Source organism: Symphalangus syndactylus, chromosome 7 (genome assembly GCF_028878055.3).
Source record: "Symphalangus syndactylus isolate Jambi chromosome 7, NHGRI_mSymSyn1-v2.1_pri, whole genome shotgun sequence".
NCBI lineage: Eukaryota > Metazoa > Chordata > Mammalia > Primates > Hylobatidae > Symphalangus > Symphalangus syndactylus.
Window position 1 is genome coordinate 15,309,636 of NC_072429.2, and position 71,903 is coordinate 15,381,538.

Sequence of the window (71,903 nt, forward strand, 5' to 3'; positions counted from 1 at the left end):
GGCACACAATGAAAACTCCAAACGTTTTAACTGTTAACTAATACTCCTAATGATGGTTTTCAGGTTATTTTCACATTTCTTTCTGAACAATTTCATGAAGTAGGGAGGCAGGATCATTTCCAACTTACAGTTGAAGAGGCATCTAGTCAGAATGTCTTTTGACTCCAAATCCATTTTATACAACACATTCTTTTCCCCACCACTCACACCCACTAGTTTCATGCGCCTATTTACCAACATGACCTATTTACCATATGCCTGAATCTTAAATGGGTTCTATCTGGATTTGGCATGTCCATACAACACTTAATGTATACCACTATTTTAGTAGTCACTTCTTACTAATTCAATCACAATTTATTGAGATCCTACAGTGTTGAGCCCTCACTGAAAGACAGGCAAGGTCCCTGCACTAAGAAAGCACTTCGTTTCCACTAGGGAAGATGGGCAATAAGCAAATACACCAAGAGATAAATGCTGACTTGTTACCAGTGTTTTGAGAGAAACCAGTGGGATGAGATGAACAGTACAGGAGATAGAGAAGCCAGAAGACCTCTTGGTAACATTTAGGCCAAGACCCAAGGACAGTAAATAGCCATGCAAAGGAATATTCCAGGTAAAAGATGCAAAGTGCCTTCAGTGGGAAAAGGCTAGGTGACTGGCAGGGTTAGCCAGGGAGAGTGTGGCAAGAGATGAGGGTGAAAACAGGCAATGTGCTCGACCAGGCCTTCGCAGGAAATTAAGTAGCCATCAATGGCTTAAGGGTACTAGTTTTGCAATGCATCAGTTTTAAGTGTACAGTTCAGTTCTGACAAATGTATCTAGGTACAAACACCACCTCTTCTCAGGCAATCTTCCGCACCCCCCCCCCACCAATTGCTGGTCTCAAGCAATCATTTATCTGGCACTGGTTTATTTTCGATTTCACATAAACGGAACCACCTAGTATGTGCTTTTGTCTGGCTGAGCATGTTTGAGATTGATCCGTTGTTGCATTTTGCAGTAAATTCTTTTTCATTGTGGGATAGTACTTAATAGTATAGATATGCCACAATTTGTCAATTAAGGGCTTTGAAACTGAGTCAAAATTCAGTTTGTTAAAAAAGCTTTACCCTGGCTAAGAATGAAGTGGAATGCTGTTACACCATTCCACTTCATTCTTAGTAGCTGGAGTAAGGAGGACGCTAAGCTAGCTGTTACCAGTCCAGGTAAGGGTACTGTAGTTTGGGCTACGCAGCCATGTGCTATTTTGGGGTCGGAATCAGACACACCTGCATTAAATTCCCAGCTCTAAGCTAATAAACTCAGGCAATTTTCTGAGGGGAGTTAAGAATGTTGACAGGTAACACAATGAAATGTAAGCCCTGCAAAGCATCTCGCTGCCTTGCCTACTGACTAACCCTACGCACCTAGAACTTTTGTCTGAGACAGAGTATATATTTAAATCCCTTTGTTCAAGTGTGCAAGTAAACTGAGTACTGCAATCCTTCCACTTGTTTTCCACTTCTCCCCAGTCTTGACTGAGAAGACTCCTAAGATTCAGGGAATCTGTGGAATACAAATATTGTGGAGACAAAGATGGAAAACATCCAGCCTAAGAACACAGGACAGGCCAGGCGCGGTGGCTCAAGTCTGTAATCCCAGCACTTCGGGAGGCCAAGGCGGGCGGATCACGTCAGGAGTTCGAGACAAGCCTAACCAACACAATGAAACCCTGTCTCTACTAAAGATACAAAAATTAGGTGTGGTGGCACGTGCCTGTATTCCCAGCTACTCAGGAGGCTGAGACAGGAGAATCGCTTGAACTTGGGAGGCAGAGGTTGCAATGAGCCGAGATCATGTCACTGCACTCCAGCTTGGGGGACAGAGAGAGACTCCGTCTCAAAAAAAAAAAAAAAAAAGCCAGCCTCAAGTAGCACTGTCTTCAACAGTATCAGATAATAAGAAAAGTAGACCCTTAGCACAAATGAGGCTCTAAGTTTTCTCAAAGCCAGCTCCTAGAATGCGCACAGCATTAAAACTTGGGACCTCTACTGCCAAGTCCATGAGTCAGGGAGTAACTGGCTTTTCATTAAGGAACTGGCTGGAAAGTAGCCTCAGACTTTCTCAAATAACTTTAACCCTGTATTTCCAGAGTCCGGGCCACCTTTAATAGGCTCAGTATATACTTGTAACCCTCAACTTTTTTCTTGGACAATTTCCAAAAAAAGACCCACACCCTATACAATGCTCATCTCTCCTTGCTCATTAAGCTAGTTAGTACTGTCAAGAGCTACATAGCGGGTCGTGGTGGCTCATGCCTGTAATCCCAGCCCTTTGGGAAGCTGAGGCAAATGGATCACTTGACGTCAGGAGTTTGAGACCAGCCTGGCCAATATGGTGAAACCCTATCTCTATAAAAAATACAAAAATTAGCCGAGCGAGGTGGCATGCGCCTGTAGTCCCAGCTACTCGGGAGGCTGAGGTGGGAGAATCACTGGAACCGGGGAGGCGGAGGTTGCAGTGAGCCAAGATCACACCACTGCACTCCAGCCTGGGCAAGAGAGTGAGACCGTCTCCAAAAAAAAAAAAAAAAAAAAAAAACTTTAATCCGTCAAGGAAAAAAAAAAATACTGGCTGGGAACAGTGGCTCACACCTGTAATCCCAGGACTTTGGGAGGCCGAGGCGGGCAGATCATCTGAGGTCAGGAGTTCGAGATCCGCCTGGCCAACATGGTGAGACCCCATCTCTACTAAAAATATAAAAATTAGCCAGGCGTGGTGGCATATGCCTGTAATTCCAGCTACTTGGGAGGCTGAGGCAGAAGGTTACTCACTGTAACCCGAGAGGTGGAGGTTACAGTGAGCCAAAACTGCACCACTGTACTCCAGCCTGGGCAACAGAGCGAGACTCTGCCTCAAAAAACAGAACAAAGATAAAAGCTACAAAACGATGGTTCGGTTAACAAGAGACTACCTGTACGACGGGCCCAGACTATAAGGGAGCTGGCCATTGTAGCAATTTTAACAGCAGAGTACGATGCATTACTCATGTTCATGATGCTGGTGTAAAGAAACCTGTACATGCAATTATGTACAGCACATACTTGATATTATGAAAATCAATGTTACTAATTTACATATTTATTGCACTTTTTATCAGTGTGATCCTTTAAAAAAAAGCCTCAGGCAGTTATATGGCAATGTTATAGATGACAGCATCGTCTTATCGCCCCTGAAGACCTTCCAGTGGGACAATATATGGTGGATAAGTGACATGGATGATCCTGACCCTATGGTAGGCCTAGGCCTAGTTAACAAAAAAGTTGAAAAAACTTAATAGAAGTGTACAGAATAAGAACGTATTTTTGAGGCCGGGAACAGTGGCTCATGCTTATAATCCCAGCACTACCCAGCGGGTAGATCACATGAGGTCAGGAGTTCAAGACCAGCCTGGCCAACATGGTGAAACCCCTACAAAAATACAAAAAAAAAAAATTAGCCAGGCATGATGGCGGGTGCCTGTAATCCCAGCTACTTGGGAAGCTGAGGCGGGAGAATTGCTTGAACCCAGGAGGCAGAACTTGCAGTGAGCCAAGATCACACCATTGCACTGCAGCCTGGGCAAAAGAGTGAGACTGTCTCAAGAAATAAGTGTATTTGTGTAGTTTTTTAAGTATTATGAGTCAAAACTTTAAAAGTTTTATAAAGTTCAGTAAGCTAAGACTGATGGAAACATTTTTATATTTAACATAATTATACTGTTTATAGTTTACAGTAATGTCCCAGGCTTTTCATTCTCAGCAACTTCCACTTCTGCAAGCTGTATTCATTCCAGTGCCCTACACAGGTATGCCATTTTATGTTTGGTATCTTATTTTTACTGTACCTCTTCTATTTAGAGACACAAATACTATTGAGATACAAGTGCCTATAGTATTCAGTACAACTATACTGTACAGGTTTGCAGCCTTGGAGGCGTGGGCTGTACCTTACAGCTTAAGCGTATGGTAGGCTATACCACCTAAATTCATGTAAGTACACTCTGATGTTCACATGACAAAATCGCCTAATGGTGTTTCTCAGCATGTATCCCCATCAAGTTATCTGTGACTACATATTAAAGTCAAAACCACGTATTTTCTGCATTGATACACCACTATAAACCTATCATTCTGTATTAGCATATTTTTAAGCTCATCGGCTTTCCCTGCATGGCTTTGCTTTTTATTACTGTAACCTATATTTTACCTGTTCTCTGGTTGAAACTGAGGGCAGCTCTGTAGTTACATTGACTGTTGACTTATGAAAAGCTTGTCAGCCAACCTGTGCATGGATGCCCTCCTCAGCACTTAGATTTGTTCATTCCCTTGTTTTTCCAAAGGGTCTGGTCTGATCTAATCAACCGGCTAACCTAGAACCCAGTATTAACAAGCAATGTTCCCACCCAGACAGTGGTCTACAAATACCATTATTTCTAAGGGAGCCAAGGTTCTTTGGGGGAAATGGCCCCTCCAGGTCTGAGGAAGAAAATGAGCAAGATGAAACACCCTGTCACACAAGAAATCGAAGAGTGATCAGATTACTGAGACCTGCTATGGTTAAGAGCAAGCTTGAAGGGGATTCCCTTGGTCAAAAAGAAAATATCAGCATCAAAAAAATACAGTGGGGTTGATATATATACAAATACATGAAAATCTGAATTAAGGATAAATTCACCCACTGATTCCTTTTCACAGGCTGCTAGGTATCAATCCATCACACTAAAAATTGGCAAAAAGAAAAAAAAATCACATTAAAATCATTTCCAGCCAGATGTGATGGCTCACACCTGTAATCCTAGCACTTTGGGAAGCTGAGGTGGGAGATCACTTGAGCCCAAGAGTCCAAGACCAGTCTGGGCAACATGGCAAAACATCTTGACAAAAAAGTTAGTTGGGCATGGTGGCACCAAAAAAAGGTGCTTTCCAGTGAGGCAATCAACATACCATCCTCTCGAGTCTTCATTAAAATAAAGGTATAGAGAAATGTGGACAGATATGGATAGAGGATACTGAATTAATGAAGGAAACCACAACCCACAGTAAACAATAAGAACTCATATATGACACCCAGAAACTGGTTATGAGACAAGATAGTACTGTACCCCAACTTTTCTCCACTCTCCAAAGTGGAGAACTATCCTAGAAGTGAAAAGGGTTAACATCTACAGATCCGATTCAAAATATTCACAACTATCAGCCTAGTTAACAAATGCCAACCTGCTAAATAAAACAGGCTGCTAGAAAGTAAAGGCAAAAACACACAGGATGAAAACCTGTCTGGGCACACTGGCTCACACCTAATGCCAGCACTTTGGGAGGCTAAGGCGGGCAGATCACTTGAGGTCAGGAGTTCGAGACTGGCCAACATGGTGAAACCCTGTCTCTACTAAAATATATATATATATTTTAGTATATCTATATACTATATATATATTTATATGTATATACAAACTTAGCCAGGTGTGGTGGCACACACTTGTAATCCCAACTACTTGGGAGGCTGAGACGGGAGACTGCAGTGAGCTCAGATCGCATCACTGCACTCCAACCTAGGCGACAGATGAGAATAGGTCTCAAAACAAGAAAGAAAGAAAAAAAAATTCAAGATCACTTCAAAATGTTGGAATAAATAAAATGTTGAGTAATATTTTTTAAATTTCAGATACACGCCCAAAGCAGCAAGCAGTTGGTATATTAAAATCAACAATCGCGCCACTGCACTCCAGCCTGGGTGACACAGCAAGACTCCGTCTCAAAAAAAATAAAAAAATAAAAAAAATAAAATCAACACAAAAATTTAAAGACAAAATCAAAGTCTCTTTCCCAAGTTTAAACAGAAAGGAATGAGAAAAACCATCCAAGACAATCAAACAAGTCTAAGAATGGATAGAAGTGGGAGACGAAAATCTCCCAAGGAAAACGGCACAGAACTGGAGAACATTCCCTCATCTACTCAAACTACTGAGTATAAAGCACAACAAAACAATAGAAATCAAATCAGTGTATCTGACTCAGATCATGTTATCAGCTTAAGGCAGAACATATAAAGGTGCTAATTAGTCTGAATATCCTTGTTATCTATGTAATAAATTTTCTCCTATACATCTGTAAGAAATACTAGGCAACTTGAGCAAATAAGTCACTGAAATAATTGCTTTGATTCAGATAAGGAATCCAGGTTGAGGTCAGGTACGGTTGCTCACACCTACAATCCTAGCACTTTAAGGAAGCTGAGGTGGGCAGATCACTTGAGGTCAGGAGTTCGAGACCAGCCTGGCCAACATAGTGAACCCCCCATCTCTACTAAAAATACAAAAATTAGCTGGGCTGGTGGCTCACACCTGTAATCCCAGCTACTTGGGAGGCTGAGGCAGGAGACTTGCTTGAACCCAAGACGCAGAAGCTGCAGTGAGCTAAGATTGTGCCACTGCACTCTAGCCTAGGGAAAAAAAAAAAATACAGGTTGAAAGGCTGCTTTTAAGCTGTTTTAACATGCCAGATTTTCTTTGTGAGTGAGGCTAGAATAGGCGGACAGGAGGTCTAATGGAACATTTGGAAACATGTTGCATAGTTATAATTGTTAACTTAACTATCATCAGGAGGTGGGAACACAGCACTAAATCCTTATAATGAAAAAGTGGTCAGCTCCAGGGAGAACTATTTAAGGAGAGGGCAGGGACATTCTAACGGATTTTACAATACTATTTGCCATTCCTAACTACATTAATTATTTCTTTGACAAAGTATAAAGCAGTTAAATAAGTCAATAGAAACTGTGCTACTTTATTAAAATACTGAGTTTTATTTCACATGTATATTTTTGTCTCCCCACCATTTCCATGTCTGACCACCGCTACTACTATGTCCTATCATAACATTCCATACATACTTAAAACCAAGCAAAGGGTGGAGTTCCATCTTTAAAAACTAAACAGGCATTTTGGACAACACATTCTTGGCAATAGAACCTGGACAACATTTATCAAACACGGTAGGGAAAGTTCTCACTCTGCATTATAAAAAGGACAGCCAGATATCAACTGTTACAGAAATGAAATAAGACGGAAAATTTTTAACAAATTGTTTAAACTATTTTCTTAAAGAGACTTCCTCCACTGCCAGAGATCTTGAATAGCCTGGAAAAAAAAAAGAAATGTGGTTAAGGAACCACAACACTTCATAGACATCAATAAATTATATGTCTCTTTGCATAGTTCAACATCTATTTTTCATTCTACCACCAGAGAATTTAACTCTAAAGAAATGACTCCAAGAAAATTTATACTCAGATGTAATTTAATTCCAAACACTTTGATCAGTCATAAAAATAATGTGAACAATATACTAATAATTATTTAATAGTTTAGCATTATTTACTTAAGGAAATCAAGAGAAAGAACAGAGACCCATTTGGCCAATGTTACTTCCAACTTCATCTCCCCTGAGACCAGCTTTAGAGTTGGCCAGATTTGGCAAATAAAGTTACATAAACACCAAAAACTGATTCTGAATTGCCTGTGCATGTGTGCCTGGGCATGTGTACATTTAGAAAAAACTATATGCTGAGGCTAGGCATGCTGGCTCACGCCTGTAATCCCTACACTTTGGGAGACTGAGGCGGGCAGATCACTTCAGCTCAGGAATTTGAGACCAGCCTGGGCAACATGGTGAAACCCTGTCTACTAAAAATTCCAAAATTAGCCAGGCTTGGTGGTGTGCAACTACAGGAGGCCCAGCTACTCAGGAGGCTGCAGTGGGAGGACTGCCTGAGCCCAAGAGGCAGGGGTTGCAGTAAGCCAAGATCACACTACAGATGGGTGACCAAAACAAAAAAACAAACAAAAAAACAGCTGGCCAGGCATGGTGGCTCACGCCTGTAATCCCAGCACTTTAAGAGGCCAAGGTGTTAAATCACCTGAGAGGTCAGGAGTTCAAGACCAGCCTGGCCAACATGGCAAGGTGGTTCTGAAGAAAAGTCCAGAAGTTCACCAAGAACTAGAAATAAGATGACTCAAGATTCTCTCAGCTGTCACTGTTTCACAGCCAATGGGTTCTCAGGTACAAGGTAACTGAATACTGAATGCCAATATTAAATATCACAGAAATATTTTTTTCTGAGATGGACTCTCACTCTGCCACCCAGGCTGGAGTGCAGTGGTGCTCACTGCAATCTCTGCCTCCCAGGTTCAAGCGATCCTCCTGCCTCTGCCTCTTGAGTAGGTGGGATTACAGGTACATGCCACCATGCCCAGCTAAATTTAGTATTTTTAGTAGAGATGGAGTTTTGCCATGTTGCCTCCCAAAGTGCTGGGATTATAGGCATGAACTACCACACCCAGGCAGAGATCTTCTTATCATCAGGTTCAAACAAATATATTGTCATTGTTTGCATTTTGCATCTCTATGTCAAACACAGGAAGCATTTAGTTTTGATAATCTCTGTAATAGTAATTCAAGTTCAAGTTATTAAACATTTACTATTCCAGAAATATCATTCTGACACTTGAAAACACTTTCAATTCTAGAGCAAGAAAATACTTCTGGTAGGCTGGGCAAGGTGGCTCGTGCCTGTAATCCTAGCACTTTGGGAGGAAAAGATGGGAGGACCGCCTGAGGCCAGGAGTTCAAGAGCAACCTGGCCAAAAATACTTTTTTTTAAAAAGAAAATACTTCTGGTAGAAGTGCTGGTTCAGTAATTTAATAGCTACAAGACTTTGTAGCTACAAGCCTTTGTTATAAAGTACAGAAGACTACTGCAACTTAATCATTAAATTTATCATCACTTTCCTTGGCAGTAGTTGAAGAATGCATCTCTTATGCTTAGCTGTTAGTACATGCTGGTTATTTATGTCTGACTTTCCACTATTTTCAATATTAAATAAACAGTTGCATAATGCGGAGTTTCAAAATAACTTACGCTCAAATCAATGTTTAGTATTCCAAATAAACTCCCAAAACTCACACTTTAAACTTTGGGATTCAAATGTAGAGAAAAGACAGAACAGCAACCAAAAGACTGAATCTGATCATCACAGCCCATCACTACAACTTTCACAAAGCTAAACTCAAAATTAACCATTATCAGGGTTTTACGAACCCGAAAACTAAAAATTAAAGTGTAATAACTGAAGTGCTAAATACTATGGCTGAAAAAAAAAAAACAGCTAATTGCCAAATTTTCCTAATTTTTTTTAAAAAGCTGACCACAGGAAACCTAAAGACCATTAAATGCAGCATCGGTTCTCTACACAATACCTAACGTCCCTATTTAACCACTTTTACATTTTCTTACACTTATGAGTCAAGTGTAAATAAGAGCAAAAATAAATGCATAATCTTTATGTTAACTAAGACTTTCACACGTACTAACTGTAAAATCTAACAGCTAACTCAAGCTTATGTATCTGGTAGTAGCCACAATTTAGTGTCTTGCTTCCAGATTTCATGTTAGGATGATTTTGGCAAAATGTATTTCCCATAAGATCTATGAAAAAAAAAAAAGAAAATGATCTCTACCAACTCCCAAAAAAGCAAAGACCAGACTGCCCCAAGCAGTCAAATGGAGCAGCAAGGAAAACCACAGCAATTTCCTTAACCAACATAGTACCAAAAAAGTAAAACTGAATTCAATAACCAAGAAATAATTTACTATAGGAAATCTGGGAAAAATATACTAAAGTTGTCGTCTCAGACTGCCAACTGTATTCTTCATGTATTTCATTAATACACGAGTTTTCAGGTATTTCATTAAATGAAATATTATCTGTGGTTAGGAACTTTTTAAAAAGAGCCAACACTTAAAAAGGGTAAAGGCAGAATCATAATAAATCACAAAAAACTTGGATTTAATCATGTCCCCAGAAAATCCAGTTACCTCTTGGTCAGTCATCCGGAAGCAATTCTTCACATAATTGATGAACTTGGCTTCCACTTTGGGAAGAGAACCACCCTATTGAGACAAAAGCATTATTACAGGTAAGTAGAGAAATACACTGAGAGAGATACCTTTAGAAAATTCCTCAATAATCTGCATGCTACTACATGGATCAGTTTATTCTTTTTCCCTTCAACTTTCCAAGAATACTCAATGTCTTTTTCAGGGCCAGAAAGCCCTATTGGGCAGCATGGCTAGTATCTCTATCCAAACAGATTTGCCAAAGGGTCAAATCTTCCCTGACAACCTCTCTAAGAACATAAATATAAGCTACACTTGAGATTATACAGACAAACATGGCAACTCGGTTGCTTATCTGTATTATCTAACAAGTCCGTTATCACCCAGAACCTAATACAACCCATAACACCCCTTTGGAGAACCATGTCAAGTGACCCAAACTGTTCTTTAAAAACAAACAAAACCCCACCAAACACTTTTGACCACAAACTGGTTCAGAACAACAATGATCTGGTCATCAGTTAAAAATATATAAAGTTGAATGGGGAAAAAATTACAGTAATTACATTTCACTAGTCACTCTTACCATTTCCTTCAAATTATGGATATAGGCAAGAAACTACAACAGTATTGGCAAGACCTGTGACTTTGTCACCAAAATTTCAAAACATTTACTATTGCAAATATCTTCAACTGTTTTTATTTATCACTACTTTAGAATTACTTTAAAGCACTGAATGTATTTTTTATTAAATTTAATTCATATCTTTCCCTGTAAGTATCTTTTATGCATTTTTAAAAGATTGAGAAGGTTTTCAAATGTCCAAGGGACTTTGGCAGAATCAGGTATAACATTAAGAAACAACTGCCTCCAATAACCTAGTAAAATAAACCTCACAATTTTCATTTCAAAATTATTGTCACATACATTCTTAATTGATTCATTCAAATATTTATTGAGCAGCTAAGGAGATACAAAGGCGATTTAAAACATTGTCAGGTGAGGCAAATGCACAAGTAATAGAAAGCAGAGGGCAAGGTTCACTGAATCACAGCAGTCAGAAGAAAGTGCTTTAGGGAACCAAGAGATTGTTTCCAGCCTGAAGAGGCATGGGTGGCAAATCAGAAAAGGGGATTGACATTAAAATAGAAGACTTCAGTCTGGATTGTTGATGACACTCAGTATGGACTATATTTGTCTCTCCTTTTCCTTTCTCCCCATCTTTGGGCTTAATTTACATGTAGTGCCCAGGACTGTTCAATGCGCCTGCAATTAAACCAAGGAGATAGGACCATATTAAAATGGAGGGGAGGGGCATCTAAAAGATGTCATTTTAGCATTGTATCCAAGGGACAAAAATCAGTGATAACCAGGAAGGCTAAAGGGTTTACAGTGTGACTAAAACAAGAAATATGTTCCAGTTCTAAAATTTTTTTTCCAGTGGACTTATCACTGTACAAGGTATCTACTGAAGCCACGAAAAATCTATAGAGCACAAGAAAAACATGGGGAAATGAGTTGGCAATTTTTCCTCACCACCCCACATTTGCTCTCAATAGTTGGAGTCTAAAAAGTATTATTCATAGAATTAAAGCTTCTCTCAAATGTGCTTCCAAGGCATTTTAAACCATTTATTCCATAACCTACTCAAATCCCCCAGTCAGGCAGACAAGAGACCTAATCCTCTTCCCACATTTCCATTATTTAAGACAAAAGGAAACTAGATTTAAGCCTATTTAGTCATTCACAAAATCTAGCTACTACTACATGTATTAACTGGTGACAACTTGGTGTAAAGGACAAACAGCAATGTCTCAATCTGCTGAAAATTACTTCTGACTAGGGTCAATCATGAATATTTAACTATAATACCAAGCAACAGCCAGCGTCTACTTTTCCAGCTGTTTGCAATTTTAATGAAGTCTCATACGCCCTCTGTTGGTTCTCTAGCATATCTTACAACCAGAATAAGCAAAGGGTTCTCACTGATCTATTTTAACATGGAAGGTCAGAATGTTATCTTGCAAGCAATGCACTACATTCCTTTTATAATGGAAAATAAGGCATATTTAATTTTGCATATGCAAAAACCACCACAGACACAATTATAAATGCTTTATAATAAATTTTTGAAAAAATTCACACCACGAACAGGGCAAGTGTATTAAACCAAAACAAACAAAAAAACAAGAAAACATTCTTCAAGTCTATGCAAACCAGACACATACAATTTGAGGGGGGAGACAAAGGTTTTTTTTAAGATAACTACTCACTTTTTCTATACTTGCTTGCATTTTTGCTTTAATGTCTTCTACAGAACTCGGTCCTTTTGGTGTTTTAGGAGTTTTTTCCTGTTTTTTGAAGGATTCTTGTCCCTGAAAAAGAAATGAATTTCCAAAAGGTCATAAGAACAAATACAATTCCTAATTAAAACCCATTCTATCTGGATTTCCTCAAATATTCTCACAAAACTCCCTTATAAAGCTAATTATACAACTGGAATTATCATCAATAAATTCACGTCATGTAATTTTCTTCTTAAAATCTTTCCTTTAAGGAAGGAATAAGATGATTAGCTAGGCATGGTGGTGCATGCCTGTAATCCCAGCTACTCAGGAGGCTAAGGCAGGAGGATTGCTTAAGCCCAGCAGCTGGAGGCTGTAGTGAGCTATGATTATACCACTGTACTCCAACCTGGGCAAGAATAGGACACCCATCTCTTTAAATAAAAAGAGTAACTTGGGAGTTTGCTTTTATGCACAATACTAAGGTCAAAAAAGGAAATCGAAAATCCCTAAAAATAAAGCAAGAAAGTCACTGTAGTCTGATGCCTGGGACCCACCCCAGACCATGTTTATGACAATCTCCATAAGTAGAGCACAAGTACTGGGGTTCTTTTAAACTTTTTTTCCTTTAAATTCCATTTTCTGCAGGGAAGTGGGTAAGGCCAGGAATGAGATCAACACACCCTGTCTAGGCCCAAATGTTCTACTTCAATCTAACATGCAGCCAAGGTTGAGAACCTCTACTCTATGCAGACATACCTTTCAACAAAGATTCCTTACGGGAAACAACTATTGACTTCACAATAAAAAAATTCAGGCCAGGCATGGTGGCTCACACCTGTAATCTCAGCACTTTGAGAGGCCTAGGAGGGCGGATCACCTGCAGTCAGGGGTTTGAGACCAGCCTGGCCAACGTATGTAGTGAAACCCCATCCCTACTCAAAAATAAGCTGGGCCTGGTGGTGCGCATGTAGTCCCAGCTACTTGGGAAGCTGAGGCAGGAGAATCGCTTGAACCCGGGAAGTGAAGGTTGCAGTAAGCCGAGACCACACAACTCTAATCCAGACTGAGTGACATAGTGAGGGTCCATCTCTTTCAAAACAGTCTAATGGCTTCCCCCCGGCCACTGGAACCCCAACAGCACCTTACATTTAGTATGTTTATGTGTGTGTACCTACAACACACAACAAGCTGATTTTTTTTTTTTTGGAGGCCAAGTCTCCCTCTTTTGCCCAAGCTGGAGTGCAGTGGTGCAATCTCACTGCACTCCACACCTCCCAGGTTCAAGCAATTCTCCTGTCTCCACCTCCTGAGTAGGTGGAATTACAGGCACATACCACCATGCCTGGCTAATTTTTGTGTTTTTCATAAAGACGGGGTTTCACGATGTTGGCCAGGCTAGTCTCAAACTCCTGACCTCAGGTGATCCCACCCACCTCGGCCTCCCTCCCAAAATGCTGGGATTACAGGAGTGAGCCACTGAGCCCAGCTGCAGCAAGCTGATTTTAACTTTTAAACAGCAATTACAGGGGTTCTATAAAGGCCTATCAAATTTCAGACACACTAGATTCTTCCACAGTAGATCTTTTTTTCCCAACTAGATCAATAAGACCCATGTGTAAATGTAGCCACTTACTTTTGATCTTGGTGTTGATGATGGTTTTGAGTCTTTTCCATTCTGATTTGACTTTTGTGCATTTTTGGCTGGAGTATCTCGTATAGACTGCAATTAGAAATTTATCTTAATCACTGTCCCTGACCCCAACAGTGCAAACAAAACTGTCCAAGCCATTTAAGAAAAGGAGCAACCACAGGCTTGGCGTGGTGGCTCATGCCTGTAATCCCAGGACTTCGGGAGGCCGAGGCAGGTGGATCACGAGGTCAGGAGTTCCAGACCAGCCTGGCCAACATGGTGAAACTCCGTCTCTACTAAAAATGCAAAAATTAGCTGAGTGTGGTGGCATGAGTCTAATTCCAGCTACTCAGGAGGCTGAAGCAGGAGAATCGCTTCAACCCGGGAGGCTTCAACCCAGTGAGCCGAGATCGCACCACTGTACTCCAGCCCGGGTGACACTGAGACTCCGTCTCAAAAAAAAAAAAAGAAAAGAAAAAGCAGCAACCACTTGGACAAAAGATTACACAAGACTAATAAATTTGGCGGAGAGCCGCACGGATAAAGAGAACAGACCATTCCCCACTGTAAGTTTTCTGTAGGCCTCGTCAGGACTAATTTTTCAGTATGAGATATCTCCCACACCAGCTTCCCTTAACTACAAAACAAGCAAATAGCACTAAAAAAATCACCATTTCTATTGTTAGTTAAACAACCTTGTAGCATTGTATCTACTTACTTTCTTCACTGGCGCTTTTTCTTCAGCTTCCTCATCATCAAAATCATCATCATCATCACTACGAATGAAATGTCAAGACATTAAGCACTTTCAAAATTTGGGAGTAGACACAAGAATTGAAAGCAGGACCTTGAAGTGATTATTTGTGCACCCATGTTTATCGAAGCATTGTTCACAACAGCCAAGAGGTGAAAGCAACCCAAGTGTTAAATGGCTAAATGAAAATGTGTATGTACACACAATGAAAATCCTCTTGCATGCTACGTGACTGAACCTTGAACAAAGTGAAATAAGCCAGCCACAAAAGAACAAACACTGTATGATTCTATTCATTAAGTATCTAAAAGTAGTCAAACTCAAAGAAATAGAAGGATTTCTTTTCTATAGAATAGAATAATTGTGATCGCTAGGGGCTGGGAAATGAAGTTGCTCAATGAGTAGTTTTGCATGAATACACACTATACCACTGTATAATGTATGTATATTTAAGTAATGTATAGTTATATTAAACTGTACACTCAGAGTGAATTTGTGTTTGAAAAAAAAAAATTAAAGACCTAAATAGAAACATTCCATGTTCTGATATTACCAAGATGGCAACACTCCCCAAATATACAGGTTAAATACAATCATTAGAAGACTCCCCAAGCTGGTCTCTGTAGAAACAGATCCTAAAATTTATATACAAACCCAAGAACTGGCACAGTGTCTCACACCTATAATCCTAACACTTTGGGAGGCTGAGGTGGGAGGATCGTTTTAGTTCAAGACCAGGCTAGGCAACATAATGAGAACCCTCTCTACAAAAAAAAATTTTTAATTAGCAGGCGTGGTGCTGTGTGCCTGTAGTCCCAGCTACTTGAAAAGCTAAGGCAGGAGGATCTGCTTGAGGCAGTGAACTGTAACTGTGTAATTCCGCCACTGCACTCCAGCCTGGGTTGACAGAGCAAGACCCTATCTCAAAAAACAAAAACAAAAAATACACTTAAGAGACTCAAAGAGGCCAAATGCAATCTGGAAAGGAACAAAGCTAGAGAACTCACACTTGATTTCAAAAAATCAGCTATAAAACCTACAATGGGGCCAAGGCACCGTGGCTCACGCTTGTAATCCCAGCACTTTTTAGGAGGCCGAGATGGCCGGATCACATGAGGTCAGGAGTTTGAGACCAGCCTGGCCAACGGGGAAACCCAGTCTCTACTAAAAATACAAAAATTAGCCGGGCGTGGTGGCGGGCGCCTGTAATCCCAGCTACTCAGGAAGCTGAAGCAGGAGGAACCAGGAGGCGGAGGTTGCAGTGAGCCAAGATCAAGCCACTGTGCTCCAGCCTGGGCGACAGAGTGAGACTCATTTCAAAAAAATAAATAAAAACTACAAAGGAACAGTGTTGTACGGTTCTTACCTGTTAAGGATAGATACATCAACAGAATATTCCAGAAATAAATCCGTATATTTATAGTGAGTGATTTTGTTTTTTGAGATGGAGTCTCGCTCTGTCGCCAGGCTGGAGTGCAGTGGCACAATCTCAGATCACTGCAACCTCTGCCTCCCAGGTTCAAGCAAATCTCCGGCCTCAGCCTCCTGAGTAGCTGGGACTACAGGCACACGCTACCATGCCCAGCTAAAATCTGTATTTTTAGTAGAGACAGGGGTTCACCTTGTTGGCCAGGATAGTCTCAATCTCCTGGTCATGATCCGCCTGCCTCAGCCTCTCAAAGTGCTGGGATTACAGGCGTGAGCCACCGCACCCGGCCATAAGTGACTCTTTTAAAGGTTGCCAAGATCATTCAATGGGGAAAAAATAGTTTTTGAACAAATCATGTTGGGGCAACTGCTAATCTTCATCCAAAGTCTGTATTTGGACCCCCCCATTCACACCATACACGTAAGTTTACTCAAAATGGAACAAAGCCCTAAATGTAACTAAAAGACAAAACTCAGAATTAAAGGGGTAAATTTTCACAACTTTGAATTTACCAATGATTTCTTAGGATTGACACCAAAGGCACAAGCAACAAAAAGAAATCGGACGTCATAAAAATTAAAAACTTGTTCAAAGACCACCATCATGAAAGTTAAATGACAATTCACAGAATGGTGGAAGATAATCTGTAAAGCTTGCGTCTGATAAGGGACTTTTTTGCAGAATATATAAAGAATTCTTGGGCCCGGTGCAGTGGCTCACGCCTGTAATCCCAGCACTTGTGGGAGGCCGAGTCAGGCCTGATGTCAGGAGTTCAAGACCAGTCTGGCCAACATGGCGAAACCCGGTCTCTATTAAAAATACAGAAAATTAGCCGGGCATGGTCGGGGGTGGGGGCGTGCCTGTAATCCCAACTACTTGGGAGAGGCAGAATTGCTTGAACAAGGGATGAGGAGGTTGCAGTGAGCCAAGATCACATCACTGCACTCAAGCCTGGGCAACAGAGACTTGTCAAAAAAAAAAAAAAAAAAAAAAAAGAATTCTTGCCAGGCACAGTGGCTCACAGCTGTAATCCCAGCAGTTTGGGTGGCAGAGGGAGGTGGATCACTGAAGACAGGAGTTTAAGAACAGCCTGGCCAACATGGCAAAACCCCTTCTCTACTAAAAATACAAAAAATCGTATCAAAAAAAAAAAAAGAAAAAAGAATTCTTACAACTCAGTAAAGACAAAGAGAACTGGGTTTTTTAAATGGGCAAAGACATTTCTCCAGACATACGTGGCCAATAAATACATGAAAAGATGCTCATTATTAGTCCACAGGGAGATGCAATCAAACCCACAATCAGCACTTCACACCACCAGGATTAGAGTCAGATAATGGCAAGTGAAGGTGTAGTGAACTCAGTAGGTTGGAGTGAAATCAGAAGCCCCATACACTGCTAGTGGGAATACAATGGGTGAGCCACTCTGCTTTAGGTGTACACCCAAGTAAAATGACATGTCTACAAGCGTTCGTAGCAGTCAACAAGTAGAAGCAACCCAAATGCTCACCAACTGATGAATAAGCAAACATACCCATACAATGTATTCAACCATATAAATAAATGGAGTACTGATAATGCTATAACATGGATGAAACTTGAAAACAGTGTGCTAAGAAAACAGTCACAGAAGTCCATTCATGCAAAATATGAGGGACAGGAAACCTATAGACAAAGTTCATTTGTGGTTGACTAGAGCTGAGGAGCATGAGGGGTAATACCTATAGAGTACGATTTCTCATTGAGGTGATGAAATGTTCTAAAATTGATTGTGGTGATGGCTACACAACTATGAACACTAAAACCACTGAACTGTACATTTTTTTTTGAGTTTTACTCTTGTTGGCCAATCTGGAATGCAATGGTGTGATCTCGACTCACTGCAACCTCTGCCTCCCGGGTTCAAGCAATTATCCTGCCTCAGCCTCCCTAGTAGCTGGGATTGCAGGCGCCTACCATCTCACCCAGCTATATGTTAGAAGAGATGGGGTTTCACCATATTGGCCAGGCTGGTCTTGAACTCCTGACCTCAGGTGATCCGCCTGCCTTGACCACCCAAAGTGCTGGGATTACAGGTGCGAACTGTTAATAGGTAAATAACGGAGTGGAGTAATCAAATCGAGTCATTGGAGGGCGAGTCAGGCAGAAGTCTGTATTAGCAAATACCAAGTGGTTCACGTTTATTCAAAAACTGAACATACTGGTCTCTAAATCCCAATACAGCAACTTCATGTAAGAAACACCTGTCTTTCCAATACCGAAGAAATATTTGCTGTATTTAGAAGTATCATAACTTAAAAAGCTGTCACAAATAGCCCTTCAAGTGCTTTTTAACAGTGATTTTGTCAGTACAAGTTTCTGGCATTAGAACCCAATCCTTTGGCAGGGCGCGGTGGTTCACACTTGTAATCCCAGCACTTTGGGAGGCCAAGGCGGGCGGATCACGAGGTCAAGAGATCGAGACCACGGTGAAACGCCACCTCTACTAAAAATACAAAAAATTAGCCGGGCGTGATGGCGGGCGCCTGTAGTCCCAGCTACTCGGAGAGGCTGAGGCAGGAGAATGGCGTGAACTCGGGAGGCGGAGCTTGCAGTGAGCCACTGCACTCCAGCCTAGGTGACAGAGTGAGACTCCGTCTCAAAAAAAAAAAAAAAAAGAACCCAATCCCTGCAGGTGCCTCCCCTGTGCTAGAAACAAGATGAGAATGTTTTTAAAGGTTTTTTCTTATTCGTTAAAACAAGTCTATTAAACTACTATCAAAATAGCTATTAAACTACTATCAAAACAGCTATCAAAACTACTATCAAAACAGCTTTCCTGGCAGGGCGTGGTGGCTCACACCTGTAATCTCAGCACTCTGGGAGGCTGGGGTGGGCAGATCACCTGAGGTCAGGAGTTCAAGACTAGCCTGACCAACATGGTGAAACCCCATCTCTATTAAAAATACAAAAAATTAGCTTGGCATGCTGGCACATGCCTGTAATCCCAGCTACTTGGGAGGCTGAGGCAGGAAATCACTTGAACCCGGGAGGCAGAAGTTGCAGTGAGCCAAGACTGCACCACTGCATTCCAGCCTGGCCAACAATGCACTTCAGCCGGGGCAAGAGTCTCAAAAAAAAAAAAGAAAAAAAAGTCCAGCTTTACTTAAGAAATTGCCCAATAAATTAAAAAAGATATTTAAGGGCCACATACTATCAACATATTACATACATCTGGGCCGGGCGCGGTGGCTCACGCCTGTAATCCCAGCACTTTGGGAGGCCGAGGCGGGCGGATCACAAGGTCAGGAGTTTGAGACCATCCTGGCTAACACGGTGAAACCCCGTCTCTACTAAAAATACAAAAATTAGCCGGGCATGGTGGTGGGCGCCTGTAGTGCCAACTACTCAGGAGGCTGAGGCAGGAGAATGGCGTGAACCCGGGAGGCGGAGCTTGCAGTGAGCCGAGATCGCGCCACTGCACTCCAGCCTGGGTGACAGCGAGACTCCGTCTCAAAAAAAAAAAAAAAAAAAAAAACATTACATACATCTATGTATAGTATACATCAGCACTATGCACATTACATAGCTTTTCTTGCTTAAATCAAGAGTCAACCAAAGCCCACACCATATACCCTTTCCATCCTCAAGAGGGGACCAATTTCCCCTTTTATTTGTGTTCAAAGGGTTAGATTTCTTTTTTTTTTTTTTTTTGAGGCGGAGTCTCGCTCTGTCGCCCGGGCTGGAGTGCAGTGGCGCACTTCAAGCTCCGCCTCCCGGGTTTACGCCATTCTCCTGCCTCAGCTTCCTGAGTAGCTGGGACTACAGGCGCCCACCACCATGCCCGGCTAATTTTTTTTGTTTTTTAGTACAGACAGGGTTTCACCGTGATAGCCAGGATGGTCTCGATCTCCTGACCTTGTGATCCACCCGCCTCGGCCTCCCAAAGTGCTGGGATTACAGGCGTGAGCCACCGCGCCCAGCCTCAAAGGGTTAGATTTCTAAGTAACTATAACAAACCTTCATGCACCTCTTTGCATTTTCATTGCCATCTATCTATGCTGGGCCCTTGCCATCTCACCACTGAAGTTTCTATTAAGACTTGTTTCCCTCAAGGCATCCTTTACTACTATGCATAGACCTTAGTACGCTTTCTTCAACTTATATGAAAACTTATGGCGGGGCATGGTGGCTCACGCCTGTAATCCTAGCACTTTGGGAAGCCGAGGCGGGCAGATCACCTCACGTCAGGAGTTCGAGACCAGCTTGGCCAACATGGTGAAACCCCGTCTCTACTAAAAATATACAGAACTTAGCCGGGCATGGTGGCAAGCGCCTGTAATCCAAGCTACTTGGGAGGATGAGGCAGGAGAATCACTTGAACCTGGAAGGCAGCGAGCAGAGATCACACCATTCCATGCCAGCCTGGGGGCACAAGAGCGAGACTTGCAAAAAAAAAAAAAAAAAAAAAAATTCCCACAAAAAATACCAGCTACTGATTTGGACCTTGATATCTACACTTTTCATTCCTATCAATGCCCAACTTAGAGACAAACAAAATTACATTGTGGTTACATCATGAATTTATACTCATTTTTCTGAGATGGGAGTCTCCCTCTGTTGCTCAGGATGGAATGTGGTGGCGCATTCTTGGCTTGCTGCAACCTCCACCTCCCGGGTTCAAGCAATTCTCCTGACTCAGCCTCCCAAGTAACTGGGACCAATAGGCAGGCACCACCATACCCAACTAATTTTTATATTTTTAGTAGATATACCGGGTTTCACCATGTTGGCCAGGCTGATCACTCCTGACCTCAAGTGATCCACCCACTTCAGCCTCCCAAAGTGGTGGGATTACAGGCATGAGCCACCACGCCTAGCCTAATTATATCCATTTTTAAAAATAGGAAATCTTCCAAAGCCCCAACAGGATCAAGACTACAATCAGGTCCTACTCCAAAGCCTTTCTGGAAGGGGCTGCTTGTCCCCGAGCCTCGGTAAATGCTATTAAATACTTATTTTATAAACTTGTGCAAAATTAGCAGGCCATGGTGCCCTGCACCTGCAGTCCCAGCTACTCGGGAGGCTGAGGCAGGACAATCGCTTGAACCGGGGAGGCAGAGGTTGTGGTGAGCCAAGATGGCGCCACTGCACTCCAGCCTGAGCAACAGGAGACTCCATCTCAAAAAAAAGAAAAAACAAAAACAGCGACAGTCAAATACTGCCTTTGAGTTCATTTATAAGTTTGACATGCAAGTACTTTGAATTTTTATTTTTCTTTTGAGATTGGGTCTTGCTATGGTGACCAGGCTGGCCTCAAGAGATCCTCACATCTTGGCTGAGTGTTAGGATTATGGGTGTGAATCACTGCACCTGGTCATACTTTGAATTTTTAAGCTTTCAGCTCTTTTCCTGTTTTCTGCCTTCATTGCCATGCTCAAGACTTTCCAGAACCACCACCTTAAAACCTAAACTCCCAATTTGATCATTCATGCATGTTCTCTTTTAAAGTGCACGTTCTTTTATGTTTTCAATAAATGCATATGGACCAATCTCAGAACTGAAGGACAAAGCTGAGAGCCAAATCAAAGTATTCGATGTATTACTGATACTGGCACACATAAGACCAATTATAAACAGTACTTTATAACAGTGTGTGTGTTAACTGTTTATAACAATAGTTTGATCTAGTTTAATATAAACTCATCAAATACTGTTTCCAACCATATTTTAAATCCCAAGAAAAATCTTAATATCCCTTTTAGAATCTTATTTTTGTCCATAAGTATCTACATAAAACCACAAGCCAAAATCCTTTTGGAGAATAACAAACCTTCAGTTAACAACTTGTAAAATGAATACAGAGCTATTTAGTCATATTTTCTTCCAACCTAATCTCATTAACTGTTCACCATAAAACATACCAGGCTTGATGGGTATAACACATCCGCTAAATCTTCAGAACAAAGGGACATAATCAAATTTCAAACGCTATAGTCTACCCTTCTGAAGAGTCACAAGTCACAGCATTGTAAAGGCTCATAGACCCAATATCCTTTCAACTCAGCTCATTTAACTTAAACTGACAACAGATGACCACTTGCCCTTTTATTATAAACTATTACACAGGATGGCTTTTTGTAAATGACTTTTATAAAACCCTCATGCATAGAACTATGTCAAATTCCTTTTTTTAAGATTCCAGAAGTATATCAAGTTTCTAAGATCATACTTACTCTTCATCATCATCATCTTCATCATCATCATCATCATCTTCATCAGCAGCAAGTTTTACTTTTTTCTTTTAAAAGAAAAGGTACATAATCATGAACAAGAGCTGTTCTATCACCAAACTAAAAGCTATAATACAAAACCTGTATAATAAAATTGCCATCTCTACCTGTGGAACCTTGCTACCACCTCCAGGGGCAGACCGCTTTCCAGATATACTTAAGAGTTTCACATCCTCCTCCTCTTCATCTTCTGACTCTGCATCCTCCTCGACAGCTAAAATACAATTTATCAGACATTATAAGACATTATAAAACTCAAGCAGCAAGAAGTCAGAAAAAAAAAAGAACACTGATAGTATACAGTAAATACTTTAAAAACAGATTTCTATTCTATTAAAAAAAAAAAAAAAAAAAGCAAACGGGAAAAGGAACTTTATTTTGAAGCCTAATGTTCACTGCCAGGTTTTAAATGCAAGAAGCCTGGGGAGGGTGGCTTATGCCTGTAATCTCACTTTGGGAAGGCCAAGGTGGACCACTTGAGGCCAAGAGACCAATTTGGGCAACACAGTGAGAACCCATCTGCACATATACAAAAAAAATTAGCCAGGCATGGTGGAGTGTGCCTGTAGTTCTAGCTATTCCAGAGGCTGAGGTGAACCCAGTAGTAGTTCGAGGCTATAGCAAGCTATGATCACATCATTGCACTCCAGCCTCGTTATGAGACTGTCTTTATTTTAAAAAAATTTTTAGGCCAGGCACAGTGGCTGATGCATGTAATACTAGCACTTTGAGAGGCCAGGGCGTGCAGATCACGTTAAGGCCTGGAGTTCAAGATCGGCCTGGCCAACATCACGAAACCCCTTCTCTACTAAAACCATGAAACGCAACTGGACTTGGTGGCGCACGCCTGTGGTCCCAGCTACTGGGGGGGCTGAGACAGGAGGATCGCTTGAATCCCAGAGAGGTTCCAGTGAGCCAAGATTGCACCACTGTACTCTAGCCTGGGTGACAGAGCAAGATTTTTCCCCCCACCCCAAAAATTTATTTGCCCTCTCCAATTATAAATTTCTAGACTCACATTGGAACGTATTATAAAGACAGTAGTACTATACCTATGCTTTAAGACCAAACTGGGAACCAAGCAACTGCACGAAAGACAATAAACTAAGTAGTATAATATATAAAAATAACATACCTACTAAGTGCTGTCCACTAATATGCACTGGCCCTGAACCACACTTCAACCTTAAGACCACTGGTGGTGTTATTTCAAAGCCCCCCAGGGAAACCTAGAAGGGAGAAATTTTTAATCACTAAACGTGAAGAAAATGAACAATAAACATTACAGGCAAACACATAAGCCAAATCAACAAACCATTGAACCTGTTTTTCCACCTCTGATAAACTAGCCGCAGAAGCCCCCATGTTCAAGAGTTGACCACTGAACTCCAGTGACAGAAGAGAAAGAACCACTTTCTAACTCCTTGGCACAACTAAATGACACCAAACCTACCTTAAAACAGAATTAAACCTTGACACAACATCCAAAGTACATAAGTGCCCTTACCGTTGGCTGTACAGACATTTTCAAAGTTGCCAGTGTTACTTTAATTGGACTGCCTTCGTAATTCATTGCCTCTGCTTCAACAATGTGCAACTCATCCTTTGCACCAGCCCCTAAACTGACCTGTGAACAAAAAAAAATACTACTTCAATTTTGAGTTCCACCTATTTTACACCCCCCCCCAAATGTTATATGCAGCCATGCGTCACTTAACCACAGGGCTAGGTTCTGAGAAATGTGTTGTTAGACAATTTCATCTTTGTACAATCGTTAAGGATGTGCTTATACAAACCTAGATGGTATAGCCTACTACACACACCTAGGCTACAAACCTGTACAGTATGTTACTGTACTGAATACTGTAAGCAACTGAAACACAATAAGAAGTATTTGTGCATCTAAGCATAGGAAAGGGCCAGGCATGGTGGCTCATGCCAGTAATCCCAGCACTTAGGGAGGCTGAGGCGGGCAGATCATGAGGTCAGGAGTTTGAGACCAGCCTGGACAACATGGTAAAGCCTCGTCTCTACTAAAAACACAAAAATTAGCCAGGTGTGGTGGCACATGCCTGTAATCCCAGCTACTCGGGAGGCTGAGGCAGGGAATTACTTGAACTCGGAAATCAGAGGTTGCAGTGAGCCGAGATTACGCCATTGCACTCCAGCCTGGGTGACAGAGCGAGACTGTCTCCAAACGAAAAAAAAAAAAAAAAACAGGAAAGGTATATTAAAAATAAGGTATAATAATCTTACAGGACCACCACTGTATATGCGATCCATCTGTTGACCCAGCAGTTGCAATGAGGCACATGACTATGATTTTTTTAAAAAACAAGTATAAACCTCTCACTATTACCTTGGAAAACAAATTTGTGCAATGTTGTCCTCAGGTTTTGTGATCTTGGCAAATCAGTTTCTCATTCAGAAAATTTAAGAAATGCATAAATATGCATATACAATATAGACCACCTAACATATTTATTGAGCAACTTCTAAGTTGAGCAGAAGGCTAGTCTCTGGTAGACATGAAAGATTATTGATGCCTTTTACAAGGGCTTTATAATCCAACTGAAGAAAATAAATAAGGCAAGTTGAACAGTGTGACTGGATTTTACATGGTTACCAAATGAGTGGTATAGATGCCAAGTTCTTCAAAGATGTACAGACAATGAGGTACACACAATATCCAGGTGTAAGAAATAGTATTTTATAAGCAGTCAGCAAAGGAAAAAAGTCTCAAGCCACATGAATAGAAACTAAAAGGCTGAAATCAAGTAGGGTTAAATAGTTTATTTTGAAAGTTTAAGTACCGTTCTTAAAGATAACTGGTGCTCATTTTCATCATTATCCACCTTAAAGTGATAATCTTTGTCGGCCTTTAGTTCACAACCTGTAAATGAAGAAAAAAGCAACTCTAACAAGGAGAAAAATAACACTGAAACTTAAGTGTGGGTAACCAAAAAGGTCAGGTCTAACTTTTGAACTAGTTTTTCACTATTTTAGCTACCAGACGGCAAAGCAGAATAATCAATTCCTAGATTTCTTTAACAGAAACCTCTGCAAACACCCGTAGAAGACTATAATTCCATTCTCTCATCATATTTCATCTCTACGCTGATAGGTACTGTTATTCTGCATAAACAAGCTCAACAGTTTAGTAAATCTCAACCTGAAGCAATCATCTGAAACCAAATGTAATGTCCAATGTTAAGTTTCCCTCTATTTAAAACAGCTGATTTACCTACCTAAATTCCCAAATGGCAATTTCGAAATGAGAACGGTTACAAACATGAATAGCTTACTATTACAAAAGAAAAATGATAAAAGTAAAAGAACCGAAGCTTGCTACAGGGATCAACACTCCACTCTTTAAAGCAACAGAAAGTGACATACGCCTCAAACTATATTCAGAAATTATGTTTAAGATGAGGGTTGTTTCCAATAGTTATCAAAAAGTACTCATATAAACTTATCAGAATTGAATTCTCAGCTAGGAACTAAAGCCTTAATGTTTTAAATACATGTGTCTACTCCCACTCCATGAATGGGCAAAATTCTTCAAAACACTTTAAGAATAAAAATCTTAAAGGATTCCGTTTAACTATCATCTAACCGTTACCAATACATATACATGCTTAAATGTGAACAGAGGTTTAATTAACAAATCTCAGCACGGATAATGAACAAGATAAAATTCACGGTAGGATTTGCACTTACTTCAAAGTCTGAATAGTACAAAGATTAGGCTTCTGCAATTAATCCTACTGAGATCAAAAACCCAAGTGGGACTCTCCTTTTTGGGGCAGGGCTACCGCAAGTCGGGGGGGGGGGGTGGTGCTCCAAAAATTCTGCCAATAGTCTTAGGTCTTGATCTGACTCAAACCGAACACTCTACGTGTTTCTTGTATTTAGAAAAGCGGTTTGGTCAATGCCGCACCAATGGCGGCATGCGAAGACGTCCCCCTAAAACGAAGCCCCATTAATATTCACGAAGCAGCAGCTACGGAGTCAAGCGTCTTGGTTTAGATTTAGTCTCTTTGCCTATAAGTACAGCCTTCGTTAAGTGAGTTTATCTCTGGGCACCAGTATCCTCATCTGCAAAGTGAGGCTGGCTCCACCTACCGCAGTGAGACAAAAAAGGCGCTCAAAAAAATGAAAGCTGCCATCACAGTAGATGCTGTGAGCAGTGAACAAAGAACTCCAGAATCCTAGTGCTACCAGCCTCTTAACATTTCCCACTTCAACAGAGCCACAGCATCCCTGGCTCGGGAGTGGCAACACGCCGGTGAGCCCCGGATGTAGCGCCCACACCCCCCTCCCTCCCCCAACCACGTGGCAACCACGTGCTCCCAGCGGTTGCGGCCTCCACACGCCGCGCCGCGCCTCCCCACCCCCAGTAACTGGCCGAAGCACGCGAATGAAGTCTAGGTCCGGCAGCTTCTACACTCTGTGGCCAGAATAACGCCAGACTGTGCATCTATCCCCTCCAACAAGCTGGCCCGTGCTTCCCGGTAAACCCAGCCTCCGGGACCACCAACCCGGGGCCTGGCATCAAAAGCCTGCGAATGAACGCCGTTAGAAAATAAACTACGCCTGGAGCTCCGCGGCGTATCCCCGGCAACGGCCGAACTTCCAGGCGGCCGGTTCCGCTTTACCTCAGGCCCTGGGCCTCGGACCGCTCACGCCCCAGACGCTTCAGGCCGCTCGTCTCCTCCCCCTTCACGCCACCGGCTCCCCCCGCGGCTCCAATCCCTCCAGGTCCAGGGCTCGGGCAGCTCTTCCCACCCGCTCAGGCCTCCAGTCTGTCTGGCGGTCTCCACCAGACCCGGCTGCAGCCGGATTCCCGCCCCTCACCCCCACCCTCACCACCACCAGGCCCCGCTCGGCCTCGCTCCAGCTCCCCCCAGCAGTTACCGAAAAGATAGTTCTGGGGCCTCAGGGGGCTCATGTCCATGTCCATCGAATCTTCCATCGGGTGGCGGCACGCACTTAGGTAGGAGAGAAGGCGGACGGAGATAAACGAACGCTGCTCCAAATAACAGCCGCCCAGGACGGAATCACACCAGGGAAAGGACGCAGGCTCCCCGCGCTTATATATAGCCCCTGAAGATCTCGCGAGCGCTTCCCAAGTCCCGCCTCTGCGCGCGTGCTCCGAAGCCCTCCCACCCCCGTACCGTAGCCTCCTGCGCAAGCGCTTTTCAACCCTACTCCTTTCTACCTCGCCCCCCACCTCCTTCCAGGTACTCCGCGGGCTCCCACCGAGCACGCGCACTCGTACACTGGCCCCACCCCTCCGCTGCTGTCGCCTGTGCGCACGCGTGCTTTCCAGTCGTAACGCGCGCTCCCCACCTCCAACACTTCCACGTCCTCTCTCGCTCAAGCGTGCCGGCCTCCCGCCAAGAGTCTGCGCAGCCCACCCTGCAAAATGGCGTCGGCAGCCCTTAGCTGTGTAAGATATGGCGGGTTAGCCGGCTGGGAATAAGCCAGAGAGCACCTCGATTCACCTTTCCACATCCCCTAGTGCCCTGCAAGCCTCCAAACAGGCGTAATCACTTCAGGAATTTTTTACTTGCCTGAAGGCTTCGGATCGCAGTTAATCGTTACCCCAAAGTTTAGGTGCCAGAGAAAGTGAATTGCGGCTTACTCTTTGTTAGGAAGGAAAGATGTAGCTACCGGCCAGACTTACGGAATTTTGTTTTTCAGCTCTGTCCTTCCTGAGGAAACATCTCCAAAGTCCTCATCTTTATGTAACTTGGGGGCCAAAAGGGGACTGAATCAGTCTCCAAATGAGCAAGGACATCGCCCTAAGGGAGCTCGGAGGGTGGGCCGACTCTGACTTCTTGCCGCTCTTAATCTTTAACATTCCTCCTGAAAGAAAGCGGGTGACTTGTAAGAACTACAGAAGCCTTAATTCGAATATTTGGGAGCGAGCATGGGAATTAACGTTTTAAGCTACACCTTGACAAACCGAGGCACCCCAGCACCCTGCGGGCATTGGGGCGTTCTGAAGACCGGTAATCTTTTTTTTTTAGCCTCAACATATCAAACAAATTTAAGAAGTGAGGAATACAAATGATAGCCTCAGAAAGGAAGACCCCCCCCCCACCCCAAGGCATTATTTCTTACGATTTCAGTGTCTATCGAGAGGAATGAACAGTTAAATTATAACATGTCCATATTATGCGTTAGTTGTGGACACATACTAACGCATAATATGGACATGTTATAATTTAACTGTTCCTTTCTGAGAGCTCCTGTGTCACATAAAGCTTTGAGTCATTAAATTTGTTATGCCTTTTTTTTTTTCTTTTTTTGTGGAGACGGAGTCTCGCTGTGTTGTCCAGGCTGGAGTGCAGTGGCGTGATCTCTGCTGGATGCAACCTCCGCCTCCCAGGCTCAAGCAATTCTCCTGCCTCAGCCTCCCGAGTAGCAAGGACTACAGGTGCATGCCACCACACCCGACTAATTTTTGTATTTTAGGAGAGATGGGGTTTTGCTGTGTTCTCCAGGCTGGGCTCAAACTGACCTCGGGTGATCTGCCTGTCTCCGCCTCCCAAAGTGCTGGGATTTCAGGCGTGAGCCACCTCACCCGGCCAGCTTTTTTTTTTTTTTTTTTTTTGGAACGGACAAACGGAGTCTTGCTCTCTTGCCCAGGCTGCAGTGCAGTGGCAAGATCTCTGACTCACGAGTTCTGCCTCTTGAGTTCCAGCAATTCTCGTGCCTCAGCCTCCCAAGTAGCTGGGATTACAGGTGCCTGCCACCACGTCCAGCTAATTTTTGTATATTTAGTAGAAACAGGGTTTCGCCATGTTGGCCTCCCAAAGTGCTAGGATTACAAGCGTGAGTCACCACACTCGGCCACTATTTTATTTTTTATTTTAATTTTTTTTTGGGGGGACTGAAGTCTCGCTCTGTCATACAGGCTGGAGTGCAGTGGCATGATCTTGGCTCACTGTGACCTTTGCCTCCTGGGTTCAGGTGATTCTCCTGCCTCAGCCTCCCAAGTAGCTGGGATTACAGGCGCCCCCCACCATGCCTAGCTAATTTTTGTATTTTTAGTAGAGACAGGGTTTCACCATGTTGGCCAGGCTGGACTCGAACTCCTGACCTGAAGTGATCCACCCGCCTCAGCCTCTCAAATTGCTGGGCTTACATGCGTGAGCCATGGTGCCCGGCCTTATCTAAGACTTTAAAGAAAAACAATCCAGCAAAAGGGGAAGAGAAAGGAGAGTGGGAGGGTATATATGAAATAAGATTGACTACGTGATGATAATTGTTAAAGCTGGGTGATGGGTATACGGTTGTTCATCATAGGATTCCTTCTATTTTTGTTCTTGTTTGAAAATTTCCATGATAAAATATGTTAAAAAATGAAGATTAAAATAAAACTTGTATTTAAAAAATGGTATATCAGTTTATCCTGTGGAATACGGTGCAACTTCTAAAAAGAATACAGTGGTCCCCTATATATTATATCCTGGAAAGATAGCTACGCCACATGAAGTGAAAAAGCAAAGTTGTAGAACTATATATATATATATATGTATATATATATATAAAATATAAAATATATATTTTATATATATAAAATATAAAATATATATTTTATATATATATAAAATATATATTTTATATATATATAAAATATATATTTTATATATATATAAAATATATATTTTATATATATATAAAATATGACCCTGCTTACGTAAACAGTGAATGCCAGGCGCAATGGCTCACGCCTGTAATCCCAGCACTTTGGGAGGCTGAAGCAGGAGGGGTTGGAGTTGAAGACCACCCTGGGCAACATAGTGAGACCCTGTTTCTACAAAAAAACAGAAAAAATTAGCTGGGTGTGGTAGCACGTGCCTGTAGTTCCAGCTACTCAGGAGGCTGAGGTAGGTGGGAGAATCTCTTAAGCCTGGAAAGTCAAGGCTGCTGTGAGTCATGTTCACACCACTACTCTCTAGCCCGGGTGAGAGAGTGAGAGCCTGTCTCTAAAAAGACCAAACAACCAAAAAAAAGAAAAGAAGCATTTGTATGTACAGTATATATATTTGTAAGTGTCTGCTCTACTTACTGTGCAAATCCATTTCTTAGAATACTCTACAAAACTACTTTCAGACATTAATAATTATATATGTACAAAGATATTTACTAAGGCATTCTCTCCCTACTTGAAAGGCTGAGGCAGGAAAATCACTTGAACCCAGGAAATGGAGGTTGCAGTGAGCTGAGATTGAGCCAGTGCACTCCAGCCTGGGTGACAGAGTGAGACTCCATCTCAAAATAGATATATATATTTCTAATATTATGAATTACCCAGTTCAAATACCTCTGTCTCTTAACAGTTGATTTGCTTGAATAAGGATCAAAACAAGGTCTACACATTACCTTGAGTGATGTTGTCATTTAACATGTTCCTGGCCGGGTGTGGTGACTCACGCCTGTAATCCCAGCACTTTGGGAAGCTGAGGAGGGTGCATCACCTGAGGTCGGGAGTTCAAGACCAACCTGACCAACATGGAGAAACCCCGTCTTTACTAAAAATACAAAATTAGCCAGGCGTGGTGGCATGCCTGTAATCCCAGCCTGTAATCTTATGTAAAGGAGAATGTTTCTTGATCAATTATTTTATTACCCTAAAAAATCATTTTCGGCCAGGTGCAGTGGATCACACCTGTAATCCAGCATTTTGGGAGGCCGAGGCCGGTGGATCACCTGAGGTCAGGAGTTTGAGAACAGTCTGACCAACATGATGAAATCCTGTTTCTACTAAATTAAAAAAAAAAATTAGCTGGGTGTGGTGGCATATGTCTGTAATTCCAGAGCTACTTGGGAGGCTGAGGCAGGAGAATTGCTTGAACCCGGGAGGCGGAGGTTGCATTGAGCCAAGATTGCACCATTGCCCTCCAGCCTGGGCAACAAGAGTGAAAACTCCATCTCAAAAAAAAAATAATAATAATTTTCTTTCTAAGATGGGGGTCTCACTCTGTCACCCAGCCTGGAGTGCAGTGGGGTGATCTTGGCTCACTTCTGCCTCCCAGGTTCAAGTGATCCTCCCATCTCAGCCTACTAAGTAGCTGGGACTGCAGGCAAAGGCCTCCCATGCCCAGCTGATTTTTTGTATTTTTGGTAGAGACGATTTCACTATGTTTCTCAGGCTGGTCTTGAACTCCTGAGCTCAAGCAACCCACCCGCCTCGGCCTCCCCAAGTGCTGGGATTACAGGTGTGAGCCACCATGCCTGGCCAAAAATAATTTGTACCACCCTGGGCAACATAGGGAGACCCCATCTCTACAAAAAATTTTAAAATTCGTTGAGTGTGGTGGCTCACACATATGATCCCTGCTACTCAGGAAGCTGAGGTGGTAGGATCACTTGAGACGGGGAGGTCGAGGCTGTGGTAAACCATCATCAAGCCACTGCACTCCAGCTTGGGCAACAGAGAAAGACACTGTCTCAAAAAATAAATAAATAGAAATAATTTGTACAAGAAAAGCAGGAAAATGATTGAGTCTTTATTTCCTTGTTTTCAGAATAAGGTGGAGTCCCAAGTGTCTCCAAAGGTAACTAATTTTTTTAGTATCTTTACCTGCACATGAGTTTTACTACAGCTAATATTTCAATTTGTTTTAATAATGATTTTTTGGTACTCAAATGGTTCATTGTGGCAATGAGAGCCCTTTCAATTTGGCATTGATGTTTTTGTGAAATAATTCCAGCAATGTCTGACAGCTTTCTTACATTCTGGTATGATAAAATATTCCAGGTTCAGACGGAGCTTGGTGGATTGTGCCTATAATCCCAGCTAGGTGACTCAGGAAGGAGGATCCCTTAAGGGCAGGGGTACGAGACCAGCCGGGGCAACATAACAAGACCTCATCTCTCTTTTTTTTTTTTTGAGACAGAGTCCTGCTCTGTCGCCCAAGATTGGAGTGCAGTGGCACAAACTCGGCTCACTGCAACCTCCGACTTCTGGGTTCAAGCGATTCTCTTGCCTCAGCCTCCCTCCCAAGTAGCTGGGATTATAGGTGCCTGCCACCACTCCTAGCTAATTTTTTTGTATTTTTAGTAGAGACAGGGTTTTGCCACGTTGGCCAGGCTGGTCTCAAACTCCTAACCTCGTGATCTGCCTGCCTTGGCCTCCCAAAATGCTAGGATTACAGACGTGAGCCACCGCGCCCGGCCTAACCTCATTTCTAATAAAATAAATAAAAATTCCAGATTCAAGCTGCTCAGCCTATGGAATAGCCATTCTTTGTTCCTTTACTTTCTTAATAAACTTGCTTTCAATTAAAAAATAATAATTCCAGGTTCACCTTGTACATTTTCTGCCCCAACATAGATTAAGCCATTTCTTTAAGGACTCTGGTTCCTTTCAGTGGTAAGTGGCATTAGAGACCACATTCTGGTTATGAAAAGCACTCATTGCTATTGCATTGGTTGTTTTTCTAGTGTTTTTCAATGGATAGAGCTAGGAAATACTTTCTTAAGTAACAAATAATATACAGTATTCATTGCTTTGCATTTTATTCTTTCTTTTCTCTCACTTAGCAACATATTCTAGACACCACTCTATGGTAGCATATAAAGTTTTTTTCTCACATTCACAGCTGCATTTTCTATTTTACAGCTGCATAGTGTGGATATACTCTAGTTTATTGAACCAGTTCCTTATTAATGGACATTTGGGTTGTTTCTAGTCTTGTGCTGTTATAAATTATAGAGAAGGCTGGGAGCGGTGGCTCACGTGTGTAATCCCAGCACTTTGGGAGGCTGAGGCAGGAGGATCATCTGAGGTAGGAGATCGAGACCAGCCTGGCTAACATGGTGAAACCTCGTCTCTACTAAAGAAAATACAAAAAATTAGCCGGGCGTGGTGGCAGGTGCCTGTAGTCCCAGCTACTTGGGAGGCTGAGGCAAGAGAATGGCATGAACCCAGGAGGCAGAGCCTGCAGTGAGCCGAGATCGCGCCACTGCATTCCAGCCTGGGTGACAGAGCGAGACTCCATCTCAAAAAAAAAAAAAAAAATACAAAAATACAAAAACTAGGCCAGGCACAGTGGCTCGTGCCTGTAATCCCAGCACTTTGGGAGGCCGAGGAGGGTGGATCACCTGAGGAGTTCGAGACCAGCCTGGCCAACAATGGTGAAACTCCATCTCTGCTAAAAATATAAAATTAGCTGGGTGTGCTGGCAGACGCCTGTAGTCTCACCTACTCAGGAGGCTGAGATAGGAGAATCATTTGAACCCGGGAGGGGAAAACTGCAGTGAGCCGAGATTCGCACCACTGTGCTGCAGCCTGGGCCAGACAGAGTGAGACTCTATCTCAAAAAAAAAAAAAAAAAAAAAATTAGCTGGGCGTGGTGGCAGGCCCCTACTTGGGAGGTTGAGGCATGAGAATCACTTGAACCCGGGAGACAGAGGTTGCAGTGAGCCAAGATTGCACCACTGCACTCCAGCCTGGGAACAGTGCGAGACTCTGTCTCAAACAAACAAACAAAAAGGACATTATATAAGACACAGATGGCCAGACGCGGTGGCTCACCCCTGTAATCCCAGCACTTTGGGAGGCTGAGGCAGGCAGATCACCTGAGGTCGGGAGTTCGAGACCAGCCTGACCAACATGGAGAAACCCTGTATCTACTAAAAATACAAAATTAGCCAGGCATAGTGGTGCATGCCTGTAACTCCAGCTACTTGGGAGGCTGAGTCAGGAGAATCACTTGAACCTGGGAGGCAGTGGTTTCCGTGAGCCAAGATTGCACCATTGCACTCCAGCCTGGGCAACAAGAGCAAAACTCCGTCTCAAAAAAAAAAAAAGACACAGATGGGAGGAAAGGAGTGATGAAGAGAGGTTGATTAATAAGTACAAATATATTTTGATACAAGAAGTAAGACCACTTAGTGTTCAATAAATCAGTAGGGTGATTATAGTTATCATTAATTGATGGTACATTCCAAATTAGCTAGAAAAAAAATTTGAATATTCCAACATAAAGAAAAGATAAATATTTCAGGTGATGGACATTCTAATTACCCTGATTTGATTATATGAATGTATCAAATTATTACATGTGCCCTCCAAAATATGTACATCAAATTTGTATCAACAAAAAATAAATGAATAAATAAATAGGACACAGATGAACCACCAGATGAAGTACATGGGGTGAGGTCTGAAAGGGTAGGTCATCAAGATAGGAGCTTCTGTCTTCATGGAGATGGAGTGTGCCACTCTCCTGGCCATGGATGCTTTTACTCAGCTCATCAAGTCTTTTTTTTTTTTTTTTTTTTTTTTAGTTTTTTTGCTTGTTTTTGTGAGACGGAGTCTCGCTCTGTCACCCAGGCTGGAGTGCAATGGCACGGTCTCCGCTTACTACCACCTCCACCTCCCAGGTTCAAGCGATTCTCGTGCCTCAGCCTCCAGAGTAGCTGGGATTACAGGCACCCACCACCACGCCCAGCTAATTTTTATATTTTTAGTAGAGACGGGGTTTCACCATGTTGGTCAGGCTGGTCTTGAACTCCTGACCTCAAGCATTCCACCTGCCTCGGCCTCCCAAAGTGCTGGGATTACAGGCATCAGCCACCGTGCCTGGCTTTTTTTTTTTTTTCTTTGAGGTGGAATCTCACTCTGTTGCCCAGGCTGGAGTGCAATGGTGCAATCTTGGCTCACTGCAACCTCTGCCTCCCGGGTTCAAGCGATTCTCCTGCCTCAGCCTCCCAAGTAGCAGGGATTGCAGAGGTGCACCACTATACCGGGCTAATTTTTGTATTTTTATTAGAAACGGGGTTTCACCATGTTGGCCAGGCTGGTCTCTAACTCTTGACCTCAGGTGATCCTCCCGCCTCAACCTCCCATAGTGCTGGGATTACAGGTGTGAGCTGGGATTACAGGTGTGAGCCACTGCACCGGGCCCATCAGGTGTTGTTCAACAGGTTTTATGAGGCTTTGGCCAGGAGCGGTGGCTCATGCCTGTAACCTGAACACTTTGAGAGGCTCATGTAGGAGGATCACTTGAGCACAGTAGTTCAAGACCAGCCTGGGCATATACTGAGACCCTCATCTCTACAAAAAACCACTTTATTTTAATTAAAAAAATTTTTTTTGTTTTTTTGTTTTTTTTGAGATGGAATCTTGCTCTGTTGCCCAAACTGGAATGCAATGATGCCATCTCAGCTTACTGCAACTTCTGCCTCCCAGGTTCAAGCAATCCTTCCTCAGCCTCCTTAGTAGCTGGGATGACAGGCAGGCACCACTACACCTGGGTAATTTTTGTATTTTTAATAGAGACAGAGTTTCACCATGTTGGCCAGGCTGGTCTCAAACTCCTGACCTCAAGTGATCCACCCACCTCATCCTCCCAACTTGCTGGGATTACAGGCGTGAGTCACTGTACCGGGTCCCTAAAATTTTTATTAATTTAAAAACATGGGCGGGCACGGTGGCTCATGCCTGCAATCTCAGCACTTTGGGAGGCTGAGGCAGGCGAATCACCTGAGTTCAGGAGTTCAAGACCAGCCTGGATAACATGGTGAAACCCTGTCTCTACAAAAACACAAAAATTAGCTGGGCATGATGACAGATACCTGTAACCCCAGCTACTCGGAAGGCTGAAGCAGGAGAATCGCTTGAACCCGGGAAGCAGAGGTTGCAGTGAGCCGAGATCACGCCATTGCACTCCAACCTGGGCAACAGAGCAAGCCTGTCTCAAAAAAACAACAACAAAAAATAAGAGTTTTTATAAGGCCTAGTCTCCAACTCCACCCACCTCTTCCCAGACGTCAGTAAGTGGGGCTGAAAGTTCCAATCCTCTAATCACTTGGTCTTTCTGGTGGCCAGCTCTATCTTGAGGCTATCTAGGGGCCCCACGCTGACCCACCTCATTATTGTAAACTTAAGTGTGATTAAAAGGGGCTTGGCCGGCAAGGTGGCTCACCACTGTAGTCCCAGCACTTTGAGCTCAGGAGTTAGAGGCCAGCCTAAGGCTGAGGTGGGAGAATCGCTTGGACCCAGGAGGTGGAGGTTGCAGTGAGCTGAGATGGCACCACTGCACTTCAGCCTGGGCAACAGAGCTAGACTCTGTCTCAAAAGAAAAAAAAAAGAGACGGAGCACAGTGGTTCACACCTGTAATCCCAGCACTTTGGGAGACTGAGGTGAGTGGATCATCTGAGGTCAGGAGTTCGAGATAAGCCTGGCCAACGTGGTGACACCGCGTCTCTACTAAAAATACAAAAAATTAGCCAGGTGTGGTGGTGGGCCCCTGTAATCCCAGCTACTCAGGAGGCTGAGGCAGGAGAATCACTTGAACCCACGAGGCGGAGGTTGCAGTGAGCTGAGATCATGCCACTACACTCCAGCCTGGGTGACAGAGCGAGACTCCATCTCAAAACAAAACAAAACAAAACAAAATGCGCATCAATGAGAGACTGGATAAAGAAAATGTGGCACATATATACCATGGAATACTATGTAGCCATAAAAAAGGATGAGTTCATGTCCTTTGCAGGGACATGGATGAAACTGGAAACCATCATTCTCAGCAAACAACAGGAGCAAAAAACCAAACACCGCATGTTCTCGCTCATAAGTGGGAGTTGAGCAGTGAGATCACATGGACACAGGGAGGGGAACATCACACACCGGGGCCTGTCGGCGGGTTGGGGGCTAGGGGAGGGATAGCATTAGGAGAAATACCTAATGTAGATGGCTGGTTGACGGGTGCAGCAAACCACCATGGCATGTGTATACCTATGTAACAAACCTGCCGTTCTGAACCTGCCCGTATCCCAGAACTTAAAGTGTAATAATAATAAAAAAACATAGCTAACACCACTTGTTTCCCAAAAACCTGTTGAAATAAAAAATTAAAATAAAATAATTCACAAAAAAGGCTCATTGTGAATTTCAAAATATACTCCTGTCACTCAGAAAATTCCAAGGGTTTTAGAAATTTCTCTGTGACAGGGTGAGAGGAACCGGCACAAAGACCAAATATATTTCATATTATACCATATCACCACAAATAAATAATAAGTATGTGAGGTAATGAATTTGCTAATGGTTAATAACCATTCCACAATGTATGCATATTTTAAAAACATCCTGTTGTACAATATAAATATATATATATATACACGTTAATTTGTCAATTTAAAAATAAATAGGAAAGGCTGGGCGGTGGCTCACGCTTGTAATCCCAGCACTTTGGGAGGCCGAGGTGGGCGGATCACGAGGTCAGGAGATCCAGACCACGGTGAAACCCCGTCTCTACTAAAAACACAAAAAATTAGCCGGACGTGGTGGCAGGCGCCTGTAGTCCCAGCTACTCGGAGAGCCTGAGGCAGGAGAATGGCGTGACTCTGGGAGGCAGAGCTTGCAGTGAGCCGAGATCGCGCCACTGCACTCCAGCCTGGGTGACAGAGCGAGACTCCGTCTCAAAAAAAATAAAATAAATAAATAAATAAATAGGAAAAATAAACATTTTCCCCCTAAAAAGCTTCCATGTATGTTTGTGGACAATGTTTATATGTAAGCATCTGCTTTGATTTTTCTTGAATAAACATGTAGTGGTGAAAAATGGTTCATCTGGCACATCTATGTTAAGATCTTTTCTTTTTTCTTTTCTTTTCTTTTCTTTTTTCTTTTTTTTTTTTTTTTTTTTTGAGGCAAGATCTCTCTCTGTTGCCCAGGCTGGAATGCTATGGCACGATCTCTGCTCACTGCAGCCTTGACTTCCCGGGTTTAAGCAAATCTTCCCACCTCAGTCTCCTGCATAGCCAGGACTACAGGCGCTTGCCACCGCATGCTGCCAATTTTTTGTATTTTTAGTAAAGACAGGGTTTCACTATGTTGCCCAGGCTGGTCTCCAACTCCTGGGCTGAAGCAACCCTACCACCTTGGCCTCCCAAAGTGCTGGGATTACAGGCATGAGCTACTGCGCCTGCCCATATTAAACTCTTTAAGAAATTGCAGAGCCAGGGCCAGGCGTGGTGGCATGGTGGTGCACACCTGTAAATGCAGGTACTTGGGAGGCTGAGGCTCAAGAATCGCTTGAATCTGTGAGACATCATAGCAAATCCTGGTCTTTACTAAAAATACAAAAAAATTAGCTGGGTGTGGTGGCGCATGCCTGTGGTCCCAGCTACTCAGGAGGTTGAGGTGAGAGGATTGTCTGAGCTTTTGCCTGAGCCTGGGAGGTCAAGGCTGTGTGAGCTGAGATCGTACTAGTGCATTCCAGCCTGGACAAGAGTGAGACTGTCTCAAAAAAAAAAAAAAAAAAAAAGAAGAGGAAGAAGAAGAAAAAGTAAAGAAATGGCCAAACTGTTTTCCAAAGTTATTGAAGTTATTGTACCATTTTACAGTAAATTGCCATGTGTGATTGTTTTAGTTCCTACATATCCTCATCCTCACTAATACAATTTCACTTCAGATGATCTATTATGTGTGCAGAGGCATCTTATTGTGGTTTTAATTTGCGTTTTCCTAATGACTAATGATGGTCAATGTGTTTTCATGTGCTTATTTGCTATTCACGTATCATCTCTGGTGAAATGTCTGTTTAAATCTTTTGCCTCCTTTTGTTAAATATTTTGCCTTTTTTTTTTTTTTTTTTTTTTTTTGAGACGGAGTCTTGCTTTGTCGCCCAGGCTGGAGTTCAGTGGCACAATCTCAGCTCACTGCAACCTCTGCCTCCCAAGTTCAAACGATTCTTCTGCTTCAGTCTCCCGAATAGCTGAGATTACAGGCACGTGCCACCATGCCGTCTAATTTTTATATTTTTTTCTATTTTTAGTAGAGATACAGTCTCACCATGTTGGTCAGGCTGGTCTCGAACTCCTGGCCTCAAGTGATCAATGCCCTCATCTCAGCCTCTCAAGTAGCTGGGGTTACAGGTGCCTGCCGCCACACCTGGCTAATTTTTGTATTTTTAGTAGAGACAGGGTTTCACCCTGTTGGCCGGGCTGGTCTTGAACTCCTGACCTCAGGTGATCTGCCCTCCTAGATCTCCGAAAGTGCTGGAATTACAGGTGTGAGCCACCACACCTGGCCCTTCATCCCCCATCATTTTTTTTTTTTTTAAGAGACGAGGTCTCACTATGTTGCCCAGGTTGGTCTGGAACTCCCGGCCTGAAGTAATCCTCTCATCTCAGCTTCCTGAGTAGCTGGGCTTAGAGGCTTGAGCCATCTTGCCAGGTTTTTATGCCCATTTTTTAAAGTTGGGTTATTGGTTTCTCATTATTGAGTTTTGGGAGGTTTATATAGTCTGGATACAAGTTCTTTATCATCTAGGTGATTTGCAAATATTTTCTCCTAGCCTGTGAATTGTCTTTTCATTTCCTTAACAGTGTCTTTTGAGGAGTAGAAGATTTTAATTCTGACGAAATCTCATTTATCAGGTTCTTTCTCATATGGAGCATGCTTTTGATGTAGTGTCTAAAATATCTCAAAATATCTTTCCCTAACCAAAGGACAAAAAATATCCTCTGTTTTTTTGTTTGTTTTGAGACAGGGTCTCACGGTTATCGAGGCTGGAGTGTGATCACAGCTCACTGCAGCCTGAAACTCCTGGGCTCAAGCAATCATCCCAACTCAGCGTCTCCAGTAGCTAGGACTACAGGTGTGCACTAGACCACACCTGGCTAATTTTTGTATGTGTTATTGAGACAGGGTTTCTCCGTGTTCCCCAGACTGGTTTTGAACTCCTGGGCTCAAGCAATTCTCCTGCCTTGGATTCCCAAAGTGCTGGGATTATAGGCGTAAACCACCACACTCGGCCTCTCATTTTTTTTTTTTTTTTTGTGTGTGTGTTTTTTTTTTTTTGAGAGGGAGTCTCGCTCTGCCGACCAGGCTGGAGTGCAGTGGCGCGATCTCGGCTCACTGCAAGCTCCACCTCCCGGGTTCACGCCATTCTCCTGCCTCAGCCTCTCCAAGTAGCTGGGACTACAGGCGCCCGCTACCACACCCGGCTAATTTTTTGTATTTTTAGTAGAGACGGGGTTTCACCGTGGTCTCGATCTCCTGACCTCGTGATCCGCCCGCCTACGGCCTCCCAAAGTGCTGGGATTACAAGCGTGAGCCACCGCGCCCGGCCTTTTTTTTTTTTTAGAAGTTTTCTTTTTCTTTTTTTTTTTCTTTTTGAGACAGAGTTTCACTCTTGTTGCCCAGACTGGAGTGTAATTGCACCATTTCGGCTCACTGCAACCTCTGCCTCCTGGGTTCAAGTGATTCTCCTGCCTCAGCCTCCCGAGTAGCCGGGATTACAGGCATGCACCATCACGCCCAGCTAATTTTTTATTTTTAGTAGAGATGGGATTTCTCCATGTTGGTCAGGCTGGTCTCGAACTCCTGACCTCAGATGATCCGCCTCCTTGGCCTCCCAAAGTGCTGGGATTACAGGCGTGAGCCACCGTGCCTGACAGAAGTTTTTTTCTTTTAGTAGTTTAAAGATGTTGCCCCAATGTCTTCTGGCTTGCTTTATTTTTTTCTTCTAACAAGAAGTCAGCTGTCATTTTTATATTTTTTCCTCTCTATGCAATATCTTATTCTCTGATTACTTTTAAGATTTTCTCTTTATTCCTGATTTTAAGCAATCTGATTATAATAGACAGTATATATATTATACAGTAAAATATAATACAGTTTCGTGTTTCTTTTGTCTGCGGTTCTTTGATTTTCTTGGATCTGTGGACATATGGTTTCCATTAAATGTAGAACATTTGAAGCCATTATTATTTAAAATATTAAAATATTTTCCTGTTCCCTCTTTTACCTCCTCTCCTAAGAGATTCCAGCTCCACATACATTAGGATATTTGATTTGTCCCATAGCTCACTGATACTCTATTTTTTCAGTCTTTTTTTCCTCAATGTTTCATTTTTGATAACTACTTTTTTGTTTGTTTGTTTGTTTTGTTTTTTTCCCGAGACGGAGTCTCACTCTGTCGCCCAGGCTGGAGTGCAGTGGCGCCATCTGGGCTCACTGGGTTCACGCCATTCTCCTGCCTCAGCCTGCAGAGTAGCTGGGACTACAGGCAGCCGCCACCACGCCCAGCTAATTTTTTTTTTTTTGAGACGGAGTCTCGCTCTGTCGCCCAGGCTGGAATGCAGTGGCACAATCTCGGCTCACTGCAAGCTCCGCCTCCCGGGTTCACGCCATTCTCCTGCCTCAGCCTCTCCGAGTACTGGGACTACAGGCGCCCGCCACGACGCCCGGCTAATTTTTTTGTATTTTTAGTAGAGACGGGGTTTCACCGTGGTCTCGATCTCCTGACCTCGTGATCCGCCCCCCTCGGCCTCCCAAAGTGCTGGGATTACAAGCGTGAGCCACCGCGCCCGGCCAGCCCAGCTAATTTTTTTGTATTTTTTAGTAGAGACAGAGTTTCACCGTGTTAGCCGGGATGGTCTCGATCTCCTGACCTCGTGACCCGCCCCCCTCGGCCTCCCAAAGTGCTGGGATTACAGGCGTGAGCCACCGCACCCAGCTCATTTTTGGTAACTTCTATTACTATATGCCTATTGTTCACGAATCTTCTTTTGTTTATTATGTAATTTGCTGTTAATCCCATTCAGTGTATTTCTCATTATCTTTTTTTTTTTTTTTTTATTGAGATGGAGTCTCCCTTTGTCGCCCAGGCTGGAGTGCAGTGGTGCAATCTCAGCTCACTGCAAGCTCCGCCTCCCGGGTTCATGCCATTCTCCTGCCTCAGCCTCCCAAGTAGCTGGGACTACAGGAGCCCGCCACCATGCCCGGCTAATTTTTTGTATTTTTAGTAGAGACGGGGTTTCACCGTGTGAGCCAGGATGGTATGATCTGCCCACCTCGGCCTCCCAAAGTTCTGGGATTACAGGCATGAGCCACCGCGCCTGACCTCTCATTATCTTACACATATTTTTTATCTCTGAAAGTTCCTTTTTTTGAGACAGAGTCTCACTCTGTTGCCCAGGCTGGAGTGCAGTGGCATGATCTCGGCTCATTGTAACCTCCACCTCCTAGGTTCAAGCAGTTCTCCCACCTAGCCTCCCAAGTAGCTCGGACTACAGGCATGCGCCACCCACGCCAGGCTATATCCCTAAAAGTTCTATTTGACCTTTTTTTTTTTTTTTTTTTTACATCATTCATGTTTTCCTTTAATGCCTATGGATTTTTTTTTCTACCTTCTTGACCATATGTATTATAATATCTGTTTATTGTCTTTTTCTGCTAATTTTATCATTTGCGTTCTTTCTTTCTTTCCTTTTTTTTTTTCATTTTTGAAACGGAGTCTTGCTCTGTTGCCCAGGCTGAAGTGCAGTGGTGCGATCTCGGCTCACTGCAACCTCCACCTCCTGGGTTCAAGCAATTCTCCTGCCTCAGCTTCCCGAATAGCTGGGACTACAGGTGCGCACCACTACACCCAGCTAATTTTTTACATTTTTAGTAGACACAGGGTTTCACCATATTGGCCAGGCTGGTCTTGAACTCCTGACCTCGTGATCCACCTGCCTCGGCCTCCCAAAGTGCTGGGATTACAGGCAAGAGCCACCGCGCCCAGCCATCATTTGTGTTATAATTCGTGTTATATCTGAGTGTGTGTGTGTGTGTGTTTTACCAGAAACCGATGTTTACTATATGAGAAAATAGATATCAAAAAGTAGCACAAAAAGGAAGCATTCTGAAACGAATACTGCGGAGGTAACTGGAAATTCGCGTGGAAAACCGACACAACAATTCAGATGGATTAAGAAAACATGAATACACACACACACACACACACACACAAACACACACACACAGAGAGAGAGAGAGAATAAGCCAAAGAAAAAGTAGTTGAAAACTAAAGATAACATTTATCCCAAATGTAGAGGATACTTACTAAGGACTGAAGATATTACATAAAAGTAGAAGTTCAGGCCGGGCACGGTGGCTCACGCCTGTAATCCCAGCACTTTAGGAGACCGAAGTGTGCTGATCACCTGAGGTCAGGAGTTTGAGACCAGCCTGACCCACATGGAGAAACCCCGTCTCTACTAAAAATAACAAAAATTAGCCCGGCGTGGTGACACATGCCTGTAATCCCAGCTACTCGGGAGGCTGAGACAGGAGAATCGCTTGAACCCAGGAGGCGGAGGTTGCAGTGAGCCAAGATCGTGCCATTGCACTCCAGCCCGGGCAACAAGAGCGAAACTGTCTCAAAAAAAAAAAATGTAAAAGTTCAACAACTTTGAGTAGTTGGAAAGTTAAAATTTTGGACAATACAAAATAACAGCCCACAGCAGCTGATGCCTGTAATCCCAAAACTTTGGGAAGCCAAGTTGGGAGGAATGCCTGGGCTCAGGAATTCAAGACCAACCTGGGCAACATAGCGAGACCCTGTCTCTACAAAAAATAAAAAAATAGGCTGGGCCCAGTGGCTCACGCCTGTAATCCCAGCACTTAGGGAGGCCGAGATGGGTGAATCACTTGAGGTCAGGGGTTTGAGACCAGGCTGGCCAACATGGAGAAACCCTGTCTCTGCTAAAACAAAAACAAAAACAAAAACCCCCACAAACATTAGTCAGGCATGGTAGCAGGCACCTGTAATCCCAGCTGTTCGGGAGGCTGAAGCAGGAGAATCGCTTGAACCCGGGAGGCAGAGGTTGCAGTGCCATTGCACTCCAGCCTGGTCAACAGAGTGAGACTCTCTCTCTCTCAAAAAAAAAAAATAATAAAAATAAAAACAAATAAAATTATCCAGGTGTAGTGGCGCCAGCGGTAATCCTAGCTATTAGGGACCCTGAGCCAGGAGAATCCCTTAAGGCCAGGATTTAGAGGATGCAGTGAGCCATGATGGCACCACTGTACTCCAGCCTGGGCGACAGAGCAAAACCCCAACTCAATAATAATAATAACAACAGTGGGAAATACTGGACTAGGGACCATGCCACCAACACAAGAACCCAAGACCACCAGTGTTCGCAATACATCCTCTGCTTCGTTTCACACACGTGGGCAGGATGCATGTGCCACGAGACTATGTAGGCAGTATTCGGAGATGCCGAGTGATCAACCTTGCCAGGAAACAGACGCACACAAAAACAGAGAGGTGCCAACACAAGCTGAATCTATGCGGCTGAGGCTGCAGTAACAGGAGCAGCAAGCAGTGCTGCACTAAACCCACACCTGAGCACCCAGGGCCCACAAGGTCTGGACAGGCGCAGTGGGGGCTGTGGTGCTGCCGGCTCAGGGGCTGGTGGTCCAGGAGCCCTCTTCAGGACCCAGAAGCACCTTCCCTGGATCATCACCTCCAGTCTGGGTTCGGGAGATGGCACCTCTGCCAAGTACAGATCCCAGGGGAATTCTGGTCATGGTGAGAACAATCCACTCGTCCTTGGATTGCTGAATTTGCAGCTGGAGTTTGAGGAGGAAACCAGGAGAAAGCAAACCTCAACGAGGTTCTGGAAGGTGCAGGCTGACGCGCTTTCTGTCTCTTTTGATTGACTGATTTTTATCCTCCTTGTGGGTCATATTTTCCTTCTTTGCAGCCAGGTAAGTTTTGATCGGATGCCAGGATGCCAGGTATTGTGAGTTTTACCTTGATGAGCGCTCAATAGTCTTTTTTTTTTTTTTTTTTTTTTTTTTTTTTTTTGAGATGGTGTCGCCCTCTATTGTCCAGGCTGGAGCACAGTGGCATAGTCTTGGCTCACTGCAACCTCCGCCTCCCAGGTTCAAGCGATTCTTCTGCCTCAAGCTCCTGAGCAGTGGGGACTACAGGCACGTGCCACCACGTCTGGCTAATTTTTGTATTTTTAGTAGAGACGGGGTTTCTCCCTTTTGGCCAGGCTGGTCTCAAACTCCTGACCTCAAGTGATCCGCCCACCTCAGCCTCCCAAAGTGCTGGGATTATAGGCGTGAGACACCGTGCCCGGCCAAGTGCTGAATATTCTTGTATTTTAAAAAAATACTGCCCAGCATGGTGGTTCACTCCTGTAATCTCAGCACTTTGGGAGGCCAAGGCAGGGGATAGCATGAGCCCAGAAGTTCAAGACCAGACTGGGCAATATAGTGAGACTCTGTCTCTACTAAAATTAAAAAAAAAAAAATAGCTAGGTGGGGTGGCATGCACCTGGAGTTCTAGCTACCCAGCTACTTGGAGGCTGAGGTAGGAGGATCTCTTGAGCCCAGGAGGTCAAGGCTGCAGTAAGCCGAGATCAAGCCACTGAACTCCAGCCTGGGTGACAGAGCGAGACTCTGTCTTTAAAAAATAAATTAAAAATACTATTGAGTTGGCCAGGCGCAATGGCTCACGCCTGTAATCCCAGCACTTTGGGAGGCCAGGGCAGGTGGATCACCTGAGGTCAGGAGTTCGAGACCAGCCTGACCAACATGGTGAAAACCTGTCTCTACCGAAAAATGCAAAAATTAGCCGAGCATATGGTGCATACCTGTAATCCCAGCTACTGGGGCGGCTGAGCCAGGAGAATGGCTTGAACCCAGGAGGCGGAGGTTGCAGTGAGCTGAGATCATGCCACCACACTCCAGCCTGGGTGACAGAGCAAGACTCCATCTCAAAAAAAAAATAATAATAATAATACTGTTGAGTCTTGTTTTGGCACACACTTAAGATTCTCAGAATGAGTTTGATTCATTGTGAATCTTGCTTTTCGGTTTCATTAGGTGGAATTAAAGCAGCCTATTATCTAGAGCCAGTTTTCTCACCATTTCTGAGGCAAAAACTCTTGAGTACTGTACTGGATGCCCTGGGCAGGATGAGGTTTTCCCACTCTACCTGAATACCAATGATCCCCAGCCCTGTGTGAGCTCTAGGGATGGTTCTTTTGAGGGGGTTCTTTCTCCAGCTTCAAGTGGTTTCTTTTCTTTTCTTTTCTTTCTTTCTTTTTTTTTTTTGAGACAGTTTTCACTCTTGTTGCCCAGGCTGGAGTGCAATGGCTTGATCTTAACTCATCGCAACCTCCGCCTCCCGGGTTCAAGTGATTCTCCTGCCTCAGCGTCCCAAGTAACTGAGATTACAGGTGCCCACCACCACCCCTGGCTAATTTTTTTGTATTTTTAGTAGAGACGGGGATTTACCATGTTGGTCAGGCTGGTCTCCAACTCCTGACCTCAGGTAATCCACTCACCTCAGCCTCCCAAAGTGCTGGGATTACAGGCCTGAGCCACCGCGCCCGGCTTCAAGTGGTTTCTGTCACGCGCGTCTGTGTGAAGAGACCACCAAACAGGCTTTGTGTGAGCAATAAAGCTTTTTAATCACCTGGGTGCAGGCAGGCTGAGTCCGAAAAGAGAGTCAGCAAAAGGTGGTGGGATTATCATTCGTTCTTATAGGTTTGGGATAGGCGGTGGAGTTAGGAGCAATTTTTTGTGGGCGGGGGTGGATCTTACAAAGTACATTCTCAAGGGTGGGAAGAATATTACAAAGTACCTTCTTAAGGGCGGGGAATATCACAAGGTACATGATCGCAAGGGCGGGGAGCGTGTATTGTCATAAGGTCAACTGATCAGTGAGGGTGGAGCAGGAACAAAGCACAATGGTGGAAAGGCAGGACCTGGCTATTTTCACTTCTTTTGTGGATCTTCAGTTGCTTCGGGCCATCTAGATGTATACCTGCAGGTCACAGGGGATATGATGGCTTAGCTTGGGCTCAGAGGCCTGACAGTTTCTATACAAGCCTTTGCTGATTTGTCTTCAGTTGAAGACTTGAAGGGAGCCTTCTGAAGCTCTCTGGGTCTCTCTGTCTAACTCTCTCCTCCCCAGTACTCTGCCCTGCAAACGCTAGCCACCCGGGCCTCCCCAAACTCCCATCGCTACCTCAACTCAGGGAGACAACCAGGCTCCACACATCCCACCTCCCTTTGCTGTGGCCTGGAAACGCTCCTAGAACTCAGCTGGGCAATCATCTGTTTCCTCTCTCAAGCGTGATTGCCCTGTGCTGACTATGTGATGTCTGAAAAGGCTTATTTCATATATTTGGTCAAGTTTTTAGTTGTTTAAAATGGAAGTGTAAATCCAATCCCTGTTATCCATCTTAGTCAAACACATTAGTTTAAGACTGTCTTTTTTTGTTTTTGTTTTTGAAACGCAGTCTCACTCTGCCGCCCAGGACAGTGATTGCAATCTCGGCTCACTGCAACCTCCGCCTCCTAGGTTCGAGTGATTCTCCTGCCTCAGCCTCTCAAGTAGCTGGGATTACAGGCACTCACCACGACGCCCGGCTAATTTTCATTGTGTGTTTTTGTTTTTGTTTTTGTTGTTTTGTTTTTTTGTTTTAGTAGAGACGGGGTTTCACCATGTTGGCCAGGCTGATTTCAAACTCTTGACCTCAGATGATCTGCTCCCCTCCACCTCCCAAAGTGCTGGGATTACAGATGTGAGTCACTGTGCTCAGTAAGACTATTGCTTTTTAACCTAAGTTTTGAAGTTGCAGTTTCTTCTAAAATTTCCCAGTGGGGAATCATAGCATTACATGAATACTAACTATGTTCTGGGCACTGTGAAAAGCTAGGTTCCAGCTTTGGGGGATTTGTCTCTTCTTTTTTTTTTTTGAGATGGAGCCTCACTCTTTTGCTAGGCTGGAGGGCAGTGGCGCGATCTTGGCTCACTGCAAACTCTGACTCCCAGGTTCAAGTGACTCTCCTGCCTTGGCCTCCCGAGTAGCTGGGACCACAGGCACGCGCCACCACGCCCAGCTAGTTTTTTGTACTTTTAGTAGAGACGGGGCTTCACCATGTTGGTCAGGCTGGTTTCAAACTCCTAACCTGAAGTGATCCACCCGCCTGGTGAGATCTGCCTGCCTCTGTTGTTATTTTTAGAAACTAAAGTTTATTTTCCATCAATCTTATTTTCATGTTGCTTAAGAGCCTGTGGGGCTGGGTGCAGTGGCTCATGCCTGTAATCCCAGCACTCTGGGAAGCCGAGGAGGGCGGATCACCTTAGGTCAGGAGTTCAAGACCAGTCTGGTCAACATGGTGAAGCCCTGTCTGTACTAAAGATACGGAAAAATTAGCCAGGCGTGGTGACACGCGTCTGTAATCCCAGCTACTTGGGAGGCCGAGGCATGAGAATCACTTGAATCTGGGAGGCAGAGGTCTCAGTGAGCCAAGATTGCACCATTGCACTTCAGTCTGGGTGACAAAGCAAGACTTCATCTCAAAAAAATAAAAATAAAGAAAGCTTGTGGAAGAACAGCTTAAGACCACACATTTGTTGTTCCTACCCATTTAGTGGCCTGAGCAATGACAGCTGCAGGTCAGTCTTCCATAGCAGGCTGAGCGTTCCACATCTTCAATAGAGAACTGCTGGATAGACACTGGGTACCTGCATGCCTCCAACCAGTCTGCAACCTCAGGCTAAGTAGCAGTGAACTCAGAAGCTGGAGCAGTCTGTTCACCCTGAAATCTGAAATTCCTCTGTGGTCTGTGGTCATAGCTTTCTCAGCAGTAGCCTGTTCTTTTTCTTTTCTGTTTTTTTTTTGTTGTTGTTTGTTTTGTTTTTTTTGAGACGGAGTCTCATTCTGTCACCCAGGCTGGAGTGTGGAGTGCAGTGGCGCGATCTTGGCTCACTGCAACCTCCGCCTCCCAGGTTCAAGTGATTCTCCTGCCTCAGCCTCCTGAGTAGCTAGGACTACAGGCATGTGCCACCACGCCCGGCTAATTTTTTGTATTGTTAATAGAGACGGGGTTTCATTGTGTTAGCCAGGATGGTCTCAATTTACTGACCTTGTGATCTGGTTGCCTCAGCCTCCAAAGTGCTGGGATTACAGGCATGAGCTTTTCAATCACTTCGGGATCTCTGTAGAAGCAGAGATCAGGCGTGATCTCTAATGGGTGTTCACAGGAGACAGTGCCAGGCATGTGCAGAACTCCCTGAGCCAGCTTTCCCCACATCAGACCCCCTGAGTGAGCTCCGTTGTTGCATGGGATGGAAATATCCACACAGCGCAGAGGAGAACCTGTGTTCCACAGAGGTTTGCTAGGTAGGTTATCATGAGATGCCGCTGTGAGAGGCCAGTGGCCACCCTGGGATCAGTATCTACCAACAGACACAGCTCCCAGAAGGCTGCCTGGACCTGGTTAATGAAGGTTCCAGGAGTGAAGTGGCCAGCAATAGGAGTGGCTCCTGTGGCAGCAGCAAAGCTCAGCTCAGCCCGCTGGCCAGGATTCCAGGAGGACATGAGATTGACATCAGAAGGGTTTTAATTTTTTTTTTTTTGGACAGAAAGTAGAATGTATTGGTGAATATTAAGAGGGAGGCAGCACAGTGGAAGCTGTCATGAGTGCAGGGCCCGTCACTTGTCCAGAGGGCCACAAATGGGGATGTACTTGACCCTACAGCCCTCTGGGATGAGCCGCTTCTCAGCCACCATGTCTTCAAATTCATTGGCATTGAACTTGATGAAGCCCCACTTCTTTGAGATGTGGATCTTCTAGCGGCCAGGAAAGTTGAACTTGGCCCTGCGCAGGGCCTCAATCACATGCTCCTTGTTCTGCAGCTTGGTACAGATGGACATGATAACTTGGCCAATGTGAACCCTGGCCACAGTGCCCTGGGGCTTTCCAAAGGCACCTCGCGTGCCTGTCTGGAGCCTACACTGGGGTAGTGCAGTCAGAAACATGAACATCCATCTGAAAAGCCTGTCTCCAAGGTCCCGTAGAGCAACCCATACAATAAACAGTCTGCATATACTACCAAGGAAGCTGCTGTTTGCAGCGATTGCACACTGGGCGCCCCCTGAGGAAAGGAACTCAGTCGGCTTAATTGGCTGCAGAATCAGAAGGGTTTTCAATGGCAGCAATGGTACGAGCTGCCAACAGAATTAGATTCTTCAGATTTAGGATGTAAATGCCACCACTTTTCCATTTTTTTTTTTTTTTTTTGAGACAGAGTTTTGCTCTTGTTGCCCAGGCTGGAGTGCAATGGCGCAGTCTCGGCACACTGCAACCTCCACCTCCTGGGTTCAAGTGATTCTCCTGCCTCAGCCTCCCAAGTAACTGGGATTACAGGCATGCGCCACCATGCCCGGCTAATTTTGTATTTTTAGTAGAGACAGGGTTTCTTCATGTTGGTCAGGGTGGTCTCGAACTCCCAAGCTCAGGTGATCCACCTGCCTTGGTCTCCCAAAGCGCTGGGATTACAGGCATGAGCCACCGTGCCCAACACTTTTCCTTTGTAGATATACTGTTCCATCTGGAACCAAGTTGGTGCCACTTAAGTGGGTTCCTGCTGCAAGAAACTAGAGGACATTCCCCTCCTTCATTTGCAGGACATCGAGGCTCTGGACATTGTGGAAATTTCCCTTTTAAGATGAAAATCCAGAACAGCGTCGTATGGCCCCCTCTATGGGTAGCATGGAGAACCTACAGAATGTTAAATGGGGTCTTACTGATTATCTCCGGCTCCCAGTTCAGTCTCCAGTCTGAGGAAAATAGCTGACATGTCTCCCTCTTTCTAAAGTGCACCAATCAAGCAGAACCTACTAGAAGTTGCTAACCCATCCTATGGCATATAGTTCATAACATATCTCCAGACCATAGAGAAGAGCAAACAGGAGAGTCATTGAGGAGACTGATCAGAGGATACAGAGGATTTCTTTGAAAGGAGTTACTGGCCTAGAGGTCAGGGCTATTCCTACCCTGGACCTGAAGCCAAGTCAGAAGGCTCCATTAGCCGCAGTGCTGCCCTGTACTGGAGCAAAAGATGCTGAGAGAGATCTGGAAAGTGTGACCTGTGTCTCCTGGAGTTAAGGGAGTGCAGAGTCCACTTCCCAACTCTTTTTTTTTTCTTTTTTGAGAAGAAGTCTCGCTCTATTGCCCAGGTTGGAGCACAGTGTCACGATCTCGGCTCACCTGCAACTTCTGCCTTCTGGTTTAAGCAATTCTCCTGCCTCAGCCACCGGAGTAGCTGGGACTACAGGCGTGCACCAGCACACCCGGCTAATTTTTGTATTTTTAGTAGAGACAGGGTTTCACCATGTTGGCCAGGCTGGTCTTGAACTCCTGGCCTCAATGATCCACCCACCTCAGCCTCCCAAAGTGCTGGGATTACAGGCGTGAGCCACCACGCCTGGTCAATGCTTCCCAACTCTTGCCTGGAAAAGTCTGAAGGCCAGAGGCTGGCTAGAGCTACCTGTGTTGGCAAAGAAAAGAGAGGACTATGGTGAGCTTGACTGCACGCCCAGAATTTGGCACATCCAGAAGTAACCAGCTTAGAGAATTCTTAAAAGGACGTTACCAAGAGAACTTTACCTACTTGGTGAGGCAACACTAGGCTACAAAGGCTGATTCCCCCTCCCCCACCGATTTGTTTATTTATTTATTTATTTATTTATTTATTTATTTATTATTTTATTTTGTAGAGACAGGATCTCCCTATGTTGCCCAGGCTGGTCTTAAACTTCTGGCCTCAAAATGATCCTTTCTGCCTCATCCTCTCAAAGTGCTGGGATTACAGGTGTGAACCACTGTATTCGGCCTCCAGATTTACATACATTGCAAAAATAGTACCAGAAAAAATTCCTTATACTTTTTGTTCAGATTCCTCAAATATTAACATTTTACATAACCACAATACATATATAAAAGCCAGGAAATTGACACTGATACAGAACTATTCTCTGATCTATAGACCTAATTCAAATTTTACCAACTGTCCCACTGATCTTCTTTTTCTGGTTCAGGATTCAGTGCAGCATCTCACCACGCATTAAGTTGCATGTCTCCTTAATCTTCTGTGATCTGGAACTGTTCCTCATCCTTTGTCTTCCATGACCCTGACACTTGTAAAGATAACTGGCCACTTATCTTGTACAATAGCCCGCATCTGGGGTTTGGCTGAGGTTTCCTTGTGACTAATTTCGGTTCTGCATTTTTGTCGTGAATATCAGAGAAGGCATGCTATGTGCTGTGTGCATCATGTCAGGAGGCACATGATATTTTTCCCATTTCTGGGGATGTTCACTTTGATCACTCGATAGGGTGATGTCTAGAGGTTTCCCCACTACAAAGTTACTCTTTCCCTTTGTAATTAATAAGTATTTTATGGGAAGATCTTTAAGACTAAATAACTATCCCATTTTCTATATTATTTTACCTACTCATCCTAGCTTCTGTTGAAGTGTTTTTACCTAAAAAATTATTAGCATAGTATTTGCCAAACAATGCTTTTCAATGTCTATTTGCTAGTTGAAATTCTACCGTAAGGAAGAGCTTTTCCATCTTATCTCTGTATTTATTTATGTCAGGATGGATTCGTGATTCTTACTTTATTCTATATGTTGTAATGTATTACTCTTAGTATTTACTTTCTTTTTTGTTTCTCTCTCTGTCCTTTTTTTTTTCTTTTGAGACAGGGTCTTGCTCTGTTGCCCAGGCTCAAGTGCGGTGGCACAATCATGGCTCACTGCAGCCTTGACCTCCCAGGCTCAAGCAATCCTCCCACCTCAGCCTCCAGAGTAGCTGGGACTACAGGTGCGTACCACCACACCAGGCTAATTTTTAAATTTTTTGTAGAGCTAGAGTGTCACTATGTTGCCCAGGCTTGTCTTGAACCATGGGTTCAAGAGATCCTTCCACCTTGGCCTCCCAAGGTGCCAGGATTACAGATGTGAGCCACCAGGCCCAGCCTGCTCTCTTGCTTAAACCGTTTAAGGTTTGGCCATTGGAACCCCTTCAAATGGGCTCCTGTGTCCTTTTGACACATCCCATCATTTTGTGTGTGTGCAGTTCCTATTTTCTGTTGCACATTAATTTTGTACTTTCCCTGCCCTACCACTGAAATCAGCCATTTCTTCAAGGAGATGTAATTCCTTTCATTGGCTAATGGTATTTAGAAATCCAGACCCGGGTGCTAGTTGTGTTCATTGGTTGTAGGATGCACACACACACAGACACACAGACACACACACACACTAGTTCATACCTACAATTGCGAACCAAAATAATAGGTTTCATGCAGCCTTTCCCATTTCTTATTTTAACTGCTTTCTCTGACAAAGAGAAATTTAGCTTTCATTGTCCATAATGCATTTATTTTCTCCAATACACATAAATTAGTTTCAGAGATGCTAATATATATAGCCGTGAGAAAAACTACTAAGTAGAATACTTATGCTCAATTTTTTCTTTGACTTTATAGGACATAGCCAAAAATGCTCTTTTCCAGAGTTACTTAGGGTAGTTATTTTCTTCCTCCATCTCCAGTGTGGTTTGGTATTCATTTTTGTTACAGCTAGTTTTTTGTTTTGTTTTCTTTTTTTTGAGATGTAGTCTCGCTCTGTTGCCCAGACTGGAGTACAGTGGCAAGATCTCGGCTCACTGCAACCTCTGCCTCCTAGGTTCAAGTGATTCTCCTGTCTCAGCCTCCCGAGTAGCTGGGATTACAGGCGCACACCACCATGCCCAGCTAATTTTTTGTATTTTAGTAGAGACAGGGTTTCACCTTGTTGCCCAGGCTGGTCTTGAACTCCTGAGCTCAGGCAATCCACCCGCCTCAGCCTCCCAAAGTGCTAGGATTACAGGCATGAGCCACTGCGCCTGGCCACTTTATTGTTTTTCTTTGTATTCCATTTGGGGCCCTATCCCATCTTTGTTGATTACATTTTCATTCATTTTTAAGTATGTGAAATATTTACATGGTTTTAAAAGTCAGAAATATACAAAAAGGATGGCTCAGAGTGATATCACTTCCCCTATCCTTTCTACCCTATTCCTGTCTACTGCCTATAAATTACCAATCTCATTTGTTTCTTTTTTTTTGAGACGGACTCTTTCTCTGTCACCCAGGCTGGAGTGCAGTGGAGCACTCTTGGCTCACTGCAGCCTCCGCCTCCCAGGTTCAAGCGATTCTTGTGCCTCAGCCTCCTGAGTAGCTGAGATTACAGGCACACACCACCACGACCAGCTAATTTTTGTATTTTTAAGATACAGCCATGTTGGCCAGGCTGGTCCCGAACTCCTGACCTCAGGTGATCCACCCGCTTTGGCCTCCCAAAGTGCTGGGATTACAGGCATGAGCGACGGCATTCGGCCCAATTATTACAGGAAAGGAGTTCCGACCTAGACCCCAGTAGAGGGTTCTTGGATCTTGCGCCAGGAAAAATTCAGGGCGAGTCCACAGTGCAAAGTGAAGGCAAATTATTAAGAAAGTAAAGGAATAAGAGAATGACTACTCCATAGACAGGGGAGCCCCGGGGGCTGCAGTTCCCCATTTTTATGGTTATTTCTTGATGATATGCTAAACAAGGAGTGGATTATTCATGCCTCCCCTGTTTAGACCATATAGGGTAATTTCCTGACTGTGCCATGGCATTTGTAAACTGTCATGAGGCTGGTGGGAGTGTAGCAGTGGGGATGGACGACCAGAGGCCACTCTCGTGGCCCTCTTGGTTTTGGTGGGTTTTAGCCAGCTCCTTCACTGCAATCTGTTTTATCAGCAAGGTCTTTATGACCCGTATTTTGTGCTGACCTCCTATCTCATCCTGTGACTTAAAATGCCTTAACCGCCTGGGAATGCAGCCCAGTAGGTTTCAGCCTCGTTTTACCCAGCCCCTATTCAAGACGGAGTTGTTCTGGGTCACACGCCTCTGACACAATCTCATGTTTCTGGATTATTCTTCTTGTGTTCTTTTTTGCACAGTTGAGCTGCAGAGATGAGATTAGGGTTAAGATGTGTAAGGAACTCACCTTGGGCACAAAACTGGGGGGGTGTCAAAAAATCAGTAGCCAGGATAAATAATATTTTAGTGCAATGTTTTAAAAATCAAAATGAATGCAAAAAAACCCATGATAATAAAATATCAAAAATCTGAATAAATTTCACTGCTGTGCTGAGCCCTATTGGAACCAGAAGCAAAAGGAAAAGTCGTGCACCTCCCTGTACCTGTTTTTAAGTAGCTTTTTTTTTTTCTAGGTGAATCTCATTTTAATTGCAAAACACTTCAGTTACAGCACATTCAACAATGAACCAACAGGAAAGTTGCTGACTTTTGACATGTGAATATATAAAAATCTCTTGCAATTCAGGTAGTCAAGAAAATAAGTGCATACAAAGAAAGCAATTCTCGTTTTTCTGAAAATTGTTCTACATTTTATTTTATTTTATTTATTTATTTTGAGACGGTGTCTCGCCCTGTCACCCAGGCTGGAGTGCAATGACGCAATCTCAGCTCACTGCAACCCTTTGCTTCCTGGGTTCAAGTGATTCTCCTGCCTCAGCCTCCTGAGTAGCTGAGAATACAGGTGCCCACCACCACGCCCAGCTAATTTTTGTATTGTTAGTAAAGACAGGGTTTCACCACGTTGGCTAGGCTGGTCTCAAACTCTGGACCTTGTCATCTGCCCGCCTTGGCCTCCCAAAGTGCCAGGATTACAGGCGTGAGCCACCGCGCCTGGCCTATTTTGTTTATTTATTTTTTTGAGATGGAGTCTTGCTCTGTTACCCAGGCTAGAGAACAATATTTCTGAGAGCAGAACATCCAAAACTCAAGAGCCTTTTATCAAGCCTTGTGCGTCTTTCTTAGTGTAGGAGTTGCCAGATGCAATAATGCACTTGACCTATCTTCCCACATCCGGCACTGGTACCTGAACACTTCACTAGCTTCACTGGTTTCTGAACCTTTGCAGGGTTTAACTTCTTGCCCTCTGGAGCACATATTTCTTGCCAGAGCATCTAAATACTTGCCATTTCCTTGTTGGCTGCCCTCTTTCTTGTCCCTAGGAACACCAGGGCCTATTCATCATTATAAGTGATCCCTGGGAGTCAAGTCTCCCAGTGGCCATTCCAGCCTTGCTGCCCATTAGAGTCATTCCACCCACCTTGTCTTTGGTAGTTAAGAACTGCCATCTGGCCCCACAGAACAGCCAATACTGAGCTTCTCGGTGATGGCAATGGCTCCCTCACTAACTCATTTCATATCATTTAAAAAAAGGGAGAATCTCTCAGCCCTCTTTTGCCTGCTCATCTGGTAGGTTCTCAGGTCTTACACAATGAGTGTTTTGGCCACTTCCTCAGCACTCTGCCCTGGCACCTTTCTGGCACGCCCCACCTTTATTTATGTGCATCATCAGTTTTTCCAAGCTTCCAGGAGCCACCACAACTGGGGCTGGCACCAGGAACCCTCAGTAGGACGCTGAATCCTGAGCCATGGAAGGATCCTTCATATCAACAATCTCTTCCTTACTGCCTCTTACATTCTCCCTTCATCCTTAGCATCCATTCCCAGTGGGTACTTTTTTCCCAGTTCTGGGCCCTGCAGCTCTGCCATTTTCTTCCCTAGCAGGTCCTATACTTCCTCAGCTGGGCCACGCTGTGACTTGACTTTGACTATTGGTCTTATAGCCATAGGGGAGGTGGTAACCCATCTCGAGGAGGGCAAATATCATTTTGAAAGGCATCCACTTTGGTTGAAACACATATAATTTTCAAGAAAGGGGAAGCTGCTGTATACCAGCAAGGGATAATGGGCCACTATTGCAGGCCCACGGGTTCAGGGGAATCTGGAGTTTCAATGAGATCACATAAGGTCTATCTAGATATCAGCATTCTGGGTCTCAGGGGCCATTTCTTCCTTCTGGTGGCATAGGGGACTAGCAAAGGCTACAGATTCAGGCTTCTTTGTAGTTCTGTTGCTATCAAGGCTTACGTGTGATTTTCAGCATGGTTTGCTCTCTCGATGAAGGTGCCTTAAGTGTTACCATAGAGGCCTTCTGACTCATACCAGGTCCTGAATTGGTAATTGGCCAACCTGAGCTTGTAATTTTCTTCTTCAGCATGGATCATTGGCATAGATATATTCAGCAAGTGGCAGAATCCCCACGTTGGCTCCCTGACGTGTGAAATGAGCGCTATTAGGGTAGAAAAGGCCAAGTGGAAACCACCATCACCACCTCCACCAAATCTGAAACCAAAACCAATACCAACTTGCTGGAGGGATTGCAGAGACTAATGTTGCCATCAAGGACTTGGTAGAATCTGAAGAGGTGGTGATTCCTACCCTATCCTCATTTAACTCACCTTTTCGGTCTGTGCAGAAGACAGATGAACCCTGGAGAGTGACAGTGGATTTTGTAAACTTAATCAGTAGTGACTGCCACTGCATTGCTGTCCTAGATATGGTTTCATTTCTGAAATAAATCACCACATCCCCCAGGCCCTGCTGTTCAGCTATTGGAGAACACTTTTCCCCTCCATATCTGTTAATTTTTTTTTTTTTTTTTTGAGACAGAGTCTTGCTCTGTCACCCAGGCTGGAGTGCAGTGGCATGATCTTGGATCACTGCAATCTCTGCCTCCCGGGTTCAAGCAATTCTCCTGCCTCAGCCTCCCGAGTAGCTGGGATTACAGGCAAGCATCACCATGCCTGGCTAATTTTTGTACTTTTAGTAGAGGTGGGTTTTCACCATGTTGGCCAGGCTGGTCTTTAATTCATGACCTCAGGTGATTTGCCCGCCTCAGCCTCTCAAAGTCCTGGGATTACAGGCATGAGCCACCATGCTCAGCCCATACGCGTTAATTAACGCCATCAGACACAGTTTACTTTCAGCCACCATGGCCACCAATACACCTTCAATGTCCTGACTCGGGGTAATCACTCCTCAGGCCCTCTGTCCTGCTTCAGTCTGAAAGGAGCTGGATTGCATTTCCATTCCATAAGACATTAGGTCGCTTCACTCCTTTTATCATATCATGTTGGTTGGACCTGGTGAGCAGGAAGTAGCAACTACTCCAGCTATTTTGCTGAGACACTTACATCCCAAAGCATAGGAAGTAAATCCCACAAAATTGCAAGCATCTGCCACCTCAGTAAAGTTTCTGTGGGTTCACTGATCTGGGACATTTTGAGATATTCCTTCCAAGATGAAGGGCAAGTTTCTCTATCTGGTCCCTTCTGCCACCAAGAAAGTAGCACAATACTTTGTGAGCCTCTTTGGATTCTGAAGGCAACATGTATCTTACCAGGCCATGCTGTTGCATTGCGTGTACTGAGTAACCCAAAGGCTGCCAGGTTTTGGTAGAGTCTGGAACAAGTGAAAGCTCTGCAGCAAGTCCAGGCTACCATGCTGCTCCCATATTGGGCCATATCACCCAGAAGATCCAATGGTGTTTGTGATGGTTAATTGACTGCATTAAGGATGCTCAGAGAGCTGGTAAAGCATTATATCTATGTGTATCTGTGAGAGTGTTTCCAGAAGACACTGGCATTGGAATCGTCGACTGAGTATGCAAGATCTATTCTCACCAAAGTAGGTGAACACCATCCAATCAGCTGAATCCCCACATTGGCACAATCCCCACATTGGCTCCATGACGTGTGGAATGAGCACTGTTAGCGTAGAAAAGGCCAAGTGGAAACCACCATCACTGCCTCCACCAAATCTGAAACCAAAACAAATACCGTCTTGCTGGAGGGTCCCAGATCAGTGAACCCCTAGATTGAATAAACCCAGATTGAATAAAAAAGCAAAAATGAACCCCAGATTGAATACAAAAGCCAAAAAAAAGTGAATTTGTTCTTTCTCTTCTAGAGCCGAGACATCCAACTTCTCCTGCCCTCGGACATCAGAACTCCAGGTTCTCTGACCTTTTTTTTTTTTTTAAGATGGAGTCTTGCTCTGTCTCCCAGGCTGGAGTGCAGTGCTGTGATCTTGGCTCACTGCAACCTCCGCCTCCCAGGTTCAAGTGATTCTCCTGCCTCAGCCTCCCAAGTAGCTGGGACTGCAAGTACGCGTCACTATGCCCGGCTAATTTTTATATTTTTTAGTAGAAATGGGGTTTCGCCATGTTGGCCAGGCTTTGAACTCCTAATCTCCAGTGATCTGCCTGCCTTGGCCTCCCAAAGTGCTGGGATTACAGGCATGAGCCACCCCGCCTGGCCCAGGTTTTATGACCTTTGGAATCTGGGACTTGTACCAGCAGCCCCCAGGTTCTAAGGCTTTTGGCCTTGAACAGAGAGTTACACCATCCGCTTCCCTGATTCTGAGGCCTTTGCACTTGAACTGAGCCTCACTACTGCCTTCCCTCGTTCTCTAGCTTGCTGATGGCCTATCATGGGACTTCTCAGCCTCCATAATCATGTGAGCCAATTCTCACAATAAGTCCCCTCTGCATACATCTGCAATCCCAGCTTCTTGTGGGGCTGAGGTAGGAGGATCACTTAGGAGTGAGGACCAGGTGTTTTGAGACCAGCCTGGGCAACATAGCCCAACACTATGGCATCAAACAATCCTCCTACCTTGGTCTCTAAGGTCTCCAGGTGCCACTGTGACTAACTTGTGCCACCTCTTGCTGGCTTCGCCTCTCTGAATGCTCTCTTTCAGGCCCTCTGGGGCCTGGGCCAGGTGTATGTGCAGCTCTGTGGCAGAGGGCCCTGGCTTTTTCTGCAGTAACCCACGGCATCAAGGTTGGAGGTGCTGAAGAAAAGATGTGGGTTCCAATATACCTTCATGGGTTACAGTTCTAATTTGTCCTCACTCTCCCCTGCTTCACATTCAGCTTTGATTCCCAGCTTCCAGCCCTGTTGACCTACAGCAACTTCAGCCCAGTCAACAGACGCCTTCTACAGACGTCGTTGGCTTCTCTTCATGGTCCCTGGTTAACAGCTTCTCTCTGATCCTTTAACTGTCTTCTTCTTGACTTTCACTGGCCCAGCTAACTCTGACCCTGACTCTGACCCTGGCCCTAACCCAGAAAATTTCAAATACGTTTATTTATTTATTTTTGAGACAGATTCTCGCTCTGTCACCCAGGCTGGAGTGCAGTGGCACGATTTTGGCTCACTGCAATCTCCGCCTCCTGGGTTCAATCGATTCTCCTGTCTCAGCCTCCTGAGTAGGTGGGACTACAGGCATACGCCACCACGCCAAGCTAATTTTTGTATTTTTAGTAGACACAGGGTTTCACCATATTGGTCAGGCTGGTCTCAAACTCCTGACCTCAGGTGATCAGCCTGCCTTGGCCTCCCAAAGTGCTGGGATTAGAGGCATGAGCCACCGCGCCCAGCCCACCTACTACATTATATGGAGTAAGTCAGGATATTTAATATAGAGGGGTAGTAAACTTTATCACTGAGTCTATAGATTACAGGGTATGTGATTATACTAGAAGAGGAATGAACATCATGTAGATGGATGCAATGAGACTTGGGTCTCCTTTTTGGGATAAGCTCATTTTTGATTGTATTAGGTATGGGTCCCTTAGGAGAGTATGCTGGGTTTTGCTATTATTTTTGTTTGGGAGATTTACTGGCAGAAGGCTATATATGAGCCTGGCACAGTGGCTTATGCCTGTAACCCCAGCACTTTGGGAGGCCAAGGCAGGCGGAACGCTGCCAAAGGAATTGGCTGTGGCAGATACTACAGACTGGCTCATTCAGCTCCATTCCAGCCACCGCGTATCACGTCTTACTGCCTGCTAAAAGCTGGAAAGCAAAATGCTACATTGCTCAGACTCCCTTACAGCTAACAATGTACTTATATGAAATTTGAAAAATAAAAATCGGAATTATGAAGCAGAAGCCATCATTCTGTCAGTTATGCTGTTTTGGCCAGTAACCCAGGTTACAGAGGCATTTGGAGTTGCTGTGGCATTTGTAGTAGAAGACCCAGGATCCAATTCCTAGTTTAACGAGAGTTAAGATGCATCCATTTTGATAGTGTGAATCATGACAGAGGCACTGTGAGCCTAGAGACTGCAGTCATTATGGCAACTTTCTTTTTCTTTTTGAGACAGAGTCTCACTGTGTCACCCAGGCTGGAGTGCAGTGGCCTGATCTTGGCTCACTGCAACCTCTGCCTCCCAGGTTGGAGCAATTCTCCCACCTCAGCCTCCCAAGTAGCTGGTATTACAGGCACAGGCACCATGCCCAGCTAATTTTAGTATTTTTAGTGGAGACAGGGTTTTGCCATGTTGGCCAGGCTGGTCTCGAACCCCTGACCTCAAGTGATCCACCCGTCTCGGCCTCCCAAAGTGCTGGGATTACAGGCGTGAGCCACTGCCTCCAGCCACAACTTTCTTATTCCCAGGCTTCCAGACAGTGGCAGAGATAGCTCCCTTAGTGAACCAGTTTTGCAATATGGTTCTGGGTTTATTCCTGGGAGCTTGGACCAGCCTCTCCCAATCTCCTAATGATTTCCTAGTAACTGGCAATAACTCTACTTTCAGCTAGAGTGGATTCTGTTATCTGCAGTGCAACTCTGATCAACACAATTGCTAATATGCAGAGTTGGGGAGGGTTCAATAAAACAGGCCCTTTCACATCTTCCTGATTAGAATATGAATTGGTACAACTTTAAGATGATGTAGCGTGTACCTTTAAAATTCTTACCCTTTGATTCTGTAATTCACTTCTAGAGGTGTGTCCTAAAGAAATAGTCAAAGATGCATTGAAAGGTTTGCCATACATTCAGACAATGACAATGTTTGGCAGTGGTTAAAAATAATGTTTCCAGGCGGTGGCTCACACCTGTAATCCCACTGCTGAGGCAGTGGGATCACAAGGTCAGGAGTTTGAGACCATCCTGGCCAAAATGGTGAAACCCCGTCTCTACTAAAAATGCAAAAATTAGCCAGGCATGGTGGTGCACACCTGTAATCAAATAACTTAAAACAGAATTACCACTCAATCCAGCAATCCCATTATTAGGTATATATCCAAAAGAAAATAAATTGTTTTACCAAAAAGATAGATGCACTCATATGTTCATCACAGCACTGTTCACAGTAGCAAAGACATGGAATCAACATAGGTGCCCATTGACAGTGGAGCAGATAAAGAAAACACGGTACATATACACCCTAGAATACTATGCAGCCATAAAAGGAATGAAATCATGTCCTCTGCAGTAACATGGATGCAGCTCCAGGGCATAATCCTAAGTGAATTAATGCAGGTACAGAAAACATACTGCATGTTCTCACTTATAAGTGAGAGTTAAACATTGGATACTCATGGATATAAAGATGGCAACAATAAATACTGGGGACTACTAGATGGGGGAGGGAGGGAGTTAAAGGTTGAAAAACTCACCGTTGAGTACTATGCTCACTATCGGGGTAACAAGATCATTCACATCTCAGTCCTCAGCATCACACAATATACCCATGTAAGAAACCAGCACATGGGCTGGGCATGGTGGCTCATGCCTAGAATCTCAGCACTTTGGGAGGCTGAGGCAGGTGGATCATTTGAGCTCAGGAGTTTGAGACCAGCCTGGAAAACACAGTGAAGCCCCATCTCTACAAAAAATACAAAAAAATTGGTTGGGTATGGTGGCATGCGACTGTAGTCCCAGCTACTTTGGGGGCTAAGGCAGGAGGACTGCTTGAACCCGAGAAGTTGAGGCTGCAGTGAGCCAAGATGGCGCCACTGCACTCCAGCCTGGGTGACAAAGTGAGACAAAAAAAAAAACAAAAAAAAGAAAGAAAGGAAGGAAGGAAGGAAGAGAGAGAGAAGGAAGGAAGGAACCAGCACATGTACTCCTAAATCTAAAATAAAAGTTGAAATTATTTTTTTAAAAACAGGTATAGGCCAGGGTGTAGTGGCTTACCCTTGTAATCTCAGCACTTTGGGAGGCTGAGGCAGGAGGATTGCTTGAGTCCAGAAGTTCGAGACCAGCCTAGACAACATGGCAAAACCCCAATCTCTACACAAAATACAAAACTTAGCTGGGTGTAGTGGCATGTGCCTATAGTCCCGGCTACTCAGGAGGCTGAGGTAGGAGGATTGCTTGAGCCTGGGAGGTTGAGGCTGCAGTGAACTATAATCATACCATGGCACTCCAGCCTGAGTGACAGAGCAAGACCCTGTCTCAAAAAAAATAAATAAATAAAAATTAAAATTAAAAAAAATCCAGGAGTGGTGGCTCATGCCTGTAATCCCAGCACTTTGGGAGGCCAAGGCAGGTGGATCACCTGAGGTTAGGAGTTCGAGACCAGCCTGGCCAACATGGTGAAACCCCATCTCTACTAAAAATACACAAATTAGCCAGGTGTGGTGGCACACCTGTAGTCCCAGCTGCTCAGGAGGCTGAGGCAGAATAATCGCTTTAACCTGGGAAACAGAGGCAGCAGTGAGCTGAGGTCACGCCACCGCACTCCAGCCTGGGCGACACGGTGAGACTCTGTCTCAAAAAATAAAAATAAAAATTAAAAAAGAGGGTATAAAAGGACGTTACCTTAACACAATAAAGACCCATATATGGGCCGGGCGTGGTGGCTCACACCTGTAATCCCAACACTTTGGGAGGCCAAGGCGGGCAGATCACGAGGTCAGGAGATTGAGACCATCCTAGCTAACACAGTGAAACCCTGTCTCTACTAAAAATACACAAATTAGCCAGGCATGGTGGGACACCTGTAGTCCCAGCTGCTCAGGAGGCTGAGGCAGAATAATCGCTTGAACCTGGGAAGCAGAGGTTGCAGTGAGCCGAGGTGACGCCACTGCACTCCAGCCTGGGTGACAGAGCAAGACTCTGTCTCAAAAAATAAAAATAAAAATAAAAAAAGAAGGTATAAAAGGAAGTTACCTTAACACAATAAAGACTCATATATGGGCCAGGCGCAGTGGCTCACACCTGTAATCCCAAAACTTTGGGAAGCCGACGTGGGCGGATCACGATGTCAAGAGATTGAGACCATCCTGGCTAACACGGTGAAACCCCGTCTCTACTAAAAACACAAAAAATTAGCCAGGCATGGTGGCACGCACCTGTAGTTCCAGCTACTCGGGAAGCTGAGGCAGGAGAATCACTTGAACCCAGGAGGCGGAGGTTGCAGTGAGCCGAGATCGAGATTGGGCCACTGCACTCCAGTCTGGGTGACAGGGGGAAACATTGTCTCAAAAAAAAAAAAAAGAAAAGAAAAAAGAAAACAATCCCATTTAAAATAGCAACAAAAGGAATAAAATAATTAGGAATAAACTTAAAGAGGTGAATGACTTGTACACTGAAAATTATAAAACATTGATGAAAGAAATTTAAGGCCAGGCATGGTGGCTCACGCCTGTAATCCCAGCACTTTGGGAGGCTGAGGTGGGTGGATCACCTGAGGTCAGGAGTTCGAGACCAGCCTGGCCAACAAGGCAAAACGTCGTCTCTACTAGAAACACAAAAATTAGCCAGGTGTGGTGGTGCATGCCTATAGTCCCAGCTACTTGGGAAGCTGAGGCAGGAAAATTGCTTGAACCTGGCAGGCAGAGGTTGCAGTGAGCTGAAATCACACCATTGCACTCCAGCCTGGGTGACAGAGCAAGACTCTATCTCAAAAAAAAAAAAAAAAAAAAAAAGAGAAAGAAAAAGAAATTTAAGAAGACACAGATAAATGGAAAGACATCCATGTTCATGGATTGGAGGAATTAACGTTGTTAAAATGTCCGTACTACCCAAAGTGACCTACAGATTCAGTGCAATTCCTATAAAAATTCCGATGGTCCCCAAAATAAATTCATGGATTTATAGCCAACTGATTTTCACTTATTTTGTTTTTGTTTTTTCTTTTTTTTCCTTTTTGTGGAGAATGGGGTCTCGCTGTATTGACCAGGCAGGTCTTGAACTCCCAGGCTCCAGCTATCCTCCCGCCTCTGCCTCCCTGAGAGCTGGGATTACAGGCGTGAGCCACCGCACCTGGCCTATAGCCAACTGATTTTCAACAAAGATGCCAAAAACACACAGTGGGGGAAATGAAAGTCTCTTCAATAAAACTGGCACGTGCAGAAGACTGAAATTGGATCTTACACTTGTCACAAAAATGGACTCAAAATGGATTAAAGATGTAAATGTAAGACCTGAAACAGTAAAACTACTAGAAGAAAACACAGAGGAAAAGTTTCTTGACATTAGTCTGGGCAAGGATTTTTTGGATACGACACCACCACAGGCAACAAAAGCAAAGAAAGACAACTAGGATTGCATCAAGCTAAAAAGCTTCTGCACAGCAGGAAACAATGAACAGAGTGAAGCCACAACCTATGGAATGGGAGAAAATATTTGCAAACCATATCTCCAAGAAGGTGGTTTTTGTTGTTGTGGTTGTTTTGGTTTTTTGTTTGTTTGTTTTTGTGTTTTGAGATAGAGTCTCACTCTGTTGCTCAGGCTGGAGTGCAATGGCACAATCTCGACTCACTGCAACCTCCGCCTCCCGGGTTCAAGCAATTCTCCTGCCTCAGCCTCCCAAGCAGCTGGGATTACAGGCATGCACCACCACACCTGGCTAATTTTTTGTATTTTTAGTAGAGATGGGGTTTTGTCATGTTGGCCAGGCTTGTCTCGACTTCCTGACTTCAGGTGATCCACCCACCTTGGCCTCCCAAAGTGCTGGGATTACAGGCGTGAGCCACCATGCCCGGCCAGAAGGTGTTAATATCCAAAACATATAACGAGCTCAAACAACTCAGTAGCAAAAAGAAAAAAAAAGAAAGAGAAAAAACAATTTATTTACAAATGGGTAAAGGACTTGGATAGACATTTTTCTTTCTTTCCTTTTTTTTTTTTAAGAGACAGGGTCTCACTCTGTCAGGCCAGAGTGCAGTGGTGCGATCTCAGCTCACTGCAACCTCTGCCTCCAGGCTCAAGCGATCCTTCATTCTCAGCCTCCTGAGTAGCTGGGACCACAGGCATGTACCACCATGCCTGGCTAATTTTTGTATTTTTCGTAGAGATGGGGTTTCATCATGTTGCCCAGACTGGTCTCAAACTCATAGGCTCAACTGTTCTGCTTGCCTCAGCCTCCCAAAGTGCTGGGATTACAGGTGTGAGCTACCATGCCTAGCTGAAATCAGTATCTTGAAGAAATGTCTGCACTGCCATGTTTATTGCAGCATTATTCACAATAGCCAAGATGCGAAAACAGCCTAGATGTCCATGGAAGGATGGACAGATAAAATATGATAGATGTGTGTGTGTAGATATGTATGTGTATATATGTATGTACATATGTATACATATATACACTGTATATGTGTGTATATATTCATATAATGGAATATTATTCACCCTTTAAAAAGACGGAAATTCTGCCATTTGCAGCAACACGGATGAACCTAAAGGACATTATGCTAAGTGAAATAAGCCAGGCACAAAAAGACAAAGTGCATGGCCTCACTTACACGTGGGCTCTAAAGCAGTGGAATTCATAGAGGCACGGAGTAGAGGTGGTAGAGGTGGTTGCCAGGGTTTGGGGAGATGGGAGTAACCGAGCGACGTTGGTCAAAGGTACAAAGCTTCAGTTCTGCAGGATGAATAAGTCTGGAATAAGTCGTAATGTACAGCATGGTGATGATAGTTAACAATGCTGTATTGTATACTTATGCTCTCAATACACACACACACACGGTATGTGAATTAGTTTGACTGTGGTACCATTCACAATGATACCATTGTGAATATCAAGCATATGAAACATCAGGTTGCATACCTCAAATACCAACAACTTTTTATTTGTCAGTTATACCTCAATAAAGCTAGAAGAAGATGGTGACAAGAGGAAAGTGGCCAGAGAGAAGGCCACAGTGTGAGCCAGCCCAGGGGTCTCATAGGAGGAACACACACACAAACAAGTAAAGAACAAAGTCTATGTTTAAGAAAACACCAAAATGTTACTAAAAGTTCTCTCTCTCTTCACTGCTGCGGCTGCAGCCATGAGTACGCTCAGGCTTCAGAAGAGGCCCGCCACTAGTGTCCTCCGCTGTGACAAAAAGAAGGTCTGATTGGACCCCAATGAGGCCAATGAAATCGCCAATGCCAACTCCCGTCAGCAGATCTGGAAGCTGATCAAAGATGGGCTGATTGTCTGTAAGCCTGTGACTGTCCATTCCCAGGCTCAATGCTGGAAAAACACCTTGGCCCACCGGAAAGGCAGGCACATGGGCACGGGTAAGCGAAAGGGTACAGCCAATGCCCCAATGCCAGAGAAGGTCACATGGTGAGGAGAATGAGGATTCTGCGCCCGCTGCTCAGAAGATACCATGAATCTAAGAAGATCAATCGCCACATGTATCACAGCCTGTACCTGAGGGTGAAGGGGAGTGTGTTCAAAGACAAGCAGATTCTCATGGAACACATCCACAAGCTGAAGGCAGACAAGGCCTGCAAGAAGCTCCTGGCTGACCAGGCTGAGGCCCGCAGGCCTAAGACCAAGGAAGCACGAAAGCAACATGAAGAGTGTCTCCAGGCCAAGAAGGAGGGGATCATCAAGACTTTGTCCAAGGACGAAGAGATGAAGAAACAAAAGCTCCCCCTTTGTCTGTACATACTGGCCTTTGTGATTACATAGATCAGCCATTAAAATAAAACAAGTCTTAAAAAAAAAAAAAAGGATGGGTGCAGTGGCTCATGCCTGTAATACCAGCACTTTGGGAGGCCGAGGTGGGCGGATCACCTGAGGTCAGGAGTTTGAGACCAGCCTGGCCAACATGGTGAAATCCCGTCTCTACTAAAAATACAAAAAAAATTAGCTGGGCGTGGTAGCGGGCACCTGTAATTCCAGCTACTCGGGAAGCTGAGGCATGAGAATCGCTTGAACCCAGGAAGCAGAGGTTGCAGTGGCCGAGACCACGCCATTGCACTCCAGCCTGGACAACAAGAACAAAACTCTGTCTCAAAATAAATAAATCAATAAATAAAAGTTATCTCTGAGTAGTGAGATTAGCCTGTTAATTTTTTGAATTATACATGTCAAAATGTAAAATGTGTATTATCGGTGTATATTTTAAATCAAAGGGTATCTGTTTATTTATTTATTTTTTTTGAGACGGAGTCTCATTCTTGTTGCCCAGGCTGGAGTGCAATGGTGTGATCTCAGCTTGCTACAACCTCTGCCTCCTGGGTTCAAGCAATTCTCCTGCCTGAGCCTCCCAAGTAGCTGGGATTACAAGCATGCGCCACCACGCCCGGCTAATTTTGTATTTTTAGTAGAGTCGGGGTTTCACCATGTTGGTCAGGCTGATCTGGAACTCTTGACCTCAAGTGATCCACCCTCCTCGGCCCCCCAAAGTGCTGGGATTACAGACGTGACCCACCGTGCCTGGTCCAAAGAGTGTCTGTTTAAATTAAATTCTTTTTTTTTTTTTTGAGACAGGGTCTCACTCTGACACCTATGCTGGAGTGCAGTGACATGGCTTATGGCTCACTGCAGCCTTGACCTCCCGAGCTCAGGCAATTCTCCCACCTCAGCCTCTCAAGTAGCTGGGACTACAGGCATGCACCATGCCCAGCTAATTTTTGTATTTATTGTAGAGACAGGGTTTCCCTTTGTTGCCCAGGCTGGTCTCAAACTCCTGGGCTCAAGTGATCCACCTGCCTCGGCCTCCCAAAGTACCGAGACTACAGGTGTGAGCCACCGTGCCCAGCCCTAAATTGAACTATTGAACTAGCCAATATAATTTAGAAATTTAGAATTAATTAGAAATTTATTTATTTCATTTTAAATTTTTATTAATTTGTTTTTTTTGAGAGAGAGAGTCTCACTCTGTCACCCAGGCTGGAGTGCAGAGGTGCGATCCCAGCTCACTGCAACCTCCACCTCCTGGGTTCAAGCGATTCTCCTGCCTCAGCCTCCCAAGTAGCTGGGATTACAGGCATCTGCCACCACGCCCGGCTAATTTTTGTATTTTTGGTAGAAACGGGGTTTCGCCATGTTGACCAGGCTGGTCTCAAACTCCTGGCCTCAAGTGATCCCCCTACCTCAGCCTCCCAAAGTGCTGGGATTACAGGCATGAGCTCCCAGCCTTATTTATTTATTTATTTATTATTTTGACAGGCTCTCTCTCTGTCAACCAGGCTGGAATGCAGTGGTACAATCATGGCTTATTGCAGCCTCAAACTCCCAGGCTCAAGCTATCCTCCCACTCGGCCTCCCAAAGTGCTGGGATTACAAACGTTAACCACTGTGCCTGGCTAGAAATTTAGAATTAATTTAGGAGGCCAGGCGCGGTGGCTCACGCTTGTAATCCCAGCACTTTGGGAGGCCGAGGCGGGCGGATCACGAGGTCAGGAGATCGAGACCACAGCAAAACCCCGTCTCTACTAAAAATACAAAAAATTAGCCGGGCGTGGTGGCGGGCGCCTGTAGTCCCAGCTACTCGGAGAGGCTGAGGCAGGAGAATGGCGTGAACCTGGGAGGCGGAGCTTGCCGTGAGCCGAGACTGCGCCACTGCACTCCAGCCTGGGCGACAGAGCGAGACTCCGTCTCAAAAAAAAAAAAAAAAAAAGAATTAATTTAGTATTTTGCTTAAACCAACTATTTTCTCCTAAGCGAATGCAGGACCAACTTTTTTTTTTTTTTTTTCGAGACAGAGTCTCACTCTGTTGCCCAGGCTGGAGTGCAGTGGTGCAATCTCGGCTCACTGCAACCTCCACATTCTGGGTTCAAGTGATTCTCATGCCTCAACCTCCCGAGTAGCTGAGATTACAGGCATGCGCCACTACGCCTGGCTAATTTTGTATTTTTAGCAGAGACGGAGGTTTCTCCATTTTGGTCAGGCTGGTCTCGAACTCCTGACCTCAGGTGATCCACCCGCCTCGGCCTCCCAAAGTGTTGGATTACAAGCGTGAGCCACCGTGCCTGGCCCATGCAGTAGATATTTATAAACGGCCCCTTGTGTGCCAGGTGAGGTAAGTCAGACAACTCCCAGCCCTGAGGCCTGAGCCACTGAGTGAGTGGCGAGACATTAATGGGTACAGGAAGGCCAGGAGGTAAGTCATACTTGGGCTAAGAGTGGTGGAGTCAAGAGGTCGGGTTGGGAAGTGCTAAATTTAAATTGCCCATTATATATCGTCTAAGGGTCTGAATGCAGGCGCCCAGGAACTCAGGGGAGATGGTGGGATGGAAAGAAAAATCCTGGCAATCAGTGAACACCGGTCCCCAGAGCCCGCTCGGATTTGAGTTACTGTCAGTATTTGGGTTCAAACCCTAAAAGCTGAGGAGCTGATCCTGACCTGGAGATCCTTTTCAGCAGGGATGTGTCTGTCTCCGTGCTGACTCTTAGTGAGTTTTAGAATAGTGTGACAAACTCAGAGTTACAGCAGAGGGCGCTGTGAATCTAAAGTCCTAAAGCACAGGAAAGGTTTGTGATATGCTGGGTGGATTTCAGCTTAAAACATAGTAAAATAATTGAGAAAGGGTCTACACCATATCTTGGCTTATAATCTGAAATAAAACAGAATCTGTAATATTTTACCTTGAAATATCACTGTGTCCTGAAATGCAAATAAGACAAATAACACATATTAAAGAAAAATTAATGATTTACATGACCACCTGATTGTAGTTTATAATCTTATAAGAGTTCTTTAAATTCACAGGAGTCAGCACAGAGCCGATATTTTCGGGAAAACATATTGTATGCCACATTATACACATATACACAGAATACATTTCTGATTTTTTTTTTTTTTGAGATGGAGTCTCATGCCATTCTCCTGCCTCAGCCTCCCGAGTAGCTGGGACTACAGGCGCTCGCCACCATGCCCGGATTTTTTTTTTTTTTTGTATTTTTAGTAGAGGTGGGGTTTCACCGTGTTAGCCAGGATGGTCTCGATCTCCTGACCTTGTGATCCGCCTGCCTCGGCCTCCCAAAGTGCTGGGATTACAGGCATGAGCCACCGCGCCCTGCCCAATTCTGATCTTTTTTAAGAGTTAAGAATAGATGAAATATAGACATTGTGATTGCAGTAAACATGTTAATTGACAAGTGATAGCAACTTTTTCCTCACAATCAGGCGAAGGAAAGCAGTCCTGATGATACAAGCTACTTGTAGGACTTAAATGGCATGAACCGAAGGAAAACAAAGGACAAATAGTGAATAAGTGTGCAATTCAACATTTAAAAATAATTTTTTTTTTATGACCAGGTATGGTGGCTCATGCTTGTAATCCCAGCACTTTGGGAAGCTGGGAGGTAGGAGGATTGCTTGAGCCCTGGAGTTTCAGACCAGCCTGGGCAACACAAGGAGAACCCCATCTCTACAAACATTAAAAAAATTAGCCAGGTGTGGTGGCTCATGCATGTGGTCCCAGCTACTTGGGAGACTGGGGTGGGAGGATCACTTGAGCCCAGAGGGTCAAGGCTGTGGTGAGCTGAGATCATGCCCCTGTACTCCAGCCTGAATGACAGAGTGATACTCTGTCTAAAAAAAAAAAAAAGGAAAAGATAGCCTGATAGTACTGATGAAACATTTAGAACAGTGCCTGGTACACAGAAGGTACTCAATAAATGCTAGTTCCTTTCTTCCTTTGCTCCATTTATTGCATTTTCTTTTCAATTTACTTCTTATAAAAATATTATGTTTCCGGCCAGGCACAGTGGCTCACGTCTGTAATCCCAGCACTTTGGGAGGCCAAGGCAGTTAGATCCCCTGAGGTCAGGAGCTCGAGACCAGCCTGGCCAACAAACATGGTGAAACCCCGTCTCTACTAAAAATACAAAAATTAGCCGGGTGTGGTGGCTGACACCTGTAATCCCAGCTACTCGGGAGGGTGAGGCAGGAGAATTGCTTGAACCCTGGAGGCAGAGGTTGCAGTGAGCCGAGACTGCGCCATTGCACTCCAGCCTGAGCGACAAGAGCAAAACTCCGTCTCAAAAAAAAAAAAAAAAGTGTGTTTGCCACAAAGATTAGTAACATTAAGTATCATTCTCTATTAT

General features: G+C 44.3%; 1 protein-coding gene, 1 non-coding gene and 1 pseudogene across 8 annotated transcripts; 1 reads left to right on the forward strand and 2 right to left on the reverse strand.

Moving 5' to 3' along the window:
• Positions 1-6,802: 6,802 nt before the first annotated feature.
• NPM1 (nucleophosmin 1) lies at positions 6,803-27,586 on the reverse strand. 7 transcript variants are annotated; one of them, XM_055285258.2, is made up of 12 exons: positions 27,210-27,537; positions 25,106-25,185; positions 23,800-23,919; positions 23,428-23,521; positions 22,400-22,506; positions 22,236-22,300; positions 14,556-14,613; positions 13,841-13,927; positions 12,193-12,294; positions 9,898-9,972; positions 7,525-7,538; positions 6,803-7,149 (listed from the first exon to the last, which is right to left on the reverse strand). In XM_055285258.2, exons 1-12 carry the CDS (start codon positions 27,265-27,267, stop codon positions 7,113-7,115), a joined length of 897 nt encoding a protein of 298 aa, XP_055141233.1. In that variant the 5' UTR covers positions 27,268-27,537; the 3' UTR covers positions 6,803-7,112. The 7 variants fall into 7 exon arrangements, with proteins under 7 accessions (XP_055141233.1, XP_055141232.1, XP_063498703.1 ...); XM_055285257.2 differs by lacking the exon at positions 7,525-7,538 and having other exon boundaries at positions 6,803-7,159; positions 27,210-27,586; XM_063642633.1 differs by having other exon boundaries at positions 6,803-9,972.
• Positions 27,587-49,907: 22,321 nt separating this feature from the next.
• On the reverse strand, positions 49,908-50,043 carry LOC129487071 (small nucleolar RNA SNORA70). Its single transcript, XR_008659197.1, has one exon. It is a non-coding gene; the product is annotated as a small nucleolar RNA SNORA70 (small nucleolar RNA).
• Positions 50,044-66,878: 16,835 nt separating this feature from the next.
• On the forward strand, positions 66,879-67,575 carry LOC129485709 (large ribosomal subunit protein eL19-like; annotated as a pseudogene).
• The last annotated feature ends 4,328 nt before the right edge of the window (positions 67,576-71,903 follow it).

Bases quoted from the DNA above. Each gene is read 5' to 3' on its own strand.
- NPM1 (XM_063642633.1), bottom strand. From the start codon at position 27,267: ATGGAAGATTCGATGGACATGGACATGAGCCCCCTGAGGCCCCAGAAC. The intron at 22,507-23,427 runs GTATGTTATTTT...ATTGTATTTTAG, and splicing joins TAGTGGACAGCACTTAGTAG to CTGTCGAGGAGGATGCAGAG. The intron at 22,301-22,399 runs GTAGAGATGGCA...TTCTTTTAAAAG, and splicing joins GTGGTAGCAAGGTTCCACAG to AAAAAAGTAAAACTTGCTGC.